Below are 60,948 nucleotides of genomic sequence, written 5' to 3'. Positions count from 1 at the left end.
CTTCGCGCGGCCGCGCCCCTGGGCCGCGTGACCTGCTCCGGATTGCTGCCTTCCTCGCGCGGCCGCGCCCTTGGACCGCATGACATCTCCAGAACTTCCTGACTTGTCGCGCGGGCTCGACGCGCGGGCGCGCGCCTGGGCCGCGCGGTCTGGGCGTCTGACTCCGTCAAAACTTGTTTTTTTGGTTTATACCTGCAAAAACGCAGCAAACAACAAAAACGAACAAAAGCAAAACGAAACTAAAGTACTAAAACTAAAGAAAAACTCACAAACTTTGGGTTGCCTCCCAATAAGTGCTATTTTAACGTCGATAGCTCGACGCTTCATGACTCAACAATCATGAAGATCAATGACGTCCACCGTGTGGACTTGATCCGGGCTATAGTAAGCCTTCACTCGCTGCCCATTCACTCGAAACGGCTCACCTCCTTCTTTGCTCAACTCAATCGTTCCATTAGGAAAAACTTGGGAGATGGTGAATGGTCCCGACCACTTCGACTTCAATTTTCCCGGAAACAGACGAAGACGGGAATTGAATAAAAGAACTTGATCTCCTGCGGCAAACTCTCGCTTGAGGATCATCTTGTCATGAAACCTCTTCGTCCTCTCCTTATAAATGCTAGAGTTTTCAAAGGCTTGATCACGAAACTCCTCCAAAGCACTCAAGTGAAGCATCCTCTCTTTTCCAGCCGAATGAAAGTCCAAATTCAACTTCTTCACTGCCCAAAAAGCTTTGTGGGCAAACTCCACCGGCAAGTGACACGACTTTCCAAACATTAATTGATATGGAGACATACCTAAAGGAGTTTTGTATGCCGTGCGATACGCCCAAAGAGCGTCATCAAGCAATATCGCTCAATCCTTGCGACCTCCATTCACCGTTTTTTCCAAAACTTGCTTAATCTCACGGTTGGCTAGCTCGGTTTGTCCATTCGCTTGAGGATGGTACACCGTAGTGACACGATGCTTTACTCCGTTCCTCTTCAACAAGTTATCCAACCATCGATTGCAGAAATGCGATCCCCCATCACTTACTAAGGCTCGCGGCGCTCCATATCTTGACAAGATGTATTTTTGTAGAAATTTCATCACCACCTTTGAATCATTCTTGGCGGTGGGAATGGCCTCGACCCATCTCGACACATACTCTACGGCCAAAAGGATGTATTGGTTCCCATAGGATGAAGAAAACGGACCCATAAAATCGATCCCCCATACGTCGAATAGCTCAACCTCCACCACGCTAGTCAAAGGCATCTCATGCCTTTTAGAAATACCACCCATCCGTTGGCAACGATCACAACGAGACACGAAAGCGTGGGCATCCTTAAAGATGGAGGGCCAATAAAAACCACTTTGTAGGACTTTGAAGGCGGTTCTATTGGCTCCAAAATGGCCTCCACTCGGTGATGAATGACATTGAGTGATGATCGGTCCCCACTCCTCTTCTGGCACACAACGACGAATCGCCATGTCTGCGCGTCGTCGGTAAAGAAACGGTTTCTCCCACATGTAGAACTTCACATCATGATAGAATTTCTTTTTCTTATAAGTGCTCAAATCCTTGGGTGGAGGATATTTGGCGGCCAGGAAATTCACATAGTCGGCATACCATGGTATAGGCGAGCTCACTTGCAAAATCTGCTCATCCGGGAATGTCTCCTTGATTGGAACTTGAAGTTCCTCTCCTTCCACCGGATTCTCTAGGCGAGAGAGATGATCGGCAACCACATTCTCACAACCACGACGATCCCGAATCTCTATATCGAACTCTTGCAGCAACAGGATCCACCGAATGAGTCGTGGCTTGGCATCCTTCTTATCAAAGAGAAATCGGATGGCTGCGTGATCGGTGTATACAATTGATTTCGTCCCGATCAAGTATGCACGGAACTTGTCAAAAGCATAAACAACTGCTAGCATCTCCTTCTCGGTCACCGTGTAGTTCGCCTGAGCTTTATCCAAAGTCCGGCTGGCATAATAGATGACACGAAAAATCTTGTCCCTTTTCTGACCCAACGCAGCTCCAATAGCAATATCACTGGCATCACACATCAACTCGAATGGCTGCGTCCAATCCGGCACAATCAAAACAGGAGCTGTGACCAAGGCTTTCTTCAAAGTCTCAAACGCAGCTGTGCAAGCATCATCAAAACAAAACTTGACATCTTTCTCCAACAGCTGACTCAACGGCTTAGCGACCTTTGAGAAGTCCTTGATGAAGCGGCGGTAGAATCCGGCATGACCCAAGAAACTGCGCACAGCTCTATCATTGGTTGGTGGCGGGAGCTTCTCTATGGCAACAATCTTGGCTCGATCAACCTCCAAACCTGCAGCTGAAACTTTGTGGCCAAGAACAATGCCTTCTCGCACCATAAAATGACACTTCTCCCAATTAAGCACCAAGTTAGTTTCCTCACAACGAGCAAGCACAACAGATAAATTCTCTAGACAATGATCAAAAGAACTACCAAACACAGAGAAATCATCCATGAAAACTTCCATCACACTCTCAATCAGATCATGGAAAATAGCCATCATGCATCTTTGGAACGTAGCAGGAGCATTACACAAACCAAAAGACATGCGACGATAAGCAAAAATCCCATATGGGCAAGTAAAAGCAGTCTTGTCTTGGTCTTCCGGGGCAATCATAATTTGATTGTACCCAGAATAACCATCAAGAAACAGTAAAACTCATACCCAGCCAATCTATCAAGCATCTGATCAATAAAGGGGAGGGGAAAGTGGTCTTTCCTAGTAGCAGCATTCAACATGCGATAATCAATGCAGACTCTCCAACCAGTAACCACACGTGTAGCAATCATCTCATCAGACTCACCCTTCACAACAGTCATCCCCCCTTTCTTAGACACCACTTGGGTAGGACTGACCCACTCACTATCAGATATAGCATATATAATCCCAACATCAAGCAATTTCAACACTTCTTTCCTAACGACTTCTTGCATAATAGGATTTAAGCGCCTTTGAGATTGCGCTCTAGGCCTAGCATCATCATCAAGCAAAATCCTATGCATGCAGACACTTGGGCTAATCCCTTTCAAATCAGAAATCGACCAACCAATAGCAAACTTATGCTTTCTCAACACACGCAACAAAGAATCCAATTCACAAGAAGTAAGATGAGCTGATACAATTACCGGATACGTTTCACCATCACCTAAGAAGGCGTATCTCAAGTGATCCGGCAACGGCTTCAACTCAAGCTTTGGGGCGGTCCCCTTTTCCTCCTCCATCTTTTTCTTCTCATCCTCGGTGCGCAGCTCCAGAAATCGTCCTCTCCTAGGTGCAATCTCTGCAACACTCTCCAATGCACTACAACACTCAAACAACTCATCAGAAAACAAATGCATATCAAGAGGAAAATCAAAATCAGTAGAGAAGAAAAAATGAGAGATGCAAGCCTCAAGAGGGTTGCCGAGACCCTTCCATGAAGATGGTGTGTCACAGGAATCAACTAGGCTCAACAACTTGCACTCCTCCATGTCAATATCTTTCTTCTCATCATAAAACTTCAAAGCTCGATATATGGAGAAGGTGTGGCTCTCATCATTCACTCTCAAAGTGAGCTCCCCATTAGCCACATCTATCAAGGCTCTTCCTGTGGCCAAGAACGGTCTCCCTAGGATCAACGGGATGGTCTTGTCCTCCTCAAAATCCAACACCACAAAGTCAGCTGGGAATATGAACTCATTGACCTTCACCAACACGTCTTCCACTATCCCCCGTGGATACGTCACCGACCTATCTGCCATCTGCAACGCGATCGACGTCGGCTTCATCTCTCCAATAGCCAACCGCTGGAAAATAGATAGGGGCATGAGATTAATGCTTGCCCCCAGATCGCAAAGCGCCTTCCCAAACTGCTGGCCTCCAATGATGCAGGAAATAGTGAAGCTGCCAGGATCTTTAAGCTTGGCTGGGAGCTTCTTCTGCAAGATCGCACTGCACTCCTCGTTGAGATTCACCGTCTCAAACTCTCCCAGCCGCTTCTTTCTCGAGATGATGTCCTTCAAGAATTTTGCATATTGTGGCATCTCCTGCAACGCCTCCACCAATGGAAGATTGATGTGCAACTTCTTGAAGATCTCCAAAAAATTAGAGAACTGCTGTTTCGCCTTCTCTTTCTGATGTCGCTGAGGGAACGGCAAAGTCATTGTTGCTGGCGAAGTAGTCTTCTGCTTTTCATTCTTCTTTTTGCCAGAAACCTCAACGGTGACCTCCTCAGCTTCTTTCTCATCAACCAGCGACACGATCTCGTCCTCAGGCATCTTGGGTCCCTCATAAGTAGTCCCACTCCTCAAATTGATTGCCTTGCAATGCTCCTTGGGATTAACAGTTGTATTACTCGGAAACTGACCTTGTTGGTGTAGATTTGTAAAAGCATTGGCCAGTTGACCCAATTGGGTCTTGAACATCATCATCTGGGTCCCCACAGCTGCAGCATTGGACTCCAACTTTTCCATCCTCTCATCGGACTTGGCCACGAACTTCATTAGCAACTCCTCAAGATTCGGCTTCTTCTCTTTATTTATCACTCCGTTGGTAACCGAGAAGCCTGGTGGAGGTTGAATTGCATTATTGGGATTCCCATATGACAAATTCGGGTGTGAGCGACCTCCTTGCTGATATTGTTGTCCTCTATTGTAGCCACTCTGCTGCCCACGCTGGAAATTCCCGAAGTTCCTCCCATGAATGAAGTTGGCGTCTTCTACGCCTGTCAGATCCTCCACAGCTGGTTCAGGATTTCCCATAGACATTGCTGAAATTTTTGAGCTCAGCTCTGCCAGCTGAGTCGAGATCATCGCCAGGGGATCTGAGCTGGATGCTGCAGCAACTTTCTTCAGCTGCACCCTCTCGGACGGCCATTGATAGCTGGTAGCTGCCATACTTTCTATGATCTCCATCGCTTCTGCGCTCCCTTTCTTGAGTAGGGAGCCTCCAGCTGCTGTGTCCATGAACATCCTCGTGCGCTCTCCGCATGCATTGTAGAACATGACGACTAGAGTCCCTTCATCAAAACCGTGGGAAGGGCACTTCCTCAATTTCTCTTGATATCGTTCCCATGTTTCTGCTAATGATTCATCTTCAAATTGCTGAAACTGAACGATGTCCATTTTCAACTTCAAAGTGAGACCAGAAGGGTGAAATTTCCACAGAAACAGGTGTGCCAACTCTTCCCATGCTGGATTGGCACCCAATTGCAGAGTGTGGTACCATGACTTGGCCTTGTCCCGCAATGAAAAGGGAAATAGACGAAGGCGAATGATGTCATCTGCTACGCTGTTCATCTTTATGGTACTGCATAACTCCAGAAACTGTCTCAAATGCACATTCGGATCCTCTATGGCACTACCTCCATATTGGTTCTGTTGTACCATGGTAATCAGCCCAGTCCTTAGCTCGAAATTATTTGCATTGACTCTGGGCGGCTCTTGGTACTGGTACAGTGGAGTAAATGCCTCATCAATAGGCGGTTGTTTCTGCTCAGCAGCATTTTTCTGAGCATCCAACACCGCCTGCAACTGCTCTCTCAAAGCACGGACTTCTTCCGCAGTAGCCATGTGATCCAATTTGACTTTGGTCGTCTGGCTGTTGTTATGGCGGCACGTAGCTTCAATCTCCGGATCAAAATCTACTAAAGGTAAATTTTTAGATCTTGTGTTCATACACCACCTAAACAATCCACCAGTTTCAAATTAGAACCACAAGAAAGAAGTAAATAACGTAAATAAATAACAGAAATAAAAATTCAGAGTAGTATCAAACAATTAACAGAATATTACTGATAAAAATCAGTCCCCGGCAACGGCGCCAAAAACTTGTTCGCTATTTTATTTACACGCCGCAAGTGTACGGGTGCAATTGTATATAGTGGCAAACAAGGTCGAATCCAAAGGGACTAATGGTTATCAATGCCTACTCTTAATTATTTTACTCTATCTGGAAAACCGAATTGTAAAGGTTTGATTTAGGAAAACAAATTTAAATTAAAATTAAGAAACACTAAAAGAAATCAAGCTGTGAAAATGCGAAGTAACAAAAGAAAGAGAGTTTCCCAAGGCAAAGGTTTCAACAGATTCTCCTAACTAACACGTTTGATTCAATTATTGAGATAATTCCTAAGGCAATCTCAAAGTTAATTCATACCCACTCCCGTGGCATACAAATCGTTGATTACATGCAAGGCTACCATCCCTGGATCACACTTCTAACATGTATCTCCTAAAAGTTCCTAGGATTAACGCCCTCACAATTATTAATTCCCTTTAGAATTAGAATAAATGTGTTCTATGTTCTTAGTTCAGGTTATAATTATCATCTCCCGATCTCAAATTAAAACCTATGATAATGCTAAATTGGTGATCAAGCAATAAAGCAAACAATTATAACAAGAACATAAAAAGGAATAGAAATCTCAATTAATTAAATCAACAGTCAGAAATTCGAATCCTGTTTACTCCCTAAACCCTGGGAAAAGAAAATCTAGCCACACATAGACATATGACTAATATTCAAAATCTCTATAACACTAATGAACATTAAACAATGAAAAACCGTAATGAAATCGAGAATCTTCAGTCTTGCTCTTGCTCCGTGTCTCACAGCTCTCAGGAAAAATCAGAAAATGATAAAAGGTCCTTGGAATAAGCTAAAGGAAGGTATTTATATGCCCTAGGTCGTCCAAGCTCGAAAATACTCCAAAAACGCGCTTTTAGTGAAAATTCGGAAAAGTTGGGCAGACTCGGCGCCTCGCGCGGGCACCGTCGCGCGGCCGCATGGCTGGGCCGCGTCTCCTCGCGCGGCCGCGCGCCTGGCCCGCACGGTTTTCCAGCGTGCTCTGCAACGTCGCGCGGCCGTGGCATGCGGCCGCATGCCCGGACCGCGCGACCTCCCGGCGCCGTCCTCGCGCACGGCCGCGTGTCCTCCGACACACGGACTTCCCGGCGCCCGTTCTTGCTCATTCGATGCCCGATTTTAGCCCCGTTCGTGCCTATGGACTCGTCACTTCGCGTACTCCACTACGCTTCATCCAAAACTTCACAAATCGAGTCCAATAACCTGTAAAAACAACACGAGCACGGACGAGTAGTCTATTCCACACAAAATTAACAATTCAAACCAAAGACACTCAAGAATTCGATGAAAACACCCAAAAACTATGAATAAACGCGACAAAGGAGATGAAAAATGCATGTAGAACAGTATATTTTTCGCATTTTTATGAAATTATAATTTGGATAAAATATGTAATATACATCTTGAATGAAAAACCATGAAATTACCTTTAATTTGATATATAATATGTACTAATAAATTCAAAATGAGAAAGTTGTGATAATTTAAAGTTTTAACGTATTAAAAATTTATATTTTAAGAAGTGATACTTTCCTTAAGACGAGGAACCATAATTCAACTTTTTTTTTCTTAATACTAATATTTTAAAATTTCAAATTATATATTTATATTTATTTTATATTAAACATAAATTATTAATATTATATTTTGTAATCTTTATAAAATAATATCATAGTGTTATATATTATAATTTATTTAAGAAACACTAACTCAATAATCTTATCCAACTAATTGAAAATTAAGCTCTTTTTAAAATTATAAATTACAATCCATATACACATACTATCTCAAGCTCTCATCCAATTAATTAATTATATAATTTAGGGTTAAGGTGCAGATAGGCCCCTCAAGTGGAGGCCCTTAGAGCGTTTCAGTCCCCTTACTAACTGTGTGTGCAAATTGGCCCCCGAACTCTAAAAAATGGTGCAGATCGCCCCCTCTGACTTAACACCGTTATGGGCCGTTAGTCAGAGGGGGCGATCTGCACCGTTTTTTTGGAGTTTAGGGGCTAATCTGCACATTTTCCCTTTTTGAAGTTCGGGGGCTAATCTGCACACCGTTCATTAAAAATAATCACATCTCATCTTCTCCGACCAACTTTTCCGGCGTCAATCGCCGTCAGATGAGGAAAATCACGAAATCAAGTTCCCAAGCCCCAAATCGGGAATTCCAAATCGGCGTCATTGCTCCCAAAAATCACATAATCGAAATGGAAACTCGAATTCTCTCTCGAACGTCACCGCCCCCAATTGCAGAATCACCCCCAACGAATCGAACTTCGCCTCGCCGTAGGCGGTGATCGTGACCCCAATCGAGATCGAGATCATGTTGGCCATGGTCTCTGATTTGAAGGCGTCCTTCTTCAACAGCACGCCGATAGTGTAGATGGCGACGGGCATCGTCAGCCTTTATCACCGGATTTCGCCGGATTTGAGAGAAAGAGGTGACTCCTTATCGAGAAAAGCTAGGTGACTCCTCATCGAGAAAAGCCAGGCGGCGGCGCCCAAGAGAGAAAGAAAGGGGCGGCGCCCTCCGCCGGCCTCGCCGGAGCTTGAATCAGCGACAACGACGATCAAATTTTGAGCGAGAGAGTTGAATTAATTAAAAAGTTAAAAGGTGCAGATTAGCCCCTGAACTCCGAAAAAACGGTGCAGATCGCCCCCTTGACTAACGGCCCATAACGGTGTTAAGTCAGAGGGGCCGATCTGCACCGTTTGTTTTAGTTCGGGGGCCAATTTGCACACACAGTTAGTAAGGGGACTGAAACGCTCTAAGGGCCTCCACTTGAGGGGCCTATCTGCACCTTAACCCTATAATTTATTCTTCAAATTGTATACAAAAAGATGTCCACGCATACCTTTTCAATACTTTCATCTCTGTAATTGATTATTAAATCATACTCTACATAAAAATAGAAATGTTATTTTTTTTTTAAATATGGACGATATAGTAAAATATCTTTATATATATAAAAAGCAAAGTAAATGTAATTTCTTTCAATTTGAAGGACATAATTGGAATTGGAGTGAAAATTACCCACTAACAAATTAAAACTGTCAAAATTGATTACCCATTAATCTCCTTAATTAAAACTGCCGAGAATTAGCATATTTATTATCTATTTAGTTTTCTTTTAATCTATTACATAATAAAGTAGTTATTCTTCTTCAAACTATATATTGAATTTCAAACTTCAATAAATTTATATTTTTGTATAATTCTAATATTTTAATTTTTTAAATTATGTATTTCTATTTATTTTATAGTATTAAAATTTATTAATAGGACATTATGTAATTATTAACGTTACAATTTATTATGAACCGATAACTCAATAATCTCATCCAACTAATTTGATATATTAATTATTTTTTAAATTATAAATTATAATTGCATGTACATGTATTTTCCCAAACACTTATTCAGTTTTGTGTTGGGAAGCCCCAATTGTAAATATTAAAAACTTAGTATTTATTTGAAAATATTTAAAACCGAGGGTGAAAGTGAAAAATAAGTATACAACTTCATGAGTTCGAAATAAGCGGACTCAATTCATAATTTATTTTGCAATTACCCTTTCTAATTGTAACCATTGAATTTCTGTTGAATTATTTTTGGTTTTTAAATAAAACATTTTTACTTTTGATGCATGCTATATTAAAAAAATTATAACAATTATTTTGGCGAATATGTAAATAAATTTATATATCTTTTGATTATTAATATTTCAAAATTATCTAGGTTTATTTTATTAATTGTTTTGAATACACACACACACACACATATATATATATATATATATATATATATATATATATATATATATATATATATATTTATATATGGTTAACGTTCTTTAAATAATGAGTGTATCTATTTTTATTGAAGTCATTAATCGTTTATATAAATTAAATAATATTAAAATAATTATAGATTAAAATCTAGCAACAAATAAATAACGTGGAGTAAACTAACCAAAACAGGAAATTAGTGATTACTTATTATGTAGTTAAGTTTTCTAAATATGTTGAAAGTTTTCCCTCAAAAAAAAAATATGTTGAAAGTTAATGAAATTAAAAGTTAAATAGAAAAAATTATGAATAAGTTACAACATAAAATTTTAAAAATTCAAATTAGAATTAATTGTTCATTTTTAAGAAGGGATTATATCAATTGTTCTAAAAAAAATTACAAAATAAATCATGAATTTATATTCATTTTGTAATTTCGATCTCACTTTTAAACATTTTTAAATAAAAAATCAAATCTTTCTAAATTTTGCAGTTGAGGCTTCTCCAATTTCTTTATTTTTTTTTATTAATGTATGTATTTTTTTGTATCTATACAATTATCTTTGATAGGTATTAAATTAAGTTCAAATATCTTTATGTGTTTATTAATATCTCAAAAATATGTGTTGAGATATAGTCTGTCAAGGACCAATATGCTTAATAGCAACAATTTTCATCCCTTAAATTATACATGAAGTTTTTTAGTGAAATTATAGTTTTGCTTAATGAATTTTTGGTCTAGAGTTTGATTTTCATAGGTTGATTTTTTTTAATTCATCATTTTCACACCAAATCCATAATGTTACATAACAAATTCATATAAAACTTATTTTATACGATAAATCTGGTTTAATTTGTATAATTATAAAATCTCCCTATATAAGTGATACAATATCTATTATATAGACGCATGTTATATTTTTGTATAAATTACATTGGTTATATTAAAATATTAGATCACTCTGCAGAAAATAATTTTGGTATCATTTTATTAGTTTATATTAATATCACAAAATATATATAGACATATTTTACGCGAGTGTAAATTCACATTCACCGCGCATAGCGCGGGAGGTACACTAGTATACTAATAAAATAAAAGAGATGAAATAATATTTTTGAGAGTATATTAGTCAAAAAGAAAAAGTAGAAGAGATAATGAAGATATTACTCCCTCCGTCCTACTACTATAAGTGGGTCAAAAATTTTGGACACTCAAATTAAGGAAAAAGCGTAAATTGGTTAAAGTGATATGGCATACACTTTTTAAGGGATAATTTTTGTCATTTATGGAAACATATCACTTATAGAGGAACAATTCAAAATGAAATGCAGACCACTTTTAGTAGGTCCGCGATAATATTTTTTAAGTGAAAAGATAGATAATTATTTGTGAGCCACATGATATTTGATGTAATAATAAGAAAATGTTGCATAGTAAATTGAAATGAGAGTAAAAAATTATAATCACCGCGCATAGCGCGAGAGGTACACTAGTATATATAATAGCAAAATAAAATATATCCTATGTGGCATCGTATGATCATTCCATTTTAATTTTCCTCAATTTTCATTAATTCTTATTTTTTTCATCTCTAATCAATCTCCCTCTATAATCAAACTCTACACATTAAAAAATTTATATAAACATTTATATATAGATTGACATGTTATAACTCATACTACGAACAATTAAAAAAATATATACGTAATATTTAAAATTCAAAAAAAAATTTAAAATTCGAGTTATAAAGTAACATCAAATTAAGGTTCTAATTACTAATTATGTTTATCAAAACATAAATTTGTATTTGAAAACCATTCATAACAATTATAAAGATGGGAAAGTTCAGAATCATAGTAAGTGAAATCCTACTAATTAACTAACAATAGTACATGTTTTTCTTATCTAATTTATTCTAAGTTCATATAAATCCTGAATTCCTTCAATTTTCATCAAATATTCTAAAATTAATCTTAAATTGTTTTATGAAAAAATCGGGATATTACAGTGCACACTTAAAAATACATGTGAAGTTCTGAGGTTAACTAAGAACATGGAATTATAAGTATTTAACTATTAATCTCAAAATATAATTTAATACTCCCTTCGTCCCAACTTTTAGTATCCAACTTTCCTTTTTGGTCGTCCCACATTTACATTTTAGTATTAATTTCTATTTTTGGTAAAAGTAGGTGGGGCCCTTACTCCACTTTAATTATTTTAACTCTCACATAAAATGTGGGACCCTTATTCCACTCACAACAAATCAATCACTTTATTAAAACCCGTGTCGTTCTCAACTGGATACCAAAAGTCGGGACGGAGGGAGTAAATCATATTAGCATGCATAATCACGCTTCTCAGAAAATATTGATCCATCAAATGAACTTTGCAAGGACACTAGACTAATAGTACTCATTTCGAAAAATAAAGCGGGCAATAAGTTTCCTATTGCTAAAATGATTATGAGTCCATCAGATTTCACTAAATTTCAAACAAGAGTCATGGACAATCTCTTTCAAAAATATCTAAAGATTTAATATGTGATGGGAGTGGTCATACACATGAAATAATAACTAACGTGGTATATGATGAATTTTCGATAGATTATGAAGTAATTATAAATTTAATAATTTATTAAGATTTTGTAAGTAGTTGAAGTTATTGTTGATTTTTTTTTCCAGTGACTGATTGCAGCCATATACATCTAATTTAAGGTAAATTTTAACTAAATGTTGCAGTTTCTCTTTTAAATTTTATAGATCAATATTCTGCTTAGATATAAATTTCATAAGACATTTAATTTAGGTCAATTTAGAATAAATATTATAATTTTTCATTTTCAAATTCATTTAGTACTCAATTTTAATAAAATAAAACTCATGAATAAAAAATTATATTAAATAATTTCATAAATCTATATATATATATATATATATATATATATATATATATATATATATATAGGATGGAGTTCTATGGAGACCACTTCTTATATAGAGAATGAAGACCAAATCTTGTGCGTCGATCTCGCTTAATCTAACGGTGATCGTTCGTCCATTAATTATTGTAATTTTTCCATATTTATTTATTTCCCTAATTACAACTAATCAAATCTTTTATTTATGTTCAAATCTCTCCATCATTGATCTGTCCCTCTCTCCAAACTCACGCTCTCTCTCTCTCTCTCTCTCTCTCTCTCCCCCACACGTTCATAGAAAATACTAATGAACATACTAATGTTCGTTGATATGTTCGTAGAAAAACAAACAAACATACTAATGTTCACATAGAAAATACTAATGAACGTACTAATGTTCGTTGCTATGTTCGTAGAAAAATAAATGAACATACTAATGTTCGATGATATATGCGTAGAAAAACAAATGAACAACGATATGTTCGTAGGAAAATAAATGAACATATTAATGTTCAGCTATTACGTTCATTGACGAATGGTATCACATCAGAAAAGAAATGAAGTATTTCACGGGATTTAATAAACATATTAAATTAATTTAATATCATGAAATTTTATGGTCCCTTGATTCAGATTCATCCAACGGACATGATGTGGTCTCTATTCTCCATCTAAGTAGGTGGTTGCCATGGAAGCTAACCATATATATATATATAGGGTGTGGTTCTAGAGAGAACTACATTATTTGTGAGAACGGGAGAATCATCAAATCTAATGCATCCACTGTAAAAATTAATGCATTCGTTGTTAAAATTAATGCACTAATTTTTTTTTTTAAAAATGCTCCCTTCAGGATTCGAACCCGGGATCTGCATTCATCCAACAAGATGATGCATCCACCGTAGATCTTGATGATCAAATGGCTGAAGGGAGAGGTTCAAGAAAGAACCATAAATAAAAGAAGACCGGAGAACCATTTTCAGCCATTCGATCATCAAGATCTACGGTGGATGCATCATCTTGTTGGATGAATGCAGATCCCGGGTTCGAATCCTGAAGGGAGCATTTTTAAAAAAAAAAATTAGTGCATTAATTTTAACAACGAATGCATTAATTTTTACAGTGGATGCATTAGATTTGATGATTCTCCCGTTCTCACAAATAATGTAGTTCTCTCTAGAACCACACCCTATATATATATATATATATAGGGAGAAGATCCATAGAGAATGGTATATATTTTGAGAATGAAGAATGAATCCTAACCCTTAGATTAATACAATCTAACCGTCCACATTAAGTATATTATGAATTATCCGTTTTTTACATTAAGGCTAATTAAGTAATTGTGTTTTTTTAGTAACCGTCCACATAAAATTTTTGAAGCTTTAATTTTTTCTATCGTTTTTTTTTTTTGAGGAAGTTAATTAATTTTTTCTGTCGTTGATAATGGAAGAAGAAGGTAGTTATTTTACTTTATAAATATTTTATTTACGTTCATTTATTTATATATTCATATTCAAAAAATTAATTTAGTTATTCGAAATATTATACTGGAAAATATATGTTTAATTATTTGTGTGTTCAAATTCTAAATTTGTTTATTCGAATTCTAAATTTATTTATTCGAATTTACGTAGACTTATTCAAACAAAAAATATACTCCATATTCAAAGAGTAACGCTTCCTTCAAATACTTATTCAAAACAATCGAATACTTATTCAAAACAATCGAATACATATTCAAAAGAATCCATCGATACAGTGCCATTAAAAAGAGTGTATACTAGTATAAATTAATAAATCGAATACTTATTCAAAACAATCGAGCACATATTCAAAAGAATCCATCGATACAATGCCATTCAAAAGAGTGTATACTAGTATAAATTAATAAAGAATAGATAATAACAACTTATCGAATGTTTAACTAGAAACTTTGAACAACAAGTTCATCAAACATTGATTTTGATTACTATGGCATAAAACAAATAAGTGTGAAATAATATAGAACACAAATCCTTAATAAATGAATAGAATACAAATCAGTCATCTTTTTTAGCTTCAATTCCTTCAACTATTACTTTGCGTCTAGGTATAGTCAGCGTAAAGGCCGCTTGATCAGCAGTTGCAGCCATGGAAGTAGTTCTGTAACCATTTTCCCATCTGCGATGTATTCCTTCACTGGGATAAAGAAAGTCGAGCTCCACAACCTACGAACAAGCCTTCTGGCTCTGAAACATGAACAAGTCATAAGTTTTATCATCAAATTAACACAAATGCAAGATACCAACTCCACCATAAAATCAATATTATTTCCATTCCATCACTTATACACTTATCATGTTCCCATAAATTGAAAAAACAAAGAATTAAATTACCTTTAATAAAAATCAGATCTTTCCGCTGTTGCTGATCATAAATTACGATATAGGAGCACAAGGGCTGAAGCTTCCCTATGCTCCGCCGCTGCTGTTCAGTCGTGGACAAAGGAGGTCCAAGCGAAGGCGGCGGCGCATCGGCGATGGAGACATCGTTGCCTATGATCGAATGAGATGGAGTCAGAGAAAATTTTGAGAATTATGGTTTGAGAGAGAGGCGGGTGGGGCGAAGTCGGTGGTCGTGGTGTTGACTGTGGCGGCAAGGGGAGGCGGCGCCGGCATGAGAAAGGGGGCGGCGCCCTGTTGGTGCGCCGAAACAAGGATGATTCTGCAGAAACACGATGAACTTCAACCTTCTTCGTAATCGTAATGTCCTAATCTGCAGAAAGTTTTCTACAAAACGAATGGTGTCTGCAGAAATTCAATAATCGTGGAGATGTGGAAGAGTGAAAGGCGGAGTAATCAAATCTTCCGGATTTATTGATGCGGGTAAAATTCCCAATTACACCCTCTGGCCAGTAAAATTTCGGAGCATTTTTATTTTCAGCGTTTATGTTGGTTTTATTTTTTAATTATTCGAATTTCTTGTAGCCGTTGGATTTAGTAGATCTAACGCTAGAGATGAATTCTCTATTCTCTACTAATGTGGGATTCTCTATGGATCTCTCCCCTATATATATAAGCACAACCACTTTAAAAATAGTAAGTTATATTTTCCCGCCAAAAACCACCTTACTTTTTTTAGAAATAATTTTTTATTTCTAATTTTTTTTATTCATTTTGTCTACCCTAGATTATACAGATATTTTTTTATTTTTTTTTCTATCGATATAATATATCATATTTTCATAGATTTTACCGTGTAGTGCTTATCCAAAATGGAATTGTAGCTCAACACTATCTTATATGACTATTATTGCATGTTTATTTAATGATGTAACAACATATTTTTGTCTAAAATGATCATAAAATGTTCAGCTAATGTATATATAATATTTAGTTACCTACATATTTAATTAAACATGTAATCGCATATTTTTATCTAAAATGATCATAAAATGTTTTCAAAGCGTATATACAATATTAAGTTACATGTTTATTCAATGAAATATGTAATGGCATATTTTTGTCTAAAATGATCATAAAATCTCTAGTTAATGTATATATGATATTTAGTAAACCTAAATAAAATTATTCAAATATTAACATTGATCAAGATTTATAATTTTATATTGAATTTTCACAAAATTATTTACTTATATATTCTTTCTTTTCTTTATGAACGAATAGTTAGCAAGTATAAAATAAATGAACATTTAAGATTAATCAAGCCACTATAATTGTGTATCAATTATAATCGCACCAAGTTAATTATAACATAATCATGACACTATAAATTATAGTATTAATTAACTTTTTATCTCTTAAATATATATTACCTCAAAATAATATGTTGTGAAATGAAAATCAGTAAAACGTAATTAAAAGTTTCAAAAATCCTTTCAAGACTAATTGAAAATTTGAAAGAAAAATATCTAGATATTTTGATGAAAATTTAATGTTGATAATAATAATCATTAGATAAAAATATTTTGGCAAGATTTTAGTCATTCATTTTGTACACCTCTAACTATAAGATGGTTTCATCTTCATTTTAAACGCTACCATCTTTATTATAGTTATTTTATATAATAATATAAGTAATTTATAAAATCTTATTTTCTAAATATAATACTTTAAAAAATATAAGTTTATACTATTTTAATTAAATAGGTATGTTCGTATATCGCACGGAAATAATACTAATTTATATAATAATAAATCCCGTCGAATTTACTAGTCACATATAAAATTAGAAAAATTAAAAGGTGGAGTATTTATACTAAAAAGTTATATGCAAAATTTTGGAAAAACCTCCAAATTTTGTGTAATTAATATCCCAAAAAAATTATTTAGTCGATATAAATCTGGTATTCCATAAATTTAGTATTACCTGTCAGTTTCCACCTCTCTATATTATTGATTTAATGAAAAGCTAGCTGATGTTTTTGCCCCTCCCCCTATACAGCTTTATTTATCAAATGGAAATTAAAAGTTTCAGAAAATGAAAATAAAAATTTAGTTTTAGTTTATTTGCATCTTGTTGGAGGAAATTAATTGCATACATGTAAACTAACTACTACTAGTACTAATTAATAATTTAATTAAGCGTCCCGGAATAAAAGTACGATAACCGATAACCAGCTTAAGTGGAAACCCCTTAAAATTGAGAATAAATTATTATACATATTAAATCTTAAATTGTACTCGTTTTATTAAAAATGTCTTAAATTATAAGAAATATTTTTAAAAATTTTAAATTATTAGGTTTGCATCGAAAATAACTTCCGTTTATTTTTCGATCTCCGAAATCACGACGTGGCTCGCCGAATATCACCGTGTAATTATATTTATTACTATTTTAAAGGACATGACACAAAGCAATGTGATTTTGTGTCATATCATTTTTAAAAAATATATAACATTTTTTTGTATCACGTCAATTGATTCAAATCGCATTAAAGGTCAAGTTATCAAACGTCCATTTAATTTTCTAAATGATATGGTATATAATGACGTTGTTTGCTATCATGTCATTTACAAAAATATACTAATACGATGACATCTGGCGAGTCACGTCATGATTCTGAAGACTGAAAAATAAATATGGAATTTTTTTTATACAAACTTAATAATTTAGAATTTTAAAAAATAGTTTTTATGATTTAAAATACTTTTGATAAAACGAATATAATTTGAGATTTAATAGACTATTTATCCTAAAATTAATTACGTGTACATGATACTGCAAAGGCTGATGGGCCGGAACTCCTTTACCATTACTTACGCAAATTTCCAATTTAATTAAACAATTTTCCAGAAAGCTTGGTGGCAGCCGCCCCTCCAAATTAATTAATGCTTAATTAAATTTAATTATGTTTTACACGAGTCAATTTATATATATGTCTCTAATCTCAATCGTTCAACCCTAAATATAGATTGATTATTTGGTTGGAGAAAATAGAAACAGAGGACATAATTAAATTAAGCCGCAAATCATAAATTATGCGGCATAAAATACTTTAATAAAGCTGTACTTGGGGGTATATCTTCATCGAATTAACAAAAATATAATTAAATGGAAATTTATAAATATGAGATAGTAAATAAGAAATTGGGAAAAGAGTCCGTGCCGTGCAATAAGAAAACATAAGTTTACAGCAACATAATATAATTAAAACAACCAATCACGACTCAAACTCGACCAAATTAACTCATGCAAGAGGAATCGATACAATATAACATGCATACATATATAAGTTTTTCTTTTAGCATAAGTTTTTTTTTTTTTTTTTTTTTTTTGAGGTACCTCTCGATATATTTATTCCATTGATGATGGCACAGCATAAAACTGTATGCTTAATTATTCTACGTATAAAGATGTTTTAGTGGGCAGACGGGGGCGGGGGCGGGGCCCGCGGTGCAGCATATCCGGGGAAGGGCAGCGGCGGGAAGGTGAATTTTGGGAAGCCGGGGATGGATCGGATGGGCGGGAGAGACGGTAGTGGCAGAAACCCCGGCAACTGTTGAAGATGGCGCGCCGCCTCACAATTTCCGGCTATGAGGGCCACCACAGTGAGAATGATGCATAAGATATACACGATTCTAGCCATGGATGAATGTGATAAATAGTGATGTTAAGATGGAAGAGATGTTTTCTTGTGATGGAAAATATATGGAGTTTGAGGGTGTTTATATAGTGGGAGAGATGCATGCAATGCAAGTACTTGATGTTGATGTGATCTTTTATTATAGGGGGGGTTAATTAGGTTAAAACTCATGAATTTTGACTGATTTTTAATTTTTTCATGAATTTTATTTTTTGTTCTTTAGTTGCATCAATTTAATGACTTCTTCAATTTTTTATACTTTTGAGCTTCGATGAAGTACCAACCTGACATGGTGCCTACATGGTAGTACCGAGCTGACATGGCGCCTACTTAGACTAAAAAATTGACACTTGGAAAACAATAAACAAAATAAAAAATTCATCCCTTTCTCCAAATTGTCGTTCCCTTCCCCCCTCCTCCAAGCCCGGTGAAAGTCCGCCAAAGGACCGCCGGCCTCCCACCTACACTGCCGGCAGCTCTGTCACCATCCTCGACATTTACTCGATGCAGCTTGCCTCCACCCTCCCGCTCACCTTGCCCTCCTCCTCCGTCGCCTCCGCCTTAATCACCGCCGTCAGGTGGTCACCTCTCTTCATGCCCCACCACTTCCTCGAGACCGACGCCTCCTCCCCACACCTCCAGCTCGCCGTTGGCGATCGCCCACGGCCGCATTTGCCTGCTTGATTTCGCTCCAAACCCCTACCTTTTTCTTCGACACTGTCAACCCTAATTCCTCGAAATTAGGCGTCCAAGATCTCAGCTGGATCCAGACCCGATTAGACTAGTGGTGTCTCGCCGCCATCTCCGAGCCCTAGTTGTTGTTTATTCGCGCCACCATCGGAGTACTTTCCCTACATACTCCACGACCCCTTCAATTCATGCCATTCATGTGCTTTGGGGCTTAGCGGGTTCCAGTTGTCAGTGAAATTATTGGGTGACGAATCCGAGAAAGACGACATGCTAAAAGAGCTTTAGATTCGCACAGATGCCATGGAACTGCATAGGCTCGAGAAGGATTCTGTTAATGGGAGTAGCAATGGAGCGCCGGGTATCAGTGTGTATTGTATGTGTGCGTGTCGGCGTGTATGGCAGGCAACCCTTTGGCGGCCCTCGCCAGACTTTCATCGGAGACTTTGGGAAGAAGAAAGACTTTGATTGTGTTCCTAAGAGAGCTTTTAACGACGTCATTTTGATCGTCGTCCGGCGTGTCCATGTCATTTATCAAGTAACTTATAAATTGTCATGTCAGTTTTTAATTTGGGGATTTAAGAAAAAGTGTGGAAAAATTGAACGAATCATTAAATTAATGGAATTACAGATAAAAAATAAAGTTCATGGAAAAATTGGAAATTAGCCCAAAGTTCATGAGTTTTAACGTAATTAACCCTTTATTATTTATGTACTATTATTTTGTTTTTTGGTTTGAAACAAAAAATTACTTCCTTTATCCATTATAAATATAGCATTTTGATTAGACACGGGTTGATGAAGATGGTATTAGAGCCCACTTTATTTATTATTCTCTTTGTTCACGAAATATCTTCCTATTTTTTCATTATCGTCCGTCCATAAAACAACTTCGACCATTTTTGGAAATAATTCCACTAACTATCACTCATACAATTTTCATATATTTTTATACATTGCTACTAATAGACCCATCATTTTTAAAAATAACCTCACTAACTATCACCACTTTTCAAATTTGTGGGACTCCTTCTACGTTCACTAAATATACAACTAATTTTTCTTAAAAGTAGTATCACCTCCCCTTAAAGAAGATGTTTTATGGATGGAGGGAGTATAAAATAGGTCTAAATACTTGCAATCAAGCCCAATAAAGTCGACAAAAGCACATCCAGAAGGTGACCCGAAAATTCATCAGTGTTGAGCTATATTAGAGTTGGAATCAACACGAGAAGACAATGAAGAAGAAGACGTAGAATCACTTGAAAGTCGTGCAGAGTTGACAAATGATCAAATCTAGTGGTTAAACTCCAAATTGCTTTTGCCGTATTAATTATATCATAAATTATTAAAAAAAATCATGAATTATCAATTTTGTATCAGTTGTACTTTCCGTCTGTTTTTTCGACTCTGAAAAGCTGACGTGGCAGGCCAAGTGTCCCTATGTATTTAAAACTGTTCATTTTTAACTTATTTAACATAAAATAACGACTTCATTCGTGCCTTACATTGACAAATGCAAAAAGAAGTGCACAATTATTTTTCAGGATTTTCAATTAGTAAGGCACGAGATAACGCTTTGTGCCAGAAAAAAAATAATTCTAAATACTATGCGGCATCTGGCAAGTCACGTTAATTTTTTAGAGACAAAATGGTTGGGATTAGAATTTATACAAAAATTATAGTTAATGATTTAAACATCATTTTTGACAATTTAAGGTATACATTGATAGTAAAATATATATATATATATATATATATATATATATATATATATATAGGGAGAAGATCCATGGAGAATGATAAATATTTTGAGAATAGAGAATGCGTTCGAATAAATCTGAAATTTCGATGAATAAATCAATATATCGTATGAATAAGATTTTTGGCCATGGTTCGAATCCTGATATGGGCGAGATTTTCATTATTTTTACCATATTTACTGAATACATCTGTTCATTATTTATGTTGATCTATTCGTAAAATTTATAGGCTTATTCGTAAAATAAATACTTATATATATATTTTTTAAAATATACCCTTGCTACGTATTTACATCATCACCATCTTAAAATAAAATATTCTCTCCGTCCACAATTTAATGCCCTATTATGCTTTTTGTACACTTTTACTCTTCTTCTTTTCCTATATTTACTACCATTTGTCACTAATGGACCCACCTTAAAACACTTTTATCAATTTTATATTCTATATTTACTACTCCCTTCGTCCCACTTCAATTGGCACACTTGCCTTTTTTGTTTGTCCCACTTCAATTGACATTTTTCAAAAATAGCATGTGGTCTCTACCTTCTCTACACACATTAAACAAATGGTCACCACCCACTTTACACACCCAACCCTTTATTCTTAATCTCCGTGTCCAAAGTAAAAGTGTCAATTGAAGGGGTGAGTCCATCATGAATGACATGCAATGCATGAGGCTTTTAGGATGATGACACGTGTCATCCATATAGTAGTATTTTTATAATACATTTATTCTTACTCAAATGGACCATACAATGGTTAAATTAAATACCCTAGTTACACGGTTTTCGAAACATTGACCTCAACTTGATAGTGTCATTATTTTATTCTTAGAGTTTAATTTTTAATTTATATTTTAACAACCATAAAATCATTATAACACTTATCAGACGACTTTATGCTAAAATGCAAATTAATTAATTCATACATTTAATTTACTAAATACTAATGGACAGGAAGCATTACATTATCTATTTTCACATAAATATTTATACAATTAACCAAGTGTTTGCGAGAAGGCGGGAGAGATTTTGAGGGAAAATTTTGGGTCCTAAATTCAATTTGGTGGTGCATATTCCTCTTGGCTAATTATGATATACACGTTAATTAAAAAAAAAAGATTAATGATTTACAAGTTAAGAAAATACTGGGTGCAATTTCAATATTTCATGAATTTAATGTTGCTTTTGGCGAAAATACTTGAGATTTAATGACACATAAAGACTTTGTATTGTATCATGCAAACAATTCCTTAAGTATATATATTCGTAATGCAGTTGTATATTGAATATTTCACAAGTATAGGTGTTATTCACATCAAGATTAGAGATTTTAATTTATACGGATAAGTGGTATTCACTATATTAATAATAATGAGAATCATTAAATATAGGCGTGTTTCACTAAAATATTTGAACTTTAACATTTGAGATTTCATAAATATTGGGTGCAATTCACTAAAATACTTGAGATTTCATAAGAATATGTGCAATTCGTCATTATATTACACATTTGATCTCTTTAAGCATTAGAGATTACATTTTATAAGTAAAAGTGTTATTCACTATTATAATATATATTTGATTTCTCACTAATCTTACTAGAATTTTAGAATTCACAATCGATTTCTCATTAATCATACTTTAATTTGAGAATTCTTAATTGATTTACCACTAATCATACATTCATACTATAATTTGAGAATCCACAATCGATTTCCCACTAATCTTACTAGAATTTGAGAATCCCAAATCGATTTTCCACTAATTTTACTAGAATTTGAGAATCTCAAATCGATTTCCCACTAGTCTTACTAGAATTTGAGAATACCAATCGATATCCCACTAATCTTACTAGAATTTGAGAATTCTCAATCGATTTTTCATTAATCTTACTAGAATTTGAGAATCCCCAATCGATTTCCAATTAATCTTACTAGAATTTGAGAATCACCAATCGATTTTTCACTAATCTTACTAGAATTTGAGAATCCCCAATCGATATCCCACTCCCACTAATCTTACAAGAATTTGAGAATCTCCAATCGATTTTCCACTAATCTTACTATAATTTGAGAATCCTCAATCGATTTTTCACTAATCTTATTAGAATTTCAGAATCACCAATCGATTTTCCATTAATTTTACTAAAATTTGAGAACCCTCAATCGATTTCCCACTGATCTTACTAGAATTTGAGAATCCCCAATCGATTTCCCACTAATCTTACTGGAATTTGAGAACCCCCAATCAATTTTCCACTGATCTTACTAGAATTTGAGAATCCCCAATCCATTTCCCACTAATCTTACTAGAATTTGAGAATCCCCAATCGATTTTCCACTGATCTTACTAGAATTTGAGAATCTCCAATCGATTTCTCACTAATCTTACTAGAATTTGAGAATCCACAATCGATTTCACACTAATCGTACTATAAAATTTCAGAATCTCCAATCGATTTCTCACTAATCTTATTAGAATTTCAGAATCACCAATCGATTTTCCATTAATTTTACTAGAATTTGAGAACCCCCAATCGATTTCCCACTGATCTTACTAGAATTTGAGAATCCCCAATCGATTTCCCACTAATCTTACTAGAATTTGAGAACCCCCAATCAATTTTCCACTGATCTTACTAGAATTTGAGAATCCACAATCCATTTCCCACTAATCTTACTATAATTTGAGAACCCCCAATCGATTTTCCACTGATCTTACTAGAATTTGAGAATCTCCAATCGATTTCTCACTAATCTTACTATAATTTGAGAATCCTCAATCGATTTTTCACTAATCTTATTAGAATTTCAGAATCCCCAATCGATTTTCCATTAATTTTACTAGAATTTGAGAACCCCCAATCGATTTCCCACTGATCTTACTAGAATTTGAGAATCCCCAATCGATTTCCCACTAATCTTACTAGAATTTGAGAACCCCCAATCAATTTTCCACTGATCTTACTAGAATTTGAGAATCCCCAATCCATTTCCCACTAATCTTACTAGAAAATTTCAGAATCTCCAATCGATTTCTCTCTAATCTTACTAGAATTTGAGAATCACCAATCGATTTTCCATTAATTTTACTAGAATTTGAGAATCCCCAATCGATTGGGGATTCTCAAATTCAAGTATGATTAGTGAAAATTCAATTGAGGATTCTCAAATTCAAGTATGATTAGTTGAAATTCAATTGAGGATTCTCAAATTCGAGTATTATCAGTGAAAATTTAATTGGAGATTCTCAAATTCAAGTATGATTAGTTGAAATTCAATTGGAGATTCTCAAATTCAAGTATGATTAGTTGAAATTCAATTGGAGATTCTCAAATTCAAGTATGGTTAGTTGAAATTCAATTGTGAATTCTCAAATTCAAGTATGATTAGAAAATTTTCAATTGGGGATTCTCAAATTCAGGTATGATTAGTTGAAATTCAATTGAGGATTCTCAAATTCGAGTATTATTAGTGGAAATTCAATTAGAGATTCTCAAATTCAAGTATGATTAGTTGAAATTCAATTGGAGATTCTCAAATTCAAGTATGATTAGTTGAAATTCAATTGGAGATTCTCAAATTAAAGTATTATTAGTTGAAATTCAATTGGGGATTCCCAAATTCAAGTATGATTAGTTGAAATTCAATTGAAGATTCTCAAATTAAAGTATGATTAGTTGAAATTCAATTGGGGATTCTCAAATTCAAGTATGATTAGAAGAATTTCAATTGAGGATTCTCAAATTCAAGTATGATTACAAGAATTTCAATTGGGGATTCTCAAATTCAAGTATGATTAGTTGAAATTCAATTGGGGATTCTCAAATTCAAGTATGATTAGTTGAAATTCAATTGGGGATTCTCAAATTCAAGTATGATTAGAAGAAATTCAATTGGAGATTCTCAAATTCAAGTGTGATTAGTTGAAATTCAATTGAGAATTCTCAAATTCAAGTATGATTACAAGAATTTCAATTGGGGATTCTCAAATTCAAGTATGATTAGTTGAAAATCAATTGGGGATTCTCAAATTCAAATATGATTAGTGAAAAATCAATTGGGAACTCTCAGACTCGAGTATGATTAGTTGAAATTTAATTGGGGATTCTCGAATTCAAGTATGATTAGTGAAAATTCAATTGAGGATTCTCAAATTCAAGTATGATTAGTTGAAATTCAATTGGAGATTTTCAAATTCGAGTATGATTAGTGAAATTTCAATTGAGGATTCTCAAATTCGAGTACGATTAGTGAAAATTCACTTGAGGATTCTCAAATTCAAATATGATTAGTGGAAATTCAATTGAGAATTCTCAAATTCAAGTATGATTAGTTGAAAATCAATTGGAGATTATCAAATTCAAGTATGATTAGTGAAAAATCAATTGGGGATTCTCAAACTTGAGTATGATTAGTGAGAAATCGATTGGGACTTCTAATATTCAAGTTTGATTAGTGGAAAATTAATTGAGGATTTTCAAATGTATTGTAAATGCATGAATTATAATATTTAACTTTTAATGCACTATTTTTTTTTCAATTAATACATGAACATTAAACATTTTGAATTTTATCTCGAATTAAAATTTCATCAATAATTAATTCTACATGGATATCAAAATTTTCTTGCGTGACAATTGGACTAATAATTGAAATATTGCATTTCATATAAATATAATTTTCTTCTTCTAAAATCACTATCCCTGAATCCTACAACTTGCAACTTAATAATAAAATATGAATAAAATAAGGTCATAAAAACACATGATGTTATACTTATCAATTACTGAAATTTTAATTTCGTCAAATTTGAAAATGTTAAAAAGTTATGTACTAATTAAACAAAAATAATTACTATAAATTAAAAATTGAAATTCGAATATATTTCGTACAATTAAGCCTTAAATATTTGAATAAAATTTAAACTCAGATTTGTGTGAAGCCGAGAGAGACACAGTTGCGTCACAAGACTGTAGTTGTAGCACTGTGATAAAACACAGCTGAAAGAGAAAGCAGAAGAAGAAAGAAGAAGACGACGCCCAACCCCAAGTGCCATAACCAACATAAGCATCTCTCTGCCATAACTCTCTCTCTCTAAAAAAACACACTGTTGAATTGAACATAAGCATCTCTCTCTCTCTCCCTAGAAACTTTTCCAATATACTAACAAACAAGCAAACCCACTGCAACTTATTATCATTGTCGTAATTAACACAAACTAACATTAATTAAGTGACAACACGCCTCAATATTGGATACTAGTCACAACCAATCTTGATTCCACCCTGCTTGCTGCCGCCGCTCCAACTAACCCAGAAAAATGAAGACATTAAAGCAAAAAAATATGGGTCCATTAGCTGTTTGCCGCTGCTGCAATCCCATTTCGGACACCAATTGCCGATAAAAATGGCTGAAAGCTTGCAAATTAAGACCGCCGATCTGATATTAAATTAAGGCTGAAAGTTTGCAAATTAAATTACAAAATCTGACATTTTTTGAGAAGAGTGCTTACCATTCTCTCTCTTGTTTGCCATGGCGTGATTTTCGAGACAAACGTCGGGAGATATTTTTTTCAAACCATTCCAGATTTTCGACCCAGATCCAAGAAGCCCTTCATCTACTCAGTCCAGTTGCACCTTCACCGACGAATTTCCGGCGACGACGGCTTCATCAATGTGCTTTCAATTTTTCACCCCGAATGTCGGGAGAATATTTTTTCGCACCATTTCACAATTTCGAAAGTGTTTTGAGCAGAGCATCACTAACCCAAGCCATTGGCGCCTTCACCGACGAATTTCAAGCAACATACAAGGATCTCCAGCGCTATTCACGATTTTCATGTATTTTTCAAGCCATCATTACCAATTTTCAGATAAAAGTACTGTGGGCCATACCTTTTACCATGGTTATAATTATATTTTCAATTTATTTGATTGAATAACTAATTTACTATTTACAATTTTGCCATGACACATGGCAGGATCCTAACGGCATCATGCAGTGCATGTGAAGCACCAAGGAATTTTCCCAATTGAAGTGGAACGGATGGAGTACATTTTATCATTAGTAGACTCACTCTCAACATCTTTATCACTTTAGTCAACTACTCTTATATTTCATTCACATCACATTTTTTCAGCTTTATTAGTCTGCGTGCCCACACCAAAATGGGGCATTAAATCGTGGACGGAGGGAATATATATTTTCTAAAGTACAATCATGAATAGCGCATACGCCGCATAGCAATAAGCAAAGCAGTTCCTAACATAGCGTTTGTCTTAGTAATAACCTAGCTAATTTTATTAGGTAATTTCATTATGAAAGTAATTAATATGTCATCATGTTGATAAGACTTGTATGATTTAAGTCTACCAAATATAAATTGTGATAAATTTTCTCCATTAAATAAATTGCGATATAAAACTAATATTATAACATTTTTTATTCAAAAAATATAATTTACAAAAAAATGCTACGTAAAAATATATCAAATAGATCAATATTATTATATGAGAGTCAAATTAGTGTAATTAGTTAAAGTAATTTATGGGCATGGGTCAATAACAAACAATAAATATTGTTTGATAAATGGGAATTTAAATTGAGAAATATCACATATTATGTAATTAGATGTTTCAAAGATAGTATTAAGTTGGAATTTTTTCTTTAAGTACAGAATATAAAATTAAGTTAAAATATAAAAATTAATTTATGGGGGAAAATGTTTAATCATTAGGGAAAGATATAGAATTGGACTTTTGAAATTTGAATTTCTATTTTTGATAAGTTAATCTTATTTTTCGGCTAAGGCTATAAATGTAAAATACCAATTCACTTAATCCTCATTAATGATGTCTTAATAACTAATGTGTCAATATATAAAAATACCCACTTTCATATAACAAAAATAAAATTTACCCACTAGAATAAAAATATAAAATTTTACCCACTTTTTACACGAAAAGATTAAAATGCCCCTCCTTAAATATAGGCAATTCTCGCTCTCTCTCTCTGTAGTGCCTTTCTCTTCTCTTTCCCCTCTTTATCTCTCTTCTCTTTTTTTCTCTCTATCCTCTCTCCAGATCGATACACGCTCTCTCTCTCTCTCTCTCTCTCTCTCTCTCTCTCTCTCTCTCTCTCTCTCTCTCCTCTCGCTATAGTCAACAATGAAGGTCTTCCATGTCCGTTAATCTCTCCGTCGGACCACCGTCGATCTGATCCTCCTCCACGACTAGCTGCGCTTCAACCTCGTTGCCAATCTCCAGCATAATAGTTGCTCCTATTGTTGATTCAACTTCGCCGATTTCCTTCAGGCACGCCGCCGCGACCAGCCCCGACGGCCCTGCGCCTACGATCAGCGGCCTAGCCGCCACACGCGCCGCCGCCTTGCTGCGGTAGGGTCGTGCGCTTCCTTCCCCTCCATCTCCCTCAGATAATCAGTATCCATAACCGATTGAATTTTCGAATTAAAACCTAATTTCAATTCAATGATGATATTGATTTCGCTCTGCTTTTGTTAAGGTTCAGTTAGAAACTGATCGAAAATGTTAAAATGTGTTAGCGTTGAGTGAAGCTCTTTTTTTTCCCCTTCTGATGAAGCCGAAATCGATCAATTGGTCGCAGGGCATTTCTTCACAGCAAGAATGAATTTCTGCAGATTGGATAAATTTCTCCTTAATTCAATTGAACGTAATCGAAAAAACATATGAGCAACGAAGAAAATTGATGAAAATCGCGCAATTTTGTTCAAATGTTCTTGAATTCACAACCAGGTTTATGAATTCACAACTGAATTATCAGCGTTGGTTGTGAATTCACAATTGAAATAGTGTTGGTTGTGAATTCAAGTTTCATTGGTTGTGAATTCACAATTTGAAATAATATTGGTTGTGAATTCAAGTTTTATCGGTTGTGAATTCACAACTCGAAATAGTGTTGGTTGTGAATTCACGTGAATTCACAACCAACACTTGCTATTCACAACCAATACTTGAATTTAGTTGTGAATTCGAGTTGAATTCACAACCAGTGAACAGTGGGTATTTGTAAAATTTTATATGTAAGGGTAAAATGGTAAATGTGGGTATTTTTTAAAGTTTTTATATTAGTGGGTAAAATTTATTTTTACTATATAAAAGTGGCTATTTTCAAAATCCACTCATAACTAATTATGTAAAATTACTAAAATATCTTATTATGTACATACATAATATGTATGAATAGCATTACTCTATCTTATTATGATCACAATTAATATGTATGAATAGCATTACTCTTAAATAAAAACAAACAATATCAGAATTTATGTTACAAGTAATGTTTTTGTATCGCTGTTTGCAATTAAAGCTGCATTGGCCACATCTAGTTGTTAGCCCTGAAAGTAGACCTCGAAATTAAGGACTTTCTTTAATACTCCCTCCGTCCCATTATTGAAGACACACTTTCCTTTTTGGGTTGTCCCAATAATGAAGACACACTTCCAAAAAAGGAAATAATTAGGGCTTTATTTACACTAATTAAATGACCCCTAATTAAAGTATAAATAGATCAATCTCTCTCTCTCTCTCTGCATACTTCTCTCTCTCTCTCTGCATACTTCACTCTCTCTCTCTCTTTGGATCGAAACCCTAGCTACACTCGGCCTCTCCGCCGCTCTCCCTCCACCCTCGATCTCCGATCTGTCTCCCTCCACCCTAAATCTCCGATCTGTCACCACCTTCGATCTCCGATACGCCGCCCTCCGTTTCTCTCTCTATCTGTGCCGCCCTCCTTCGAGGTGTGAGTCCTCTGTGTTTCCGCCGCCCTCGTCTTTGAGAAACCCTAAATCTCTAAGGCTATGGCACAAAAATTGGGTTGGGCTGCCTATTTGAATGACGAATTCGTCCCCGATTCGGAGGACTTCGAGCCGTTCGAATCTGTGCCTCCATTGCCGCCGCCGCCCCTTGGGTATTTTTCTGAGATGAACGGCGGATTCCAGATGGAATCCGCGGAGTCCTTCGAGTTTGCTTTGCCTCCATTGCCACCGCCGCCCCCTGGTTATTATTTTGAGAAGAACGGCGGATTCCAGACTCCCTCGAAGGAGTCCTCCGGTGGTGCTTTCGAGGAGATGGTGACGGTCAATGATTCGCCGGTGTTGCCGATCCGACGGCCCATGATTCGCCGTTATAGGCGTCACCGCCACTCTCTCGCGATGAAGAAAGAGGAGTCAGATTTACTCACTTTTTTGTGCACGGAGAACTGGGAAGACGTCCTAAGAGAGAGGGAAGAGACGACTGTCGATGAGGTCGTGCGCGATCGTGGAGAGGCTGCCGGCGGCGATTGGTGGAGTGAATGTTCCCCTGCATTACGACGGATGCTTGAAATTGAAATTCTGTGCAGTACAAGTAAATTTAATTAATTAATTAAATTAAAATTCCAAAAATTAATTATTTAAAATTTTAAATTTCAAGTCAAAACTTAAAATAAAAGTCAACAAATTCATTAAACTTAAACTAATCAATACACTAATGGTGGTGGGCCATAACACTTTAACACCTAAACTACCTCTCCTTAATCTCCGTGCCCAAATGAAGTGTGTCTTCATTATTGGGACGGAGGGAGTATAATTTGACTTTGGTATTAGTAGCCTCCCAATTCATGAAGGAAATAGATAAAAATCACATTCTTAATTATTTCATTTCAATGCCCCCCTAGAAAAATAATTTCAAATCAATGCTTACTAAGAGCTTACAACAAAAACAAAAGTAGTTAGTTAATTAAATTATTAAGTGTATAGACTAATATACCCCTCAAATGAAAATCATCTTGCAATCTCCACTCTCTTCTTCTTCTTGCTCGCGTGCCATGCCACCACTATGGTGTGTCGTCGTGGAATAATTTATCCACACGGATTCTTTGAATAAAATTAAACTTGATAGATCCTTTATGTTGCCTTTCCATTTTTTATAAATTTATTTGTTGCAAACTTGTAATGCTTTCCTGTATTACTGCATGCTCCTCTTTCCCCAATTTCGTATTTATCTCCTACTTTATGCTATTTTATGATAAGACCACAATAATCTAATTAATGTTAACTATACTCATAGGTGAATATAAGTTTATTTGTTATATTTAGTATTTATACCACGAAATTTATAAGTTGCGGCTAAATTTAATTGTGTCCTCACCTCTGCTTTGTTCAACCTATTTCTTTTTAACGATTTTGTTCAATCTAATTAATCCATCTCCAATTAGGGACAAAGAAATTGGATTATTGACTATTGAAAGGTAGAGACATGATTGGCTAAGAGCCTAAGATTCATCAATACTCAGTAATGATTTAATAGTCCTTTATTAAAATTTAATTGACACACCATGCATCCTAATATACCGGATTAATTAATTTGAAGGGCGGGGCTGCCACTAAGCTTTCTTGTCCTTGTTTAATTATAATGAAAAAGGAAACAGGAACTAAAGCAAGAACAAAAACTCTGAGACTATGAAACAGACCAACATATATACGTATGAAAATTGAACGCTAGTAATGTGCTTGAATCCAAATATTTGACAGATCTTGCCCAATCAGATTCACATAACATTCGTTTTTTTTTTTGTTTTTTTTTAAAAATCTGACCAAATTATATTACATGCACTCCTAAAATTCCTGGAAGTGTGGTTCCATTTAATGCAGCTTGAATTGAGAATAGCAGCATGCAAATCAGCACAGTTGAATTTGTCACCATTGCTTGACTAAACCCTCCACCATCATCCTCTCTCCCAAAGAACTTGCTCGTCGATCTTGCTCATCACTTCGTCGTCGATTCTTTTCCACGTCCTGATCCTCTTCACTCCGCCCCACGACTGCTCCCCCTTCTCGAGTTCAGCCAAGATGACTCTGCCTCGTCTCGCCCACCCAGCGACCCCATAACCGTGATATCCAAACCCTCCGCCATAGCAAAACCATAAGCCTCCTAGAGTCCCACAGAAGTCGTTCGTGTGATCATGACCTATAAACACGGCCTTCACATCTCCCATGGATACAAGCGTCTTGAGCACACCAGAGTTTACAAGGGAACATGCTGCGTACTCTCGATAATGACCAACCAAATTGTAGATAGGACCTTGTCTCACTTCAGGAATCGGAATGTGGAAGAATGTTAATGAAGGAACGGCAGTTGAATATTGAGACGTTCCAAGTGATGATTCACCGCTATCCTGCTTTATTTCCTGCACCTGAAACTTGTCATTGATTCTAAATCTGCAGTACAGCGTCATAATAGATGAATCGTAAGCAATAGACACTATAACACATGACTGCATTTGTCATCAAGCATGTACTAAACCAAATTATGACATGTAAAAAGCAATGAAATTATAACAAAGTCAAAAACATGGTTCAAGGAGAAGCTAAACATTAACACAAGCACATATACACAGGCAATAAATAGGGACTTAAACTACTTAGAATGATAGAGGTTCAGTATCAGGAGATCCTTTACCTGGAGTTTTTGTGAAACATTACGGAGCCAATTAAGTTGGGATTCTTTGATCCAATCATAAGTTCGAACCCCATTAACAACGGCTCTGTCTCCACTGTCAATAAAATACAAATTGAGGACAGTACTATTTGCAATATTGGAACCTGGAGCACCCCATATTCTGAGATCATAGTTTCCAAAGCCATCAATGTTTGGAACTGGAACCTGTTTGTCGGGATGAAAACTATCTTCAACTGATGGAAAGGTTTGTGATAAAGAAAAATCCATGAGGGATAAGAACGACATCAACTCTTCACGAGTCATTGTAGATTCTTGGTCATGGTTCCCTAAAATAGCTGCCCAAGGGATTCCTGATTTCATAACTGGGCCAAAAGCTTGTAACAGGGATTCGGCAGCATCATTAGCAGTTGACCCGAAAATGTTGTCTCCTGGCAGGTTTACACAAGGAGATGGGTATATATCCAATAGAGATACCAAAAGTAGTTCTGTCTCATACTCATTTTGACGTATATTAGCTAATGAGAGGTTTACATAATCAAATGCCTAGATATATAACTTAAACCCTCTATTATCTGAAATGAAGCAGATACAGCCTTACTGAACATATGTCTGTTTGGTATATAAAATAAATGTAGCACAATGTTAGCAGCATGTAATCTACCACTTCAAACAAAGTAGCGCTAAAAAATTTCACAACAATCCACTACAAAAGTAGCGCTAACAATTTCACAACAACAATCCACTATACCGTTCTTAATATGGCATAACACTGGTGCCTAGGGTAAAACCAATCCATTTGACAGAGCAATACGAGTTATATGTCTTCATATCTTGCGTTAGAGAAGCCAGTTTAGTTTGTAGTGTCTTTACACTTGGGTAGCAGAAACCCTCAGGCCTCAGGACATGCTTGGTATGATAGAATGGAATTGAGGGGGAAATGGAATGGAGGGGGAAAAGGAAGGACTAATACCATGGTAGGTGGAAGGAATGGCTATTCCTATACAAGTAGGAATGGTGATTCCTAAGAAAAAACGTACCAAGTAAAAGAATGGAATGGAGGTAGGAATCGTCATTTCATTCCCTCCTGCGTTCATCATACCAACCATGTCCTCAGTTATTTCTCTGTAGTTCTGTATTGTTCTTTCAGTCATTAACCGAGTTTTCCTCAATTTCTATCTTTTGCTAATACGTCTCTATCAATTTGTCCAAACTGCCCTTCTTTCTACCAGATGGAATCTTGAATGGAAGCAATGGAGAAGGGCCAGATGGCATCTTTAATGGAAGCAACGGAGAAGGGTACTAAGGTGATCAGGAGCGAGTTAGCGCACATGGATAACAGATGGACAAGAGAGCAGCCTTGAGGACAAGACTATTTAGAACAACAAGGGAATTGTTTGATTCCTATAGATTACTCCCACCGTCCCATTGATCTTGTCCTGTATTCCTTTTTTGTTTGTCCCATTGATCTTGTCCCATTTCTATAAATAACACTCCTACTTTATCACTTTATTACTTTCTCTCTCCTACTTTATCACCTTCTCTCTCCTACTTTATCTACACACTTAACACTATTAATACTCTCCTTAATAACCGTGCCGAAACCAAATGGGACAAGCCCAATGGGACGGAGGGAGTAAAAGGCAATATCTAATGGAATCTTTCTGTATCTTGTTTCCATAGTTATTCAGAAAATTATTTGTATCTTGTTTCGACAGTTATCTAATGAAAGGATTTAGCTGGCAAGAATAAATGAATGAGCCAATTATGTAGTTATCTAATGAAAGGATTTAGCTGGCAAGAATAAATGAATGAGCCGTTTATGTTGGCCAATGGCCTATATCCATACCCCTAGAGTTAGGATTTTTTGTAGTTAAATGATGAAGTGGAAGTCTCAAAAATGTCGTTCCATCTTAAACTTTCAGACCAGCATAATAACATGTTGATTCTAAAGCTTCCTACTTCTTGCTTCAGTTGTTGCCAACAAAAAGAAAGCACTAATTGACATACTCATCCATGCTTCAGTCAGTTACACGCCAACAACCACTTCATTGTATATTTATTTTTACTTAGAGAAGTGCTGAAGTGGAAACAGCCCAAGGAGATAAGAAATCAAGTAAACAGAACAATGTCGAGCACTGTGTTCGGAAACCAAGCATCAGATAGTCACTTGTAAGCATTATTCTCTATCAAAAGCTACACTAAGCTATAAGACTACTTAATTTGCAAAATCATAAAATTCAATTGCATACAGTGAATAGTTCACGGAGTAATGATTCAATACCAGTAAAAGCAACAAAATCAGGTTTTTCCAACTGAATCATCCTCTCAAGAAACCTGGTAGTGTTGAGGTCAGAACAGCCAACAAACTCACTCTCCAACACATCCCTACATGGAGTCAACTTCCCATTCCCGAAATGCATATCCGCCACCTGCATCACAAGTCAAAACCCATCAAATATATATTCAATCACAAAAAAAGGAAACAAAATAATAGAAACAGGCCCAGAAATTATTAGCCTCCACACGAACTGAATCATGTTTCTTGATATCTAGAAACTACTTGGAGGATTTTGAAAGTGCCGTCGGAACGAAAACGCAGAGGGGTTGATGGCGCTTTCTTGAATTCGCACATTCTGATGGTTTATGCTGAGTTTTGGGGAGACAAGATGCGTGTCGAGTAGGTGTACAGCCGAGCACACAAGTACGAGGTACAGGATAGAGTGAATCCATGTCACTCCCTCTTCCCTAGCGAACAAAGACACAACGAAAACTCAATTAACTATTATCATTTATCAACTGTTAACTCAAATGCAGGAAGAAAACACGTTAAAACTCAGATCAAAGCCTCTAAGAGCATTTATATCCATTGGGAACATTGGAGATGGCAAAATATAATGTTAAACATTGGAATGACAGATGACTAACATTAAAACGGGAGAGAGAGTGTTGTCCAACCGCACTAGCCCCCCTGCTCGACCCTCTTTCTTAGCCTACAATAAAATAATAAATATGGTGTGATCATGTACACATACTAATTGGGTAAGCACTGCAAACAGTTATAATCTATTGCATAAGAAAAATAACAAGACATACTACGCAAACTTGGCTTATTATGTGAGACTAGTCAAGTCCATTGTAGAACAGACCCCATATGTGCCATCAATATCACGGATCCTTGTGGGTCATAACTAATTCACATATGTTGCATAACAGATCAATGATAACAACCATATTTGATAATGCTCCCAGAATAGAGTATATTCTCTTCCAAAGATGCATCCAGTCCAATATAGAGAAGACTTGAAATTCAGTGTGATGGTCCATCCTAGCACATAAAAATCTATTCATCTTAGTTTCCAGGCCTTTAAAGTGATTAATCTTGAAAGGTAAAATTTGTAATCTTACCAAAATTGGTAATCATTTTATAATTTTATGAAACTTCGAGGTCTTTACGCAAAATATATTAAAAGAGGCATATCGTTAACTTTATAAAGCAAAAGCCAAAAAGCAGTTCCTTGGAAGTCTAAGGGGTCATTGGTGATGAATGTAAATGTATTCGTGGGTAAGCTATCATTTCTGGATCATAGAGAGGTCAAATTGCAATTCTTATAGTTTGTTCAAAACCCCCAATTCTATCAAATTGCACAAAACAAGTCAAAATTAAAACCCCCATCGCTCGGAAAGACACCAGATTACTTTCTGTGCTCTACAAAACCCTTCATCTAAGCACGCAAATAATAACTCTCTCTGCGCCGAGTAATCTCCGTTCAATTACTCCGCCGTGCTGACACCAGGTCTGCGAATTGAGGCTCCATCGGAAACCCATGAATCGCAGAACTCACGTACACACGGCTGCGCACGCACACGAAGCAACAAACAAACATATACACAGACAGATACATAAAATTCACACGAAAACGCACACATGTAACCACAACCTCCGCCGCCGCCCTCACCTTCTCAAAGGGCGGCGGCTTCTCACACTGCCACTACCATCCGAAACCTCATAATAACGACCACCACAGAGATGGATGAAACTGAGCTGAATTGGAAGATGGAGAGATAGAGATGGATGAAACTGAGCTGAATTGGAAGATGGAGAGATACCTGAGAGGGCGAGAGATTTCTTTGACTTTCCGCTTTTGCTAATACTATTAGGAAGAAGGTGAATCCCCACAATTAAGAATTCGTATGTATGCTTCCGGCACAAAGTCATTTCAGTAAGTTCAAATGTTTTCAGTACTAATAATTATTTGACAATAAGCAGAAATTAATCTTCATCTTCTTTTTTCTTTCTTTCGAATAAATAAATAATTTTAAAGATTACCTGAACTCGGACTAAAACTTTTGATCTTAGGTAGCAATGACAAAGAAACAATTTGCACGTGTGTGTTAGTCTAGCGGTAGGTGATTAATGTTCAACACCCTGGACCTGAGTTCGAGTTGTCGTCGACGTCGTCTTATTTTCCTTTTTGGATTGTTTAATTTCAAATGTCTTGTTTCCTTTTATGGAAAAAAGTAATTACAAAATGTGGAAATATTTGGGGCCCACATCAATAATCACAAAAGGTGAAAATATTTGGAGCCCACGTCACATCTTCAATTCTACACTACACCACTTAATAATCTAATTAACATTTTTCTAAATAATCTTGCCAAAAAGAAACAAGACACTTGAAATAGGACGAATGGAGTATAATTTATCAAAAAAAAAGAGACTTTTGTTATAGTATACGGTAAATGTTGAAATAACAAACTTTTGTTATAAATTGTAGATGTTAAAACAACAATAAGCAAATTAATAATGTAAAAAACAAATAATTGAATTTGAATAATATTAAAGTTATTACTAATGTAGAAATGATTGAATTGGAATAATAATAACAAAACGAAAATGGAGTAAATGTTATCTTTATTGAGGAGTCGAGGTAAGAGTTGAACTTTTTATCTATAAGATAATAATGTTCAGCTACAAGTGCTTGCAGTTTACATCATTTGTCCCCAAGATACAAAGGCGAGGTTGAACTTGAGATGTTGTACCATATGTTGACGCTTTAGCAAATTACTCGATATTCGGGGCTTCATCATTTGTCCCCAAGATACAATGTGGTGTTTCACGAAACCAACACCTAAACTACAAAGTGAAATCATAAACTATACCTAGTGCGATTGACTGAAGAAGACGAAGTAAATGATCAGAAACTTTGCACGAGAGAGAAAATAGCTGTTATATTCAAAAGTATGAGATATCGTGAAATACAATACACGAGTGCGAGACCTATTTATAGAGTACATGGAAGGGTAAAATGGTAAAATCGGTACAAGCGCATGCGTTTGGCGTGATCGAAGGGCATATCAGGGATTTCGCCTTCACGCGGGAAATCTCCCGCGTTTCTGGCGAGGATGACTTTCTCTGGCGAGGATGACTTCTCTGGTGAAGGTGACTTCTCTGGCGAGGATGACTTCTCTGGCGAGGATGACTTCTCTGGTGAGGGTGACTTCTCTGGCAAACATAATTCCTCTGGCAAGAGTCATTCCTCTGGCAAGAGCCATTCCTCTGGTGGATGAGTTGTCTCTGGTGAATGAAATCCCTCTGGTGAGAATGATTCTTCTGATCAGCATGACTCCTCTGGTGAGGATGATTCCTTTAACGAGTGTACTTTTTCTGCCATACTCGTCCCGCTGGTGGGATCGATTCCTCTGATTTGTATCCTTTCTCTACTCTGCACATATTACTCCTCATCACAATGACTAGGTTGAACTCGAGTTGTTGCACCATATATCGACGTTTTGACGAACTATTCGATTTTCGGGCTTCTTAAGCAGAGGACGCAAGATAAAGATTCAACACCACACACGATGTTTTTTTAATCAAGTTATCTTTGGTAGGAATCCTATCTTGAAGAAGTTTTCAGCAAAAAGTAAACAATTTAATTTGACTTGATTTGCACCACACTTTTGAAAGTAGTGAGGTTGAAACAACAATTGAGGCAACAGAGATCAAAGAATCATACATTGAACGGGTTGAGAAGAATCCATCCACTAGGAGTCAGCCTTATCAGTCAAAATTATGAACTTGCAAATAAAATTCCATAGATTAGAGAAACTCATGCAATTTGTTAGCATTAAAAACATGCCTCTATTTAAAGGACCAAAACCAAGAGTCGTCAAGAATAACCCCACATCTCTAACTAATCAAGATTTTTTTTAGAACATAAATGATAAAGAGAAGGAAATTTATCCTTGAGACAAACGCGCTCATTAAACCACATATTCTCCCAAAAATCTAGCACGACTATCATTTCCTAGCACAAAAATTAGATTACTGCAAAAGATCTCACCCTCAACCCCATTTACTAAATCAAGCAAATCATGCTACCAAAGTGACAGTTTTCTTCTAACAAGATTGATCGGGTATCTACAGAATAAAGACTCGTACCTAAATTTAAGAATTCTCACCCAAAGAGACTCTTCTTCTCTTGGCCATTTCCACACCCATTTACACATAAGAGCTTAACTAAAAGATTTCAAATATTTTATCCCAATAACCCCCAAATTTTTAGTTTTACAAATTACATTCCACTTAACTCAGATATTTTTGTTACAATTTTATTCTCCAAACAAAAAATTACTTTGTAATTTGGAGATTTGATTAATCACACTTGCAGGGGCTTTGAAAAATTATACGTAAAAAAGTGGTAGCGCAAAAAGTACCAAGTTTAAAAGGGTAATCCGACCTCTAAGTGATAAACTCATCTTCTCCCATTCGTATAGTTTCTCTCGAAACCTGTCAAAGAAAGGTGGCCAAACCTCTTTCTTTCTGTGGTTAACGCTACTAAGAAGTCCCAAATAATGGGGAAAACACCTAATCGTATATTTTTTCAAAGTTAACTTTAAAACCCATCTCTTGTTTGCCTTCTCTTTTCAAAAAGTCCAACCTAATTAAGCACATGAAGGCAAGAACGAGAAACGTTGCTTTGATTCCATTATGATGTTCCTGCACAAAACATGCTAGGATACTTTAGCTGCTATTCATGCTTGAAGCCAAAGATTCATTTAGCACAATAATACAATCCACAATATGCTTACTGCAAATAAAAGCAAGTTGATTGTCAGAAATTACCTTGCCCACGACCTTTTCTAATCATGTTGCTAAGATTTTAGCAATATACATACACCCAATTAGATAGATTGGTATGTAATTTTTGATGAGCCGTAAGCATATTTTTTTCGGGATCAAGGTGACGAAGCTCGAATTTTCACCTCTCACAATTCTTCCATATTGGTGGAGTTAACCCAAAAAACTCATAATATCGAATGATAGAATGTTCCACATTTTCCTGATGACTGTGAAGGTAAAACCGTCTCTAGACCTGGACTTTTGTTGCTGCCACTGTCTTAGACTGCTTGTTTAATCTCCTCAGGAGAGAAATGAGTAGTGACATTACCTTATTTCACTACCAAATTCCCTATTGGGAATCTCATCCCAAGAGATTAAGGGGGGTGTATTAGTTCAAGACTTATGTAGATTTTAAAAGTCCGTGGATTTTAAAAGTCTATAGAATTCTCACAGATTCTTCATGATTTTGAATGAATTATTGGTCGGATTTTCAATGAATTAGCAAGAATTTGTCGTGATTTTCTCGGAGTTGAAATCCACAAAGCCAGCGGTCGTTGCGAGCACGCGAGCGGTGCAGGCCCCGCGAGCGCTGGGTTCACGCGACCATTTGAGACCCAGCGCTCGCTGGCTACTTGAAATTTCAACACCCAGCGATCGCTGAAGCCCAACGATCGCTGGCTTCTTGATATAAATAGAGGTCAGAACGCGTTGAAGCCCTAATTTTCTTATTTTCTCCAACTCCAAGCATCGCAAACCCCTCCCTCTTCCCACCCAGCCCAGCGACCGCTACCTCCCATCTCCACCGTGCGGATGCTGCCACCCCACGCCTCTACCGCCGTCGCTCACCTCCAACGACCGCTGACAGACAACATGGTTCGAACAAAAAATGCCAACATCAGGAGAGACGAAGATTTGGAAGAGGAATATTCGGAGCAGGAGAAGGAGAAAGATCTCTCTGAAAGGTACATGTGTCCCTTTCAATTGATTTCTGAATGGGAGGGCACAATATTTAAAAAATTTAACGAATCAGAGATTACTACTCCTCATTATTTAGATTTTGATTTGATTACGGATCTTCGAATTGAGGGTAGAGTAATGAGATTGTTGAAGAATTTAGGAATGGATACTTTTGCTAGGAATATTAAATTTTCTGGATATGATCCTCTGTGTTATGAATTTTTGACTACTATGTCTGTGCGTGGTGGTAAGAAGAGGATTACAGTTAGGATGAATGGGAGGGAGTATCAAGTTAGTTTGGCACGAATGAAAGTTGTATTTGGATTTTCCTCTAGTGAGGTATCTGAGAGACCTCGGTCATTCAATGCTAATCAAGTTTGGACTGAATTGACGGGGGTTTGATAATTGGAATTCATATGGTATGTCGAATGGATTCATTAAAGATCCGGCATTGGTCATAGTGCACAAATTTCTTGCATATAATGTGTCTGGAAAGGAGCAGGCAAATAAAGTGAATGCAAATGAAGTGTATCTGTTATCTTGTGCTTTAAATGGCACAAAAGTTTGCATTTCACAATTTATTTGGTCGGCTATGACTCAAATGCAGAAACGGTCTTCTGCCTATGCTTCTTTTTGTCCCATTGTCACTGGTTTGGCATATGCATTCGGAGTTCTAACTAACATAACTGGCGCTCAGGATGGTCATGAGTAACTCAGGGCTGAATTCATTGATTTTAGTGAGCTTAAAGGAGCTCAGTTGATTTCTGATCGATTCACTATAGTTCCTCATGCAAAAAGGCAGTGTGTTAGGTCGTTCGTTCACTCTGAGATTGCAGCTGGCCGTCGTCCTCCCACTTTTAGTGATTCTGGGGTCGGCACATCATCCGCTGCTGGTGGCAATGAAGAAGAGGATAACGAAGATGAAGATCAAGATGAAGAGGAAGGGGGGAATGAAGATCAACAAGTTGGTGGTTCAATATCGGGACATTACTATCAGCGATTTCATAATGATTTGACTTCATTCCGTAATCATTTCGACGCTTCAATTGGATCATTGAGGCAAGACATGAATGCTAGATTTGATGCACAAGACCAGCAGATGGTCGAGTTACAGTGTCAGTGGGAGGCGTGGAGACCTCGTAGGTGATCTTTTTAAATTTTAAATTTGGATAAATGTTTGGATTGTTTTATTTGGACGATTTTTTTAATTTGGGTTTGTATTTGAATTTGGATTTCGACTATGAATTTGTGTTATGATGGAATTTGTTATTTGTTTTCTAAATTCATTGTTTGGAGTTCATTGTATTGATAATTTATTATTGTGATAGATGATATAAGATTGAGGAGATGTGTAGAAATCGAAATGAACAAACACAGGAAATTGCTAAACATTCTAATCTGCTAGGACCCAGCGATCGCTGAGTCCAAGCAAGCGCTGGACACCCAGCGGTCGCTGGTCCTAGCGATCCAGAATGTTTAGCAATTCTCTGCGTTTTCGTTAATCATATTTATAATTCATCATATTATTCGATCAAACATCCATACAAAAATAATTCATCATATTTTTTTATCAAACATCATATTTTTCGTTCAAACTACATCATTAACATCCATACAAAAATTATAATTCGTCAACATCCATTAAAAAAATAATCCAACATCCATATAAAAAAAATAATAATTCAACGACATATGTATAACAATCCATCAAAACACCTCCCTAAACATTATCTTCGGTCTCATCATCTTCGTTTCGATCGTTTTCATACATTGACCTATTTTCACACATAGCATTAGCAATACTTGCTCTCCATGCATTAGCTTCATTTCTCTGAGACAGTTGGCTTTGAGAAAGATATTCCAAATTGTCTGCATCGTTCTCAACATCCGGTGCAACATTCTCTTCTTCATCTTCGACTGGAAATTCATCAGTACGACACTTCTTTCGAAGAAAGTTATGTAATCCAGCACAAGCCAATACTAACTCTACTTGTGTTTGAAATGAAAACGGATGAGCCATTTTGAAAAGTGTGAATCATGATTTGAAGATACCAAAAATTCGTTCAATCACGTTTCGCAATGATGCATGTCGAAGATTAAACAACTCATCTGCATTTCTGGTGTGACAACCTTGACCACCGAAATCTTTGAGATGATATCAAACACCACGTAACGGAGCCAAAAATTGACGGCGATTAGCAAATCCACAATCAACAAGGAAATATTTACCTTGAGGCATATGAAGTCCATTAGGTCTCGATAATGCGTCACTTAAAAGTTTTGAATCATGGGCCGAGCCTTCCCATCCACTAAGCACATAGATGAACTGCAAATCAAAGTTGCAAGCTGCCAAAACATTTTGCTATTGCACCCCATGACGGTTACGATAACTGCTTACGTCTCTGCCTGTTACAATGGCCGGGATATGAGTTCCATCTATAGCTCCGATACAATCCTAAAATAAAGTGAATATGTTATACAAATAAAGCAAAAAAATTTGATATACTACAAGAGCAACAATATAATATCGAAATGATCCATACCTTAAAGAAATGATTAAATCTTGTACTTTTCCGAATTTTAGCGGGTATTGCTGTAGTCGGCTTAACCATCATGTCCAGTGCTATGGTGTTCAATGCTCTCAAGATTTTATTGAAGTTCCGACTAGTAGCAAAATGCGAACGATCAAACATTTGACGAACATTACAATAACGATCGTTGTGTCCTACAATGATCAAGAATGTTGCCACCATTTTTTCAACAGTTGTGTATCGTGTATCTGAAACATGAGTTTTCTCTCTAATGATCCGGCATAATTTCATAAAGACATCCGGATACATTCTATACAATTGCCAAAAACTGTTTGGATCTCCGTCGAGCATATTACGTACGTACAAAATGGTATCTTTCCCGAGTCTTTGGTCGTCGCATCAAAGAGTTGTCAATAGTCGGAAGCATCGTCATAATATTTCTCAATAAAACGATAATTGCCTTAGTTGCCTCCATCAAGAGCCTAACCTGATCAGAAAATTCAAGCTGCATTTCTGTTTCAATTTCATCTTCAAGTTCATCTTCCATTTCATCTTCAATTTCACCTTCAATTTTATCTTCATAATTCATGCTGCAATATAAACAATGAAACAATAATTGAAATAATAATAAAGGCACTTGACTAAAAATGCAAACAAAAAATACTAATTTATTAATGAAGAAAATAAAGTCTTAAAATAAAAAACCAACAAAACAATGTACTCATAAAAAGATGGTCAAACAAAAAAAAAACATAGTTCCAAAAACATAACTGAAATCATCACTATCCTCTAATCTCTAATCTTGTAAGCTATCCAACTTTTACGTTCATCAACAGTCATTTTCAAAAATTCATCTTTTTTGACTTGGTATCAAGCAAGTCAAATGCTTTGATGCGAACGTCTTCAGTCAGATCTGAGATTTCTTTGATAGCATCCCAAGTTGTATAAGTTTTTTCTCTTTCTCTTTTCTCTAGCATAGTATGTCGTTTCACCAAGAGGCTTGAACTCCATCCATTGTGGTAGTGATTTTTTTGATTTCTGCCATGAATTCCTGATGCGAACTTTTTTCAGTGTGACTAGAATTTATCTCAAACTAGCCTCTACTTCTTTTGGCGGGAGCTCTTCTCTGAGTGGAGTCCACAGACACTTCAGGGAATACCAAAGGTGATTTGGAACCGGATGATGGTATGTGCGGAGCTCTATTTTCATCAACTCCTAATGTCCTAGCATCAGTAGCATTACCCAATCCAATTGAGTTTTTCCCTACAGCCACACCGTTTCCAACAGCAATTTCCAAGTCTTCATAATTCGGACAATTCCCATGGCGCAAGTATGCATCTTTTGGGTGAGCCTAACATCATAAAGAATAAATTTATTAATTAACTATATTATTTAAATAACATTGTTTTAAAAAAATAATTCCTAACAAGTTTACCTGACAGTACGCATCTCATACTTCATCCGGGGCCGTGAACTTTTTAGCATTGTTGTCATAACCAAAACCAGAGTTAAACTTCATGAGTGTTGAATAAATAGTCCAACAGTTCTTAAACCATTTGATACGGCTTAGGTAGTGGTTATAACTTATAAGTCTTATTACACCGAAGTCTTTCATTAAGAACATGAAGTATTCTTTCTTCAACAGTTGCTTTGCTAAAGATACCACTATTATCACGCCATCCCCGATTCACAGACTCAACCAAAATTTCTAACAATACATCACTTTGTTCCTTAGTCCATGGTTCATAGACTGCCCTCTTTTTCGTGTCTTGTTGTTGAGAATCTCCCATGATAATATTACTAGACACAAAATATATATACGTATATAGTACTATAACAATGAATAAAAGAAAGTATAAATAAAAATAACAAAAACTGGAATCAACTCACATACAATAGAAGAACAGAATACAGCTGCTAACAAATTATAAAGATACAAGATTTATGCAATAGAAAAATTGAATAAGAAAATAATATAAAGATACAAGATTTATGAGAGAATACCTTGTTAATAGCCAATGCAGAATCCTAAAGTTGTGTTTTTTTTTTTCGGAGTCTGCTTCAAATTTTGTATGATGAAATAAACTGACGGGCTGCTACTATTTATAAAGATTTTGTTGGGCCCAGCGCTCGCTAAGGCTAAGGCGACCGCTGGCTTGTCCGAGCGGCCGTGACGCCCCAGCGAGCGCTGGAATTGTTGACAACGAGCGCTGGGTCCAGCGGCCGCTAGTACCCAGCGAGCGCGGGAATTTTTGAAGATTTGTGAATTCTCGTGGTCTGTCTTCGGATTTGTTCATGTCTATTTTTTCAACGAAATCAATGAGAGTCATTCCAACTTTAAAGTACATAGATTAACGAATACCCCCATATTTTCATAGACTTTTAAAAGTCTTGAACGAATACACCCAGATTTTTATAGACTTTTAAAAGTCTTGAACTAATACACCCCCCTAAGATCAATGTCTCTTGAAGTGTGAGTGAATTTCAGCAGATACCTTTCATTAGCATAATCAATCTACTGATTAGCATTAACATTGACTAAGTTGAATTGAAACCTTAAAGATTTTCATAAACACACTAATAGCTTAACCATCACATTCCGCACAACATTAGTTATTAGTCCAACTAACAAGCTTTCAACAGTTAGTAGGATTGCTAACTAATCGCACACTATTAGACAAAATTTACTTGGACGATTTTCAGCATACATTCCGTGTCTGCTGATCTGACTAATCTTCAGCTTAATCTCATATCAGCCGACCTTGCCTTAAGCAAGCTAAACGAAATAATTTTTTTAAGTATCCCCTCAATCACTAGTACGTACTCGTTCGGGACCAATAAAAATATTATCAAACAAACTATTGACGTCAAATTATGCACTATTGATAAGAGTAGAGAATTGAATAAAGACAAATATATTCGATGGAAAAGTATCATCAAATATCTCAACAACACAAGTGTGAGGTAGTTATAAATTTAAATTTGATCCAAACAAAAAAAATCCGAAATGTGAAAAAAAAAATGTTGAAATATATACCAACTTAATTAGACAATTACGATAGAATTAATTCCTAATTAACAAACCATTCATTATAATAAACCAAGATGAGAGTGTAGGGTTAGAATTTAGAAATATTTGACTTTTTAAGAATTAATATATATATATATATATATATATATATGGGTTGGTTATTATAATAATTGCATTTATCGTGAGAACACTGCATTGGATGTACAAAGTTATTGCACTCAGAAAAAATAAAAATTTCGCTCTCTGCAGAATTCGAACATACGTACGGCATTCATCCATCGTAGATCTTCACGATCGAAGGGTTGAAAATGGTCTCCGTTGTTATTTTTAAAAATAGTTCTTATTTGAACCTCCACACACACACACACACATACCCATTATTAAAATAAGATTTTATTAAAAGAAGAAAGAAAAAAAACCTAAAGAAACCCTTGAAAGCACAAGAGAGCAGACTAAGGGCCGAGCCTCATTAAAATCTCTTTAAGAAAATCCGAAGGAAAAGCTTTAAAGAGAAAAAAGAGTACTCGTCTAACCAAGACAAGTGTTAGTGAGTGGGTGTGTGTGGATCATGTAGATCCACCCTCTTATCATAGTATATAAATCCAAAATATGAACCACACAATGTGTGTATGTGGCGCACTACGAGCGTGACATGTGACAAATGCCTTCCAAGACAAATTACAAGCACGAGTAAAATATGAATAAAATTTTCAAAAAAAAAATTAAAAAATAATTTATATTTTCATTTTATCTTTTTTTGTCGAAAAAGTCATTCTTTTTGCACGGCCGCCGTCAAAATTATACTTATAATTGAACACAAATATGTGTAAACATAAACACAAATATGTATAACGTTGGATAGAAATATGCATGGAAAAATATCACTATGCGACCCCTCTGGTGCCTCTAGCTGCTGCTCGCCGCCGCCATAGTTATGCATATAATTGAACACAAATATGCATAACATTGGATAGAAATATGCATGAGAATATATGACCTGACGGGTCGCATAGTGCTATGCATATTTGTGTGTAACGTTGTTAATATATGTATTTATGTATATGCATATTTGTGTTAAATTATATGCGTAGGACTATGCGACACTGTCAGGTGGCTCCCGCCGCTGGTTACCCGATGGGTCATATGTTCTCATTCATAATTCTATCCAACGTTATACATATTTGTGTTTATGTATATGCAAATTTGTGTTCAAATATATGCATAATTTTGACGACGACCATGGAAAAAAAATCGATTAAAAAAATATTTAATATATATATATATATATTTGAAAATATTATTCCTGTTTTACCCCTATGTGTATTTTGCCTTGGAAGGCTTTGGAAGATATCTGCCATGTGTCACGCTCCTAGTGAGCCACGTAGTCAAATTGTGTGATCCAGATTTGAATCTATGTACTATGTGGGGAGTGAGATCTATAGGATAAGATTCAGATTTTAGTTTTTTCGAATTTAAAAAATATCAATCTAATACAATTCGATCCAAAAACCCGAAAAACTCAAACCAAACTTTCAATTTTGATTTAGTTAAGATCGAATATTCGAATTTTAGGTATTTTTCTCACCCCTAATAGCGGGTCATAGTGAGCCTACAAGGTGGTATTTGAACTTCAAACTTTATAAAAAAGAGTTATCCCAACAAATACAACTTGGCCAAAGTCAACCTACTTTTTTTTAAATAACATGTTAATTCAAATTAGACTTATTGACTATTTTTCACATAGGTATTATATGTGAATGTAAGTTTATAAAGATGGATTTGTAATATATTAATTATTTATTTCAATGCATTAATTATAGTATTAATGCACTTCTTGTTATACAAAACTTGAAAATATACAAAGATTGCAATATTTGAGAAACTCCTAAGAAACTTCTTTTATGAAGTCCTGAGAAACTTATTAAGGCTACAATATTTATAATTATGATCTATTATACTTAACAATTCAAAATTTATAATATAATAAATATATATGTATTTAAGAATTATTCTCAAGAAAAATACCATTTATATGTCTCTCGTCAATGGGGTTAGTGGAAAGATCTCGAAGGCTGACATGGGACTATAGCCCACGTCTCCCACATGTGTCATCAATATTGAGACGCTGCTCGATACAATGTTTGTGTCTCCTATTGGTTCTTCAAGTTACTAAAAGTGAATTTGAAAAAAATGAACGCACAATTAAGATCAATCGTACATAATTTAATTTCACAAAATTAAATATCTAGCCACAAGAAAGCTGATTAAAGCGAGCAACATGTCACCCACTTAAATTAATACAATGTTCCAACAATATGTAACATTTTTATTTTCACTTGAAGAAGGGGGAAGAGAAGTATTGCAATTTGAACCCCAAACCTTAATGTTTATAAATTGAAGTGTGCATTGTCTAGATGTCCCTATTAGGATCAATAATAGATAACACTGATTCAGTACAATGCAAATTCAACAACTTCTTATTTTTTTTTTCTCTTTTTTTAAAGGGATAAGGTCTAAATACCCTCAAAAATCAAATTTTTCCTTAAATACGATTATGACCAAATACAACTTTTTTTAGATTGACCAAATACAGCTTTTATGCCTCATAAATTAATTTTAAGTGACTAACATAATTATAGTGCCATTGTATTAATTTTTATTTTATTTCGATGGTCCTCACTCCTCAAAGAGAAAGGCGAGAGTACAACGAAAAATCATTAACAAGGACGACCAGAAGCTCTACTTCCTGGGGTTGTTCCTCTGCACACCATCCGAGCAAAGGAAATATATGCTCATAGTTCGATTTGGAAAACATGAGAAACCATTGTTTCACAATGGTACTTGCATCTGACAGCTAGCAAGACTGTTGAAGAAGACATGGAGTTTCTCTTCTCTCAGAAATGAGTTCCTTGAGAAGGAAAAAGCTTCGACGAGAGACCTCTACATCAATTTGAAGACGTCAGACACGTGGGTCGCATGGTATCAAAGATGGATGGATAAAGTAGGTCATGAAATGCCTTACCATATTGGTCACAAATAGGGCTGGTAACTGGTTCGGTTCGGTTTTAACCGAACTGGTTTACCGATTAACTGGAACCGGATAAGGCGCAGTTTCCTAACCAGTAACCGAACCAGTTAAGAATTTGGTTAACCGAATAATACATAAATTCTGAATTTGTTCGTAAAAACCGGTTAATTCGATTAACCGGATTAATTGAGGCAGCTTAGAAATTCTGAAAATTCAAAATTTTAGAATGTTGGCAATAGGATTCGAACTCTTGCCCTTTGCCCTTTGAAAGAAAGGGTAAGGTCTTATCCACTCCACCAACTAATGACTTGTGATTATCTATAGAAACTTGTATTTTTATATTAAAAAAAATGAACACCTCTAATAAATGAATTCTCAACCTAGGAAACAATTAACGACAATAAAATTAAACAAACTAACACATATTATAACCAAAAGCTACAATAATAAGTTAATTACTTTCAATCCATAAAAAAGTCTAATGAAATTAGTCTAAACTCCACCAACAAACATAACATAAAACATAAAGTAACAAAAGTCTAAAGTCCAACACCAACAACAAAGAAACAGATTCAGGGTAAGGCACTTTGGCTTGTCTGACTAGGAATATCTCCACTAGTTCCCCCACGTACTCCATGTCCTCCACCACTACTCATCCCAAGTTGTGTCAAAACTGTAAATTTTTTAAAATTAAAACAAGAAGAATAATTAGCATATGTGTAATGATTTGAATTTTATAGTTTATAAGACATTAAAGTACTCACCCGATTCAAACTCTTTCTCTAACTTAGTTTCAGGCACATCTTCTTCATCTTAGATAAATTTATCCGATGAACTAGATTTGAGCTAATCCTCAGCGCATATCAAAGCCTCTACCATATTAGCAGTCAACGAGCTTCTAAATTGAGATAAAACACGACCCCCCGTGCTAAATGTAGCCTCAGAAGCAATGCTCGATATAGGGATAGCCATGATGTTCCTCACCATCTCGGATAGAATAAGGAAGCGCGGGCTATTTTTGGACCACCACTGTACGATATCAAACTGATCACCCTCGATAGCTTTGTGCTTATATTTCTTTTCAGCAAAGTACACAGTAATCTCTGATATATCGCCTGAATCTTTATCTTCACTATCATCAGAAATAACATCAACATGGCCTCGAGCACCGCTAACTCGAGGTTCAATTTGAACCGAAGTAGGTGCATTGGCAAGTGCTTCCTCAATTGAAGTAAGTTGTTTCTTGTAATACTCAAACAACTCATTCAATGAGTTGCGCACCTCCACCAACAATTCAATCGCTCGTTGAGGAGCATAAACTTTCCTTAAGCACTTTTCCTCATATGTGATCTTCTGTCTTTGATCTAACAATGCAGCAATATAAAGCAACTTGTTCATTCTCGGGTTCACCTGATCTGTTTCCAACCAATAATTTCCAAGCTTCGCCTTCATCTCATCGGCCATGGTACTAATCTCAGCATCTTCATCCCTCTGTAACTGAGTAATGAACTCAAAGATAGAGCACATTTCCTTGAAAAATAAATGGCCTGAGACATATGTGGTACCTGAGAAGAGAAGTGTCAAATCATGAAATCAAAGATAGAGCACATTTCCTTGAAAAATAAATGAGATGAGACATATGTGGTACATGAGACGAGAAGTGTCAAATCATGAAATCTGGCTAAATAATCACAAAGCATATTCACTTTAGCCCAGTCAAAGCTGTCAGGAACTCCAATTGTCATGTTTTTGTACTTCTTCTGATTCAAATCATGTACAAATTCATGATTTACATACACATGTAGATCGAAGATCTCCTTATATGGCACAGCCAGCTCGAGCATCAAATAGGTAGAGTTCCATCTCGTCGGCACATCCAAAGTCAAAGACTTGTTGCACTCAATCTCCAAGGCCACCGCATAACTTCTGAACTTGTCCACTCTAGATGGTGATGCCTTCATCCATTTGACGGCTTCTCTTACTCGTCTCACGGACATGCCAATCTCATCCAATCCATCATTCACAATCAAGTTTAGGACGTGAGCAACACAACGCATATGCAAATACTTGACACCAACAACACTTGTCCCCCACCTCTCAAAGTCTGGCTTTATGTATCTAATTGCAGCATCATTTGCCGTTGCATTGTCCATCGTGCAACAAAGTACCTTATGCAAGCTCCACTCCTCCATGGATGATATGATTGCAGTAGCAAGATCATCACATGTGCGACTAGTACACTTGTGAAAACTTATTATCTTTTTATGCAATTTTCATTCCTTGTCAATGCAATGTGTTGTGACACAAATAAAATTTGTGTTGTTGATCCCTGTCCAACTATCAGTCGTGATCGACACTCGTCCCATGCCTTTAACTTGGAAAAAAGATTTCAAGATCACCTTCCGCCAAAAACAATCTCATACGATCAGCTCGTATTGTTTGTCTGCCCGGGATCTTGAACATAGGACATGCAGCCTCCATAAACATCTTGAACCCTTCACGCTCGACAAATCTAAATGGAAGTTCATCTATGATGATCATCTGACACAATGCCATTCTAACAACATTTTGATCGAATTTTCAACTTGTCAACGACCCTGTTCCATTAGTAATGGGTTGTAAGTTGAGAACCGATTGACTAGTTGTTGCTTGATGCTTATTCAAGCACGAAGTAGTATGGTTCTTCAAAGCAGTGGTGTTGTTTCTATTCGGATCAGCCCTTATTAGTTTGCCACACCGTTTGCATTTCCCTTTCTTAACCTTTTATCCCCTTCTCCATCCATAATCTGAATATAATAATCCCAAACAGTGGACCTTGTCCCTGAAGATTTCCGAGCTTTTTTTGCCTTTGGTTCTTCAACTTCTTCACGTGCGTCTTCTTTGAGTTCACGTATTTCAACTTCCTCAAACATATCGGACCAAACATATTACTAGCTTGTTGTGTGATAGATTGTGATTCATCTTCAACTATCTCCATCTAATTGAGAAAAACAAAAAATAGTCACTAGTAGGTTTCATCAAGTAATAAACTGAAGACTAAAGAAAAAGAAACAGAGGTTCTGGTCTTGTCCAAGTTTGCTAGAAAACTATTAATGTTTCATTGGAAGGTGGATTCACTACTCTTTAAGAAGATAAAGTCATTCCCTACAACAAGGAAAAGTTGCTTCTCAATGTACTTTTAAGGACTCTTTAACATTTTATTTAAGGTCAGCAGCACTTGTTGTCGTGTCATGACCTCATTGGCCTACTGCTAGAGACTTTTCTTACAATCACAGCATATGAAGGAACTTTCCTTTGTTCTCGTATCATTAGCTAGTGCTATGCTTTCCTTCATTTCATTTTCTAAATGCTAAATTACGAGTTTTTGTCTAGCTGCTAAGGTTGTCAATATTTTACTTAAGTGTACTTATGCACACAACCATAATCGTTTAAATGCAATCAGCAAAGTATATTTTGCAATTCAAATAGATACCAAATAATCGGCCCATATAGCATAGATTGCCTGAAATTGCAACTTCAAGAAACTATCATGGCTTGCTAGGAATGAGTTTAGATCACTTGGAACTAAATAGATTTTCATATGCTTCTTAGAGTTCTTTATGACCCGGTTCTCTTTCCATTTTCCTCTTCCATGTGCTTCACTTACACATTATTGTTATCTTCTAAATAGAGACTAACAGAAATGTTAAAGCTTAAACTTTCGCCTCATGTATCGCCTTGCTCATCATTAAGATAGATACTCAATTAATTTACCCAGCATGTCCCCAAACATCAACTCACTTTTTCATAATTTGAATTGCACAAGAGGAAGAAGATTATCACGCCATATCAACACCATATTGAAAAATATAACCAAATCAACAAATTCAACGATGCAAACAATATAGAAGCAAACATTCCTGATAACATGGCAGAAAGAGGTATCGGGAAAAAAAAACTTACCTTTCAAGAAGTAGAAGCTGTGCTGGTGTGGCTGCCGAAGTCGAGGGCGTGTCTCGCCGTGCTGGTGTGGCCGCCAGAGTCGAGGTGCTGGTGCTGGGAGACGGCTGCTGGGAGGCTGAACGTAGACGGCTGCGACCCTGCGGCCTGGGCTGTTGGGAGGCTGAACGGGACTGCTGCGGCTGCGGCGCCGGTAGGGGTGGCTGGGATGTCGGAGAGGCGTCTGCTGAGCGGAATTGCCGGAATGGCAGAAGTAGTTCGCAGACGGCAGAAACAGAAATAGAGAAAGCCCTAGTCTAATTGTGAATTTGTGATTTGATTTTTAATTTTAAGTATTTTTTAAATTATAATATTAAAATATAGGGAAAATTGCACCTAAATACACAAACTTTGCCAAAAATTCATATTTGACGCGAAGTTAGGATTTTACATTTTAATACATCAACTTTCGTTGTTGTCCAAATTTAACACGACTTAATTCTTAAAAATTCAAAAAACAACCCCTTTTTGTAAATAATTATACAAAGACCCACTTATGTTATAACTTGGGACATTTAAACCAAAACAAGATATTTCCTTATGATGTTTTCTTTTAAACCATTTTAGGCGCGGATCAAAGATTAAAAGAAAACATCATAAGGAAATATCTTGTTTTGGTTTAAATGTCCCAAATAATAACATAAGTGGGTCTTTGTATAATTATTTACAAAAAGGGGTTGTTTTTGAATATTTAAGAATTAAGTCGTGTCAAATTTGGACAACAACGAAAGTTGGTGTATTAAAATGTAAAATCCTAACTTCGCGTCAAATATGAATTTTTGGCAAAGTTTGTGTATTTTCACGCAATTATCCCTAAAATATATATTTATTAATTAATTTAAAAAATAAATCGGTTAATCCGGTTAATTGATTAATGACAAAGACACTAACCGGTAACCGAACCGATAAAAATCAGTTTTCGGTTAACCGATAACCGGTTTTTTTGATTTGGTTACGGTTTTAACCGGATAACCGAAACCGTTTAACTAGCCCTAGTCACAAACAATTTCTTTATCGAAAATCTTGCACTGGTCAAGCATGCATCAATCGAATTTGTTATCATTTTCTCGGCTTCTCAACCAACTAAATCTCTAGGCTTTCTCTTAGAAGAGATCTAGTCCAAACAGTAAAGCTGATGCATCAAAAGACTCTCTCTCTTGAAGTTATTGATTTATGTCCCACCGATAACTTGTAAGTTATATTTAATTTGTGTGGGTATTGGGTTGTATTTGTTTGGATAATTAGTCTAATTTATAATAGGTATTTGATTAGCTGAAGTGTAACATACATGCATCTTATATCTTTAAAAAAATTAATTAATTAATTTTACAAACAACGGTGTAATCCCATCATTAGTCACTTAGGCTTACTTTAGGCTATTTGGATTAGGGGTGAGCATCGGTTAGGTTCGGTGCAAAACCGAACCAAAAACTCAAAACCGAAAACCGAACCGAAACCGAACCGGTAAAACCGTCAGTTTCGGTTCGATTTACCGAACCGACGATGATGGTAGGCCGCGCCGGAAGGGGAAGCTGGAAAATAGAAGCCGGAAGCCGAGCAGGGGCTGCCGCCGGAGGCCGAGTCTGGGCTATTGGCGACGCAGAGGAGTGGCGGACGGCAGGGGGCTGTCGCGGAAGGGCCGAAGGGGTGAGTCGCGCTTGGGCAGGGGGCTGTACGTGGTAGGCGAGTCAGCGACGAGCCGACGATCGCCGGAGGGCACAAGTGGAGGCGATAGGCGAGTGAAGAGAGGAGGAGGTTGGAAGGGAGAGAGCGGCGGGTGTGAGGGACGAAGGGCTGGGCTGGGACTTGGGAGAAATTCTGAATTAGGGTTTTACTTTTAGGTTAAAAAATTAGAAAAATAATTATATATAATACTTAAAATATTAATATGTATCGGTTCGGTTCGGCTTAAAATCGAACCAAAAAAATGAAAACCGACGTCAAATTGAAATTTTTCGGTTTGTACTTTTCAAAATCAAATCGAAAATCAAACCAATAGAATTGGAACCGAATCGCATCAAACAATTTGATTCGATTTTCAGTGTCGGTTCGGTTTCTGCTCACCCCTAATTTGGACCTTACATTTTTCTAAAAATAAAAAAACAGTTGTCGAATATTTATGATTTCTCAAATCTATTTAAGTACGTGTATACACATTCCGCATAAAAATATTAGTAGTAAAACTTTCAGACCACAACGTGCTATTTATTCGAAAGAGGAAACGCGGGGCCGCGGCCACGATTCACGTGCTTGCATCTACTATTCCCATTCTTATACGCCAATACCCCCTTTGCTCAACACTTAATTTAAACCAAAAATTTACCAAGAGCAGCTCTAATTGTAATTTCTCTTTATGTTTTTTTTTTTATATGTTTGAGATTTTCTCTTATTGAATAGGAGAATTACGATCGATATATATCTTGTGTAGTTTTATTTTCTTTTAATTTCATTCGCACTAAAATGGAGTACGAGATCTTATTACAGTTGTATTGTATCCGTTACAGAGACAAATCTAATTAAAAGAATAGTGATATTGATATATCCTATGCTGTGTTGTCACTCTTGTAATCATTTCCCAATAAGAAAATCATAATTAATAATTTGGCCGTTACTTCATTCTACAGCTCTCCTCTTCTCTACTCCACTGCTGTTTTTGCCGGCGACGCCATTTTCCTAGATCTCATGCCCGCCTAATTCTCGCTTCTACCCAGCAATCACACTCTGACGCCGCGGCCAAACCCTAATCCAATTCACCTAGATTCATGGCGGCGGACGAGCCGGCGGTGCTCTACTTGCATGGAGATTTGGAGCTCCACATCTTCGAGGCGCGCTCGCTCCCAAACATGGACCTCTTCTCCGAGCGCCTCCGCTGCTGCTTCACCGCCTGCCAAACCGGCGGCGAAGCCGACGTCTACGCCAGCGGCGGGAGCAAGGCCAGCAGCCGCCACGACAGGAAGCTCCACCACCACCGGAAGATCATCACCAGCGATCCCTACGTCACCATCTCCGTCCCCCAGTCCACTCTCGCTCGCACGCGCGTGATCTCCAACTCGCAGAACCCTAAGTGGAACGAGCGGTTTCATATCCCCTTGGCGCACCCGGTCGCCAATCTGGAGATCCGGGTGAAGGATAATGATGTCTTCGGAGCCGACACGATGGGGAAAATTCTGATCCCGGCGGAGAAGATCGCCACCGGCGAGGAGCTCTCCGACTGGTTCCCGCTCATTGCTCCGTCGGGAAAGCCGCCGAAACCCGACACCGCGCTGCGGATTAAGATGATTTTCACTCCATGTGCGAAAAATCCGATGTACAAGCACGGTGTCGCCGGCGACCCGAAGTACAGAGGGGTTAGGAACACTTATTTTCCACTTCGGAAAGGGAGCACCGTCACTCTATACCAGGATGCGCATGTTAGGGATGCAGACAATATGCCCAAAATCGAACTAGATGATGGCCTAACTCGGTACCACGCCCCATGTTGGGAGGATATATGCTATGCAATCACTGAGGCGCATCATTTGATATACATTACTGGATGGTCTGTTTTTCATAAGATTAAGCTGATCAGAGAGCCCACCAAACCTTTGCCGCGAGGCGGGGACCTGATGCTTGGGGAATTGTTGAAGTATAAGTCTCAGGAAGGGGTTCGAGTTCTGCTGTTGGTTTGGGATGATAAGACTTCGCATGATAAATTCCTCATCAACACGGTATGATATGTAGCATATCTTGTTCATTCTTCATCTCGTTAGTCTTATTTAGTATACTTTCTGTGGCCGTTGAAGTTGGGATTATGTATAGGCAGGTTACATTTTTTGGAGATCAAGGGGCCGAGGAGTGACTTTTATATGCTGCATATTATAAAATATGTGCACTTGTTCAATTATTTTATTCTTGTATTGATAAAGCTCAGCTTAAAAAATTAATCTATTTGGGCTAATTATGCTTCTCTACTTTTAACTATTTCGCTGGCATATTTGATGTTGGAGCTCAGCACCAAGTATATTCTGCTTTTTTCATATTTTTCATGGACTAGCTTTAATCATATACTAGTATTTTTCTAAAATATACCAAAGCTTATGAAACTAAATATAGCAAAGCTCTGGTACCAAAGAATGTTTGAAATAGTACTAAGATTTTGATATCACTAAATGTATGCTTGCATAACTGGCGATTCCTTTCTGAAAAACTTATGGTGGGATTTGTATAAGTGAGACCAGACCGGAGCTTAATGTTTTAGTTTAGAGTTTTTTCCTGCTTTGTGATTGGTGGACACGTTCTTCCCTATTTGTACTTTAATGGTTGTTTGTTAATAGATAAGTAAATGTCTGTTCCTTATTAAAATAGTGAACTTTACATTTCTAAGATTAAATCTTTGGTGCAATCTTAAAGAAACTGATGCTGAACAGGAACATTAAGCATATTTGCTTCACATCACATATATGCTTTTGACCATATACTGCCTGTTTTCACTCCCCTTTTATTGGTTTATCTTGTAAAAGTTGGTTCAAAGAGTAAATCTTTGGTGCAATCTTAAAGAAACTGATGCTTTGAACAGCAATTCACTTTAACATCTTGCTTTGCAATATATAGCATGCTAACTCAGATATCTGTATGCTTTGATTCTTTAATAGCAAGGTTCCGTATTCCCCTTCTGTATGAATAGTTCTATTAGTGGTATAACTTAATTAACATAGATTTAATGATTAATAGTTTGGTGTCCTTGGATGCAGACAGGTGTGATGCAAACTCATGATGAAGAGACCAAGAAGTTTTTTAAGCATTCATCTGTAATTTGTGTTCTATCACCACGTTATGGGAGCAGTAAACTTAGCTATATTAAACAACAGGTAGAGTTTTTATACAGTTGCTGTTTTTATTTGGATGTGTCTTATTAGTCTTTCTTATGTTTTAAGTAGGTTAAGTTTATGATGTATTTTTGGACCTTGTAGCTACTTTGAAATGCAACCCAAGGGAGCACTTTCATAGCATGTTTATATCTTTCTTGTGAAGAAAAGAAACTATCAGATCGGGAAAGAAGGACCATGACTTTAAACATGACAAGGCTGTTGAGGAAGCCTTAAATGATAGCAAATATATGTACAAACAAAACATTATTGGAAACTGTTCATAAGCTAGCCAATTTTGCATTGTCCTCAGAAGCTGTGGCATAATTTTATCTTTCATACTGCTCATCTTGAGTGATTTCGGTTCCTGCTAATTTTCTGAACGCTGTCCCCAGAAGCTTACTAGCTTCGTTCTCCCACAAGCTTCAATTTTCTGCTGAGTTACTTTTGTAATCTTGCTCCAGGTAGTTGGAGGCGTGTTTACACACCACCAGAAATGTGTTCTTGTTGATACTCAAGCACCTGGAAATAATCGAAAAATCACTGCCTTTATAGGAGGTCTTGATCTGTGTGATGGACGTTATGATACACCTGATCATCGACTGTTCCGTGATCTTGACACTTGTTTTAAGGATGATTTTCATCAGCCTACATTTCCGGTGAGTATTTTATTATGTAGTTGCTTTAGTTTTTGATAGACATGTCTAGTCTGTCTTTCCTGTATTATAGTTTAAACGCTGTATGACGGTTGTGGACCTGTGGTGTGCACATACATTATATAGATTACTTCCCTCCTTTATGAGTTCGTATGAGCTCAACGTTCTTAATCAATCCTAAATGATCTACAATTTGAACTGTGATAGAGTGATGTGTTTATTGAGATGAAAGATTAATAAAACCAAACTATACATAGAAAGGAATGAACTGAAAGAGAAGAAAGAGAACTTACAGGAGAACCTGCCCCAAGTGTGAGCGGTGCTTAGGATGTAATCAAATCCTAACCTACTAACTCAACTAAAGCACGTAAATAGTTCCTCTGGCCCAATAATCTAAAAGCCCGACAGACTTGTTAATAAAATTAAACCAAACTAATAAAATAGAACTATATCTAGCATCAGAAATATGCAGTGTACCTAGTTGGCCTTTGCTAGTTTCCTCTTGTCTCGATTTTATTTTCTATCTCCTCTTCTGTTTCCAGGATAATTAGTTTGACCCTCAGGTGATGGATGTTAAGAAGAGAAGAATAAAACCCCATTCATGTGTTTGGTTTATATAGGATAAAGTTGAAGTTGTACTGATTTGCCTCATCTAATCACTGCATTAACATACTCAAAGTAAGTTAAAGAAGGCGAAATCTTTTCGTGATCATCACAACTTACTGTTATCAAGGTAAATGAACCAATGATGATTTTTTTATTTTCTTTATTTGAGAAGAAATGAACCATTGATGATTAACTCCACTCAGTCAGTCAGCTTGAAAATTGTCAACCTTTGGATAATTACTGGAATTTCATTAATCATGTTGGCAAGAGTTTATATAGTCTGTACAAGGTATAAAGAACACGACTGCTTGTGGCTGGAGGGACCATAAACGAGGTAGTTAGTTCTTGCCTAACCTTCAAATACCTACTTTGTCCTCCTTGAGGTTGTAGCTTAAGATTGAGAAAATCACTGGGTAGTTGAGCAAATGTCAAAATAATGGGAAATGTGTAAGAGGTTACTACTCTGTATGGTAAGAAATGGAACTCAAAAGCAGGAAACCGAGTTCCAAGGAAAGAGTATAATCTTAAGCTACTGACTGTGAGGGGCACATGCCATCTGGTTAATTTTTGAGATTGCTTAGCATCCCTTTTAGTACATTTTTTGATGATATGCCGTCTTTTTACCTGCAACACTATGTTGGTGATTGTTAAGTGACTTTGAATCCATACTTTTTTCATTTTACGTACTTAGGCAGGAATGCAAGCTCCAAGGCAGCCATGGCATGATTTGCACTGCAGAATTGATGGACCTGCTGCATATGATGTTCTTATAAATTTTGCCCAACGTTGGCGGAAATCAACCAAGTGGAAAGAATTTAGTCTACTAAAGAAAAAGGTGTCCAATTGGAATGATGATGCCATGATAAAAATTGAGCGAATATCATGGATATTAAGCCCTGCCCTTTCTGTGCACAAGGATGGAACTTACAGGTATTCTCAGGAGGATGATCCTAAGCTATATGTGTCTGGAGAAGAACACCCTGAAAATTGGCATGTTCAGGTTAGAATCCCCTAGATTTGGAAGAGTGCAAATTATTGGTTGATAATTTTGAGATGATTGTATTTAGTCTTGTTTTTCTTCTTTAGATATTCAGGTCCATTGATTCAGGGTCACTGAGAGGCTTTCCCAAATTCTATGATGAAGCTGAGGAACAGGTTAAAACATCCTCCTACCTTTGTCTTTTGGCATCTTTTCTATGTAAAACCGCTAAAATTGTGGGATATATGCTTTTTTTACAGAGTTCTTTGATTTTCAGTTTTTCACCCGTCATTTCATAATGGTTGCTCTTTTCCTTTTCCTTTTTTTAATAAACTTTGTTTGATCGCAGAACCTTATTTGCTCCAAGAATTTGGTGATAGACAAAAGCATTCAAACAGCATACATTCAAGCAATAAGATCTGCTCAGCATTTTATCTATATTGAAAATCAATACTTTCTTGGTTCTTCATATGCTTGGCCATCATACAAAGATGCAGGTAAAGATCAATTTCCTCATTTTCCTTAAATTAATTTTCTCTCTAGTTTCTGCTTACTGTTTGGTTGAGACATTTATACTTAATTTTGATTCATGCA

The 60,948-nt window shown here is 36.2% G+C and overlaps 4 protein-coding genes and 2 long non-coding RNA genes across 6 annotated transcripts in view; 1 reads left to right on the top strand and 5 right to left on the bottom strand.

Moving 5' to 3' along the window:
• Positions 1 to 330: 330 nt before the first annotated feature.
• On the bottom strand, positions 331 to 795 carry LOC130998159 (uncharacterized). Its single transcript, XM_057923592.1, has one exon. It carries the CDS (start codon positions 793 to 795, stop codon positions 331 to 333), a length of 465 nt encoding a protein of 154 aa, XP_057779575.1.
• Positions 796 to 14,457: 13,662 nt separating this feature from the next.
• LOC131001723 (uncharacterized) lies at positions 14,458 to 15,489 on the bottom strand. Its single transcript, XR_009094003.1, has 2 exons — positions 14,980 to 15,489; positions 14,458 to 14,832 (listed from the first exon to the last, which is right to left on the bottom strand). It is a non-coding gene; the product is annotated as an uncharacterized LOC131001723 (long non-coding RNA).
• Positions 15,490 to 25,985: 10,496 nt separating this feature from the next.
• LOC131001716 (uncharacterized) lies at positions 25,986 to 27,020 on the bottom strand. Its single transcript, XR_009093995.1, has 2 exons — positions 26,660 to 27,020; positions 25,986 to 26,564 (listed from the first exon to the last, which is right to left on the bottom strand). It is a non-coding gene; the product is annotated as an uncharacterized LOC131001716 (long non-coding RNA).
• A 4,597-nt stretch (positions 27,021 to 31,617) lies between these two features.
• LOC131001604 (probable inactive purple acid phosphatase 28) lies at positions 31,618 to 36,919 on the bottom strand. The gene is given in 7 exon segments (XM_057928121.1): positions 31,618 to 32,358; positions 32,625 to 33,052; positions 34,906 to 35,053; positions 35,185 to 35,244; positions 35,246 to 35,369; positions 35,550 to 35,614; positions 36,732 to 36,919. Coding segments are annotated over 6 exon segments (1,230 nt in total). The 5' UTR covers positions 35,552 to 35,614; positions 36,732 to 36,919; the 3' UTR covers positions 31,618 to 31,890.
• An 8,666-nt stretch (positions 36,920 to 45,585) lies between these two features.
• Positions 45,586 to 60,948, bottom strand: part of LOC131001564 (MLO-like protein 4) — a 182,515-nt gene continuing 167,152 nt past the window's right edge. The window contains exon 16 of the transcript XR_009093970.1: positions 45,586 to 45,682. The gene's annotated coding sequence lies outside the window, so the exon portion shown is untranslated. The remainder of the gene's footprint in view (positions 45,683 to 60,948) is intronic.
• Positions 55,574 to 60,948, top strand: part of LOC131001535 (phospholipase D delta-like) — an 8,890-nt gene continuing 3,515 nt past the window's right edge. Inside the window, exons 1-6 of the mRNA XM_057927939.1 lie at positions 55,574 to 56,976; positions 58,000 to 58,116; positions 58,578 to 58,772; positions 60,067 to 60,375; positions 60,462 to 60,530; positions 60,704 to 60,851. Of these exons, the coding sequence (XP_057783922.1) occupies positions 56,032 to 56,976; positions 58,000 to 58,116; positions 58,578 to 58,772; positions 60,067 to 60,375; positions 60,462 to 60,530; positions 60,704 to 60,851 (1,783 nt within the window). The 5' untranslated portion in view covers positions 55,574 to 56,031. The remainder of the gene's footprint in view (positions 56,977 to 57,999; positions 58,117 to 58,577; positions 58,773 to 60,066; positions 60,376 to 60,461; positions 60,531 to 60,703; positions 60,852 to 60,948) is intronic.

Source organism: Salvia miltiorrhiza, chromosome 8 (assembly GCF_028751815.1).
Source record: "Salvia miltiorrhiza cultivar Shanhuang (shh) chromosome 8, IMPLAD_Smil_shh, whole genome shotgun sequence".
Taxonomy (NCBI): Eukaryota; Viridiplantae; Streptophyta; class Magnoliopsida; order Lamiales; family Lamiaceae; genus Salvia; species Salvia miltiorrhiza.
The sequence above is the reverse complement of the archived record's forward strand: the minus strand, read 5'-3'. Positions and strand labels throughout refer to the sequence as shown.

Bases quoted from the DNA above. Each gene is read 5' to 3' on its own strand.
- LOC130998159 (XM_057923592.1), bottom strand. From the start codon at position 795: ATGTCTCCATATCAATTAATGTTTGGAAAGTCGTGTCACTTGCCGGTG.